Source organism: Anopheles arabiensis, chromosome 3 (genome assembly GCF_016920715.1).
Source record: "Anopheles arabiensis isolate DONGOLA chromosome 3, AaraD3, whole genome shotgun sequence".
Lineage (NCBI taxonomy): Eukaryota > Metazoa > Arthropoda > Insecta > Diptera > Culicidae > Anopheles > Anopheles arabiensis.
Genome location: NC_053518.1, coordinates 42,713,956 through 42,786,044, shown reverse-complemented (window position 1 = coordinate 42,786,044; position 72,089 = coordinate 42,713,956). Strand labels below are relative to the sequence as shown.

Sequence of the window (72,089 nt, the reverse complement as noted above, 5' to 3'; positions counted from 1 at the left end):
ACCCCCGTTTCAACTTTCTCTAACAACACACATTACCCATCCCTTCATTTGTGGTGCGATCACCGAACGATCATCTAACGTGTTGCGCAGGGACGAGCGGAGGGCATCTTTCTGCGGTACCTGCAGCGCTGGGGCAAGGACTATCTGCGCCGCCGGCTGGACTGGACGATCGAAGAGAATGCCATCGTGTCGGCACCGCGCCACCTGCCGACGGCCTACTGTCCCTGCCAGTACGCGGAGGAGGTGCTGCTGCAGAAGAAACCGAAGGAAGATCCACGGATCTGCTGTGCCACGGTTCGGGTGCAGCTTGCCCGCCTCGGCTTCCACTTCTGACCGACCGTCGGCCCGATGATGGCGATGATGTAGTAGAGGGGGGATCCGGAGGAGAGGGGTGGAATGTTTTTAGCCAAATGTGCCTAAGGGAATGGGTTATGCTCGAGCGGTCGGTTAGGGAAAGCGAAAGGAAGGGGAGGGGAGTGTATTAGAAGCCAAATATGAGTAGCTTAAGCTATTTGCAGCGTGTTTGTTTTTGTTCTGGTGTGTTAGTGGGACGCAATCGCGCATTAGTTTGTTTTACAAACGAGTACAAAACTGCAATCTCTTAGCCAGGAAGCTACTGCTACTACACTGTACTTGATTTTTAAATACCCCAGCGTGCCTTTTCTTTTGTGTCCGAATAGGATGGAGAGAGTAGTTGTGGAAATGGGCCATTTTTTTATTTTATTTTTTGTTTTAACTGAAGGTATATAAAGTATTGAAAAGAACAATTACGTTTCGATTGTAAGAGCGCTGTATAGTGAGTGCCTTGGGCATTTGTTTTTAATCGGTGGCGGGTTTTGCTTTAGAACTGTAAGCGTGATAGTTGCCTCTCATTCTCAGTAGGGCTATTAGTTTATGCTTTCCCGGAGGAGGAATCAGTAGATTGGTCACACGCATCCGTTTATGCGCACTCGGCTCGGTTTGATTGATCGGTTGCTAATTATGTTCTCCTTAGAGTATTTAAACCATTTCTACGCCAAACTTTGTATACTCTACTAATCCACATTTGCTACTACTATAACTACTACTACTACTGCTCCCAAACGTAACGCGGCATTCCCTCCCCAGCACCATCAAATGCGTGCGTGTTTTGCTCAGCCTTGACTTCATCGTGTCTCCCCTACCCAATGCTCCCCTATTTCGCAGGAACGTGGAATGCTGCTGCTGCTCCGTTACGCGTCCCGGTGGGGCAATGAGGCGATGCGTGGCCTCATCGATGTCACGCAAACCGACCCGGCCCGGCACTGTCGCGCATTTCAGTGCCCCTGCCAGTACGTAGAGTACCACTTGAAGTGCAAACCGCGAGGCAAGTTACGCATTTTTTACTTCTTCTATTGGCTAACGGCTTCCGAACGGTACGACTAACCCGCTGGGAGGGGGGGGGGAGGGGAAGGGGGTACTTTATTCCTTCGCTCGCTCCCTCGATCGCTAGACGTGTATGGTAGTAGTATGGAGTTTGTACAACCGAGCTGTCTCTTATCTTAAACACCTTTCCCGCTTTCTCTCCGATTAACACTAATGTTGACCATGTAGTTTCCGGTGTAATGCTCCCTGTGTGTGATAACAAGCTCTCCTCTCCCTATTGATGAGGCATGGAATGCATGGGTAGGGGCTGCAGTATGCCTTTCTTTCCCAACTAACGGAGTACGCAAACAATGCTTTAGCAAGCTGCCTAATCTTGCCGTAAGAGTTGGGCTAGCGATAACAGGTGCCTAAACAACATTCCCTCCGTAATGAAAGTAACAAACGTAGACAGAATGTTTTTTTTGTAGAATCTTTAGTTAAACGCCCACCCCGTACTCCCTGCAGTACTTAAGTGTTTTAGTTTAATCGTTGGCGGGGTAAATGTAAATGTTTAGCAGAAAAGGTTAGTTTATTTTGTTGTCCTTGTTAAGAATTTGATTAGTTTAGTGAACGTAATTGTATCCATCCGTCCACCATGCAAACCGAATACCGATACTGTTGGCCTGAACTTTATGATTCAGATTAGTTTTTAAATGTTTATTCATGTTTTCATAATGGTCCGAGCTGCAACTCACACAACCAGCAAAGGTGCTGGAATAGCACAGGGACCAGATCAGATTTGCAGTTAGGAGTGTGTTAGAGGCAGCTAGCTAATTTCTTGTTGATTGTTCAGATAGTTTAGAGAGAGAGAGAGAGTGGGAGTTTTAGTGATGGTGGTGATTCTAAAATGATTCGAAAAAGGGGCAAAAATACCGCTGAGCCATTTGTAATCTCCAATTTTAAGCGCACGTGCTAAACCCGTGTCTCGGAAATGTATTTTTAAATAAAACTTGTACGCGCGCACCATTTTCAGGCGAACTTATTCAAGATTGAATGTTGCTTAAGCGAAAGGGAAGGGTTGAGTTTGGACCGGGTTTTAGTTAAAACGCAATTGACGACTACTATGCGATACCATCCGAAACATTCTTACTATTGCGCCCTGACACAATGGCCCACATTAGTGACCGTCGAATTCCTGTACTAATCTTCCTTCAATTGCACAGCCTCTGGTGGGATTATCTGCACTTTCTATTCCCGATCGAGTGGTCGATATTTTTAGATCTAGCGCTATTTCGTTAACATTACTTAGTGGCTCTGCAGTGCCTGTAATCCTTTCCTATCCTTCGAGTGTATGCTGCTCGGTAAGCTCTTGTAGATGGGTAAGTTTACTAACTGTTTTGAAGAGACAGAATAGACCTAACTGATTGAAACTAACCAAAATAATACACACAGACACAATATAATGACACCTAACCGTTCTTTTCCACTCCGTAACCGGGTGCTGATATTTGTGAAAAACGTTTCTTGTTTCCCTCTTCGTAGGACTGCGCACGCTTTCTCCCGTCAATTCGTATCCCCATTACTAGGACGACCTGTGTGTGTGTGGACACTACTACTCTAAGCTTAACGAGTTTATGCTCATTTTCCATTATCTCTTTTTTGTACGTAAATTTTTACATGCATTTGAATGAATTAGCATCATTGTTTGTATTTTTGGAACAACCATTTTCGGACCATTTCCCAGAGCAGCGCCCCTCAATCGTCTCTGCACCACCACTAATCCCACACATGGCGCACACATTGCATCTTTTCAAAAATATTGGAAATTCGTATGCTACGAAGATTTGATTTTGGCATTCGTGTTCGTGGATTGCAGCAATGTTTGCCCTCTTTTTTAAACTAACGAACTACTTTCTCTCTGTGGAATATACAACAAAAAAGGCTACAAAATTTAATGTAGACAACACGTAATGATACTACTGATAACAAGTGTGTACTGGACCGGCGATTTGCATTTTAACTTACCCGTTTTTCATTATCGTTCACTTCTTCGTAGGCTACCCGTGCAGTTGCTGTGCATTAATAGCTGATCCACACTATCAGTACAGCTTCTAGAGCCTCCAGCACCTTCAACCCGATCTCCCTTGTGCACCGGGTCTTCCGAAACAGGAAACCCCATCCGCTTCCCCAAAATAAAAAAAAGAAGAACTCGGTGCTCCCCCAGGTCCCCCATGCATTCAACACAATGTATTCTACCTTCGTCTCCTAATCTTGTAACTGTGTGTATGTGTTAACGTTTGTTTTGAAACCCTGTTTTTGGTGTGAATATTACTGGCACTGTAATGCGGACACAGCAACGCGTACTAATGGAACTAGGACTAAGGGCTTTAGCATGGAATGTGTGTCTGTGTAACGGGGAGGTGGGTGGGTGTGTGTAGTGCGTAGGCGACTGCCGACTGTGTTTTTGGCAAAGAACCGAAGACAACCCTTAAACATGCGACTTCCAATCCTGAACCCCATTTTCCATCCCCCCATTCCATACCATAGGCTACCCGTGGAAGTGGCTGTCATCGGTCTGTGGCCACGTGTACCCGAACAACTGAACGATTTGCGCGGAATGCGCGCCTACATAGAGACAGATACACACATCACGTACTTACCGGCGCGGCACTGGTGGCATACAAAGAGTAAAGCAATAAAACCACAGGATTCAGGATTACAGTTAACCCGTAGTAGTTTTATTCCGTTACGCTCATCACAGTAGATATTTTAATTCAAAATGTTAGCCATCCATTCAAACCATTCCCAAGGCAGCAATCTATTCCGACATCGTGGCAGCTAGCCGTCCCAGATCTTGCTCGATTTCGGCCATTAATTTATCGCACACTGCTTGCAATTCACTTCGCATTTCCTGCAGCGACTGTTTCAGCTCCAGTGCATTCGTTTTTTGGTCAAAGAACTGCTCGTGTTGCTGCACCGAGGCGTCGTACACCTTCCACCATTCGTCCATGGTCGACTCTTCCGTGAGGGTTGGTAGGTTCTCTTTGCTGGCGGGTTGCGATACTGTTGATCTCGTTTCGTGGAACAGCTGCAAGTCTTCCAGCATCTGTGCTTCGGTCGGTGGTTTCGGGAGAGGAGCAATCGTTTGTTTGGCTTTACGAAACATTGTTTTATCTATTCACGCACTACACGTTTCGCGAGCGCAGGACAAATTTATCACAGAACTTGGGTACGTTGTTATGATTTGTCCGATTTCTCTTTTGGGCCTGTGTTTACTTTGCGCTGTCAAAGCGAACGCGTTTACGCGTCAGTTGGGTTGAGTTGAGATATGAGCACGTATAGCTGTGCCTAGCCAAATCCATGCCAACGTGGTTTGATATTTGAATTTCAAATGTGTATATACAGTGACTGTCAAATATATCGTACACATATTTTAACCACATTTTAATTTTGATTATAAAAGATTTTATTCACTTAGTTGATTGAACCATTACGGGTCGATTTGCAGCGGCCGTTCGCAGTTAGCTTCATCGGGAAAGTCACAAAAATCCTTCTCGATATTCCAGTGCAAACCGGCCGGGCAGTCCATCTCGTACTTTTTGCCGTTGAAACACTTGTAGAACTTGGTACAATCGGTAAAGTGGGGAATGTGAACCGGGTGGAAAATGTCGTCCTCTTCGGGGCATTCTAGCGGGATGTCCAGGGCGTGTACTGCCACAGCAAACGTGGCTAGCAAAATTAGCGCACCGGCACCTGAAAACCATGGACAGTCAATCATTTGGGTCGCAATTTCACTTGCAGTGTTTCACTTTAATTTACCTTTCATTATTTACGTTCGATACAATTACTACAACAGCGTTATGAATGAAACGATACTAGCGAGTGATGAGAATAACGAGAGGTTTTATATGTTTTCACCCGCAATATGATTGCTGCTGATCACCGTCCAATGTGTGTGTGTGTGTGTGTGTGTGTGTGTGTGTGTGTGTGTGTGTGTGTGTGTGTGTGGAGAGATAATGAACAGTAGATAAGTAAGGCCACTCGAGTAGGGATCGGTCTTTTGAATCACCGATTCCAACGCCGCTATGGGGAGGTAATGCTATTTCTATTTATTTATTTATTTTATTGTGCTTTTACTCGCATTAGTGAGCAAACAGGGAGCTGAAGTGTTAACCTCGTGTTGCTTGTTATGGGTCATAAGCTACACGTTTATCGAGAAATGGTCATTTTCAATTCCGACCATTGATTACGACGATTACTGGGAAGAGCTCAAACAGTTACAATTAAAACTAAAATATTCTTATTGAATGTCTAAAAGCAGTCTTTTTTTATAAAAATTTGTATGTGTAACACAAAGTCTCCCATGTGATCCAAACGGTAGATTGTTTTGTAATTTTAATTATCTTCTTCATTTTAAAATTGTACGAATTAGTAACATCTTGTTTTGTGTCTGTGGAAGTAAACTTTCATTGAGAAGGAGTTCAAGAAATAAGACGAAAATGTTCCATCCATGCTGTTGCTCCACTGTTGCTCAAATTGAGTTTTGAGTGCGAATGATAAGGAAAGAAAGCAAAGAAAGTGTATGTTTTGCACTTTCCATGCGATACTCGAAAAAGTAGACCTTGTTATAACACACGCTCACAGGCACACCCAGCAGTTGCACTAGACCCACAGGAAATTGGCCACCGTTTAGAAGCAAAAGTGCCACTTGGCGGGCGACCCAGTGTTAAAGAGCAGCGAACGAGTGAAACCAGTGAAACAGTCAAGGTACAGGGCGGGGTCCCGGAACCGGAAAGCGGAAGCGGAACATGGTCGCCTAACGATGAACACTGGCGCTATAAACAAGTTAGTTAGTCAACCATACACATTTTGCATACAAGGTAGCGGAGGGGGAGGGGGGGCGGAATAAGTCGCGAAGGCCCGGACACGGACAAGTGGGAAAATTTCTCCCGCGGAAAGGGGAACACCAGATTTGGCATCTGCATAAAATTTTATGCAAATTATGCGCACCGAAAAAGAACCCCACTCCTGCCCATTCCTGCCCACACTCCTACCGACTCAATATCATGCGGGAGAGGAGTGAAAACTCTTTGGAAGTGGATCTGCCGCGCTTTCCTTACTGCTGCGGGATGATGTTTTTCGCGTAAACTCCACCATACTGGAAGAGAGTGGATGTTTTGTCAGGACCGGAGATGATGAAAGTGTACTACGGAGGGAGCGGAAACAGAAGCGTCCCAGGGGGAGCCAAGGATCATTCCCGCCCGGTGGAAAGGTGGATGAATGTATTAAGTCATCGAATCGGTGGTGGTTAAGTTTTCGCGGACAATAGCTCCTACCAGAGGGCATCTGCTTTCGGGGACGTTATACATCGTGCTTAGAGTGGAAGAGGAGGATCAGGTAGCAGGTGTGAAGAGGGAGAGAAGAGCGCTTTGAAGACAAGCATTTGATTGCTGCGGCTTGTGGGTAAATTAATGCGCGAATGGGGCGAAAGGGGAATACCGGGGGCACAAAGTGCCTAAAGTGCATTTTTAGTTTAAGTTTGTCCTGTGGCACTTCTGTTATATCTGTTGTTTTGTCACCATTGGATTTGGAAGCAGTCTAGATGCAGATTCAAATCGCAGCACGGCGAAAGCGTAAATTTTTCCATTATTACTTTTTCAATTATTTCTGTTGTATGCATCGCTGGTGTAGTCTCCGTCTTGATTGTAGATCTCGCTGGGTTTAATTGCTTTATTTGTGCGTCGGTAGATCCGATCATGAAGTGAGCTCAAATCCCGTATAGCAAATATCCTGACACACTGTTGTACCCATAGTTGGATAATCACTCTGAAACATCGGGATAAACGAACCATTCCAGATTCGAACCTATGATGGATATGCTGTTGAGTTATAAAAATTGACGGCTGTAGTGCGGTTAGTTTTTTACCTTCTAGGCTACTTTCTAGGTTAAATTAAATAATAAGATGTTGTGGACAGACCGCTGCCTCATCCTGAGGGCTCACTGTTGACAGCAAGGCTGTCATCCTGTGACGTCCTCAGTGAGGATCGCGGCGCGAGCAGGACCAGTCGTCCTCTCCCCGCATTGCGTGTGTGTTGCGTTTATGTTATTTATATACGTGTTATTGTAAACGATACCAAAGATAGTGATAATATAATATATTCTGTTTGTGCCGTACACACACCGTCTCATGTTTGTTTTGTGCGGACACAACATAAGGAATAAGGAACTTCGACGTCACATTAATTGTTTAATTGTTTAATTGTTTATTACTCGTTCAATGGATAACAATGGATCCGTGTGAATGTTCTTAAGTCTAATATTAGTTTAAAATAAGTAGTAAGATCATCTTAATAATTCGCTTCTAAGGCTGTTTTTAAAGGATTGCACTGAGGTTCCAAAATCAAACAAATGACGAACTTCGTTAAACACCCTAATCATGGAGTTGAGGGGGTCTCTAGATCCATATCCAGTTCGACTACGGTTCAGGGCAAGTAACGGACGAGAGCGAAGCTGAACAGCAGGCGCGTAAAAGTTTAACTGCTGGAGTAGGGAAGGACAGTCGATGTTACTTTGCAGTAAACCAGCCACAAATAGTTGTTGTGCGGTACGGCGTCGGATGTGGAGCGGTTGCAGTCCGAGGAGCAGAAGTCGCGTTTCATAAGGTGGTAACTGACTGCCAGGTGGCCAAGGTAACAAGCGTGTTGCGTATCGGGATAAGCGACGCTGTATCGATTCCATTCTCTCAGAAAGTCTTTGGGTTGAGGGCTTCCAGACGACACAGGCGTATTCGAGTACCGGGCGGATAATACCACAGTATAACGCTTTGATGCAGACTGGGTCTTTGAAATCTCTTGTTATCCGAAACAACATGCCAAGACAATACGATAGGTCGTTGATGAACAGTACGAACAGTAGTGGACCCAGGTTGCTACCTTGTGGCACACCAGATGATGCAATGAAAGACCTTGAATGGCACCGTGAGAAAGATACAGCATACGATCGATTGACAAGGTACGATTCTAAGCAGCATATTAAATTTCGCCCAAGTCCCAACTTATTCTTCTTGGCTAAAAGGATGTTGTGATCGATGCTATCAAAAGCGGCCTTTAAATCCATATAAACTGCATCTGTTTGCATCCTGCTATCCATGTTACGGAGACATTGTGATGTAAAGTCAACAAGGTTAGTAATCGTCGACCGCTTTTGAACGAAACCGTGTTGTTGAGGGCTAATATAGTGATATGAAGCCGTGAGTAAACTTGTTTGGATCACTTTCTCAAAAACTTTGGCTCCAGCACTGAGTGATGTTATGCCTCTATAGTTGGCTGCATCTTCCTTGTCACCTTTTTTAAATATGGGGACAATCCATGAACTCTTCCAAATAGAGGGGAATTCTCCTTGTTGCAGCGAAAAATTAAAAATTTTGGTGAAGATCGGCGCAATGGACTCACAGCATCGGCTGAGAATGATGGCAGGAATACCATCTGGGCCAGGACTAGCTTTGGGCTTGACTGCTTTGAGCACATTTAGAACAGATTCTTGCGATATTTTAGTTAAATTAAGGTCGATGACAGCATTAGGAGTATTAATTAAAGCGTTGGTGGTAATATTGTCGTCAGTAGTTGAGATTGTGTATGCCTCCTCGAATCTACACGCAAATATATCACAAATATCTGAAGCAGTTGAACCAGCTCGGTCATTGTGGTAAATCGATTTAGGTGTCACATTTGTACTATTGTGTTTCTTACGAAAACTCCAGAGAGCTTTGGGCCTTTTGATGAAATTCTTCTCCAACCGAGACAAGTAGCCACCGTAGCGTATTTTATTGTAACTACGGTACAAGCGAGTTGTTTCGTTTAATATGCTTTTGTTAACAGGTGATCGGTACTTCGTATATTTTTTTTAATGCAGCTTCCTTAGCTCTTTTAAGTTTTTTTAGGTGGCGGTCAGACCAAGCAGGGCCGCTCTTTGGTGTGATAATTGGTACACACGAATCAAACGAGGATAAAAGAAAGCGTATAAATATCGATAAAGCTTCATCAACAGAATTAAACTGGCTAATTCTGAACTGGCTATTAAAATTAGTTATGAGCTCATCATTAGTTAGCAAAGGGCTAAGTTTTTTACTGCAATAATAAGAATACAGTAGTGATGGAGTTAGTATAAGAAAGTGAGTTAAATCATTGCAATGAATAAAATAAAATGTTAAAAGATCTGTGAAAAGGGAACATGGGGTAGAGAATATACCGTATTATAGCGTTTATAAGGGCCCTCTTTAAGGTCAAAAATGATCAAAATCAGAATAAGGGGGTAGGGCTATTTGCCAATTGCTGCATACATCCCAATTATTGCACACTGCGTATAAATAGTGGGTTTCTTTTAATTTTTATAAAATATTCATGAAAGCAAACATTTTTCTTGATGATGATGATGATGATGATGATGATGGTGATGATAAGTCTCACCCCAACACACATTTGAGAAGGACGGAAGTATCTTTACGATAATATTACTCTGATAGGTATATTGACATATTTTGTACGAGCAAGTGGTGGTATCGGATAATCTCAGCGGAACCCACCGAGACATACACACACCCAAGACGACCAACATAGTTTTATCAAAAAAGTACGAGTCATACTTCATCGAATGCAATGATATTCTCTAGTATCCTTTACGTAGCTCGGTAAGAACCAACTGATGGATCCGGATGATTTGTTATCAATCAGAAGGCAGCTTGACACACTTTCTTGAAATTTGATTTAACTTATTTCAAATTTAGAAGGGACGACAGGATTGGATTTACTTTTTAAAAATGTGTAAAAATACTGATTGATTTTATTTTAAAGAGTTATAAACGTTATTTATATGGTGAAAATGTTTTGCGATATTTTTCTATAAATTTTTCAGACATTTCATATGAAAAACATAAAATTTGACCTTTACATGAATATTCAAGTATGTTTATATATATTCCGATATATTTTATGTTTTTAATATAAAATTTCAAAACTGATGAAAACTTTTTTATTGGGAATAGATAACAAAACATTTTCAAAATGTTACATATCTCTAAGTTCAGTTCACTTAAATCATTTAAAGCAAAATTTAAAGCAAAACGTTACATTGAAAACAACATTCGTTCCAAATCCGCAGCGCAAAACCTCGCGGATTTCTCCCCATACAAACGGGAACGTTCGACCCCGGCAGGTAGAACTCATTCTTTCGCGCGCTTCTTACGGTCTCTCAATGGTACGTTATTTTAAAATTAAGCGCCAAGTGAGCGCCTTCTGACAGCCGCGGCGAACGGATCTCGTCGTTCGAAGCCCATAGTCGCCCCGATTGTTACCATTAGCAGGATAGTCAGTCCTACGTATGGCGGCACGGTCCATTCGGGGCTTGAACCCATGATGGGCATGTTGTTCAGTCTTACGTGTTGACGACTGTACCACTAGCCCGGCCGAATTTTCTTGTACATTTTTTACTAATTGTAATTATAACATGTAAAGAATAATCTTATCATCATCATGAGGATCGTGATGAAAACATCAGTTACATATTTGATAATGACATGGGAAAATATTGAGCATTTCTACTGCATATTCCACTATTTTAATTTTTTGAATGAGCATTTTTTTATTATTGTTTTTGGCCTCCAACAAAAATTCAGCCCACTTGAAAACTTAGAATCATTTAGTTCTTGGTGTGATCGTAACAAGTTATGTTGTTATGTGTTTCACTCGTGCGCGTTTTCGTATTTTAACAAATTATACATTCAATGGACAAATTTTGCAACGGAAAACAGAGGTACGCGTCCTAGGCGTGATTATAGATAGTAGGCTCAACAGTCTACAAAAAGGGGTTTTTGGCGGTGTGTTCGAGCATAGAGCGTGGAGGAGAAGGATGAACCACGAGCTTGCCGATCTGTACGGCGAACCGATGGCATCCTGATGGTGGCGAAGCATACGATGGCTGGGGCATGTCATGAGGATACCGACCTCATTATCAAAATTATAATGTGGTTAAAATAGTTTTCTGTGTGCGATAGTGTTCGAAACATAAATATAAAGCAATAACATATGCTCAAGCGAGCCCAAAGGATGACGCAAAAAAGATTTCCTGCGAAGTAAAGGACAAGCCAGATGGAATGTTTACATATCGGTTCTCGCGTAAAAAGAAATAGACGAGCGATGCAGGAAAGATTAGGGAAACCCTATCCCGGAAAATCAAGTTCACGAAGACAGCATATAACGACATTTTTGAATTGTAATAAACACTTGCTATTTAGTTCTCAAAACGTACAGATCACGTGTGTGAGTGTCGGGTTTTAAAGAATGAGTTACATGTTTAACTCTCTATTCCCATTGGGTCTGAGATAACTCACACAACTGAGGGATTATTTGCATCTCTCGCATTAAGGTTTAATTGATGATTAATACTGCAAGCGCTGTATCAATTGATTTCGATCGATGGATTTTGTTTTAATTGCTTTGTGGTGTGCGGAAAAAGGTAAAAAACATAATGCAGAATTGGCATGTCTCAGAGGATATATTCGTAAGCTAACGTAACTCTTTCTCCACATTACACATGTTGCAGTTTGTACTCTGTAACCGCCAGCCCAAAATTCTAGCGTTTTAAGTGTTAAAAAAATTAGACATGTTTATGAGCATTACTGTCGTTTTTCTATAGTTTCTTATAGCAGATTAAGGAAATATGGAAACCGTTTTCATTACATTTAAAATTCTACCTAAAAATATATAATTATTTGTATGATTGGCTCAATCTGAACTGAAACCATATAATTTACAATAATTACAAGAGAAATATTTACAGCTGTGTATTCAAATGAACTACACTCGATCCGGTTCAGAATATTGATAGTCATAATTTTTATTGGCGTTCTTTAGGGTATAGAAAGATAATGAAACAAATATCCCCACCGGAAAACGGTACCTGATCTTGCAATAATCAACTAACTCAACCTTCCCATACCGCAGCCGTTAAACGTTCACCCGTTGCGACAGTATCCATATCTCGATACGTTAGCTGTTTATGTGATGTTGTTTATCGAAGCATGAGCATGAGTAAAAAAAAGAAAGAAATGCAAACCCCCAATACTCTCCCATACACAGTAAAAGCGAGAACAAACTTCTCCACAGCAGAAGGAAAATCCAACATCTGGCTGTCAGCAAACCTCTTATCAGCTTAACAGCGCTGCCCCGGAATCTGTTGCAATGGATCTCTGTTGCCTCTGCTGCCGATATTCGTATTCCCTTTTGCCCATACGAACAGAGCGGGTGGGTGCTTATTGCAGCCTAGAACTGGAGCTCGTAATGTTCCTTAGCGATACCAGGCTCAGGGCGGGAAAAAGAAAAACTGGCACCATTTTCGGGCACACCGTGGACGGAAGCAATCAAGCGTGGGCACAGTCACCCTCGAGTACGGGAGATCGGCACAGTTTGTTTGACTATCCGTAAAACTTTCCACAAAGCGTCCTCCGGCACTACGAACTGGAAGCCACACTCGCTCATACACACACACACACACATGTCGAAGGGGGAAAGCTCTCCATTCTCATGGTATTTAGCAAGCAACACTGCGAACAACACTGACCACACAAGGCACACGATGCCTCGGTCTTACCCAAATGTGGGAGAACGTGTGCACTCGATAAAAAGTAGCAGCTGGTGTGCTTTTCGGGTTTAGGTGGCAAAGCAACAACAAAATCAAACAAACACAAAAAAGGCAAAGAAGATGGTTTGGCCTCCATGTTGTCGTTCTGTTGTTCTGTTCGGACCCACTCCGTAAAAGTGAGGGAAAAACTGAGTTGTGTTGGTTCGAGCTGATGGAGAATGGAACACGTTTCGATAGTGCTTAGTGCTGTGTGTGTCTATGCTTTATGTGATGGAGATAAATTTTCCTCCACCCTCCACCCACAACCTTTTCTACGTTTTTCTTGCAAATTTTCAAATACACTCACTCATGTATCGTTGGTCATCAAGTTTCGGAAGACACACATACAAGTAGTTTTCCTTTCTGCTAGGTGCACCCTCACCCGTACCTGTGCAATGGTGGTGCGATGAAGAGCGAAACTTTACATCGTGCACACTTCCGGCTTCGGCATGGCATTATGTAAATTTGCGGTGCGCCGTTTTGGTGCTTCGTGTGTGTGTGAGAGTAGATCGAACTACCAAAGATTGGATTTATTTAAGCAGCAGACAATGATGACGGAAGGGAGCATAACATAAGTTTCTGGGGAATATTTATATTGAAAAATTTATGCTTGTTTTCTGTTTTGCAGGATGCGCTGGAATCTTCAATAGATTTTGGAGAGTTATTGGGCTTTGGTAGGAAAATGGGCACATACAACAATGTATACATTTTGTTGCATGCAATTTTATGTTTATGTTATGTCATGTCTATTAGAAAAATACAAATGTAAAGTAAAGGTGTTTACAATTACTTTTTTAAGAAAAATGATCTTGTACGATGAATTCTTCAAATCTGTTGATTTAATTTAACTTTCAATCATTCAATTTAACTTTCAAGATTATTTCAACATTCAACATAGAAAAATAGAAATACTTCAGTTCAGTTTCTAGGCGAAATGTAGCATTTTTTAAAATCAAATTTGTCTATTATAATACTTACAATTTCGTATTTACGTCAAAAATATACTACAATTTAATGTGTATCAATGATAACTGTCTTTATAAACTAGTATAAGCATCATGAAACAATCGTTCAATAATAAACATAATATGTTTTTTTATTTGTCTTTTTTAAGTTTTTTTTAAGTTTAAACATTGATTAGCAGTCAAATATAGTTTTGAAGTAATATTTATTTATACTTACATTACTTGACTTAACTCTTACCTAAGTATGCGCTTTGCGTCGAGGGTGAAAAGAAGCATTAAAAAAGGTTGTGCGTGGAAGAATTTATAGATACTAGTTAATTTCGCCAGATTACAGAGTTGCGCAACTCGATTTTAAAGATCTCCTTTTCACTTAATAGTATATCGAAATTAATGGTCTCGAAACCCGAAATTCAAATGAGGTACCTGTTGCGGCTCCCGGTAAACTACTTTAAGAAGTTTTAGAACCTATAACTTTATTGTATAGCGCTAGGTTTAAAAACACGTCCGACTTGTATGCACCGATCAAAAGAGCGATCAAACCTGCCCGGATAATCGTGCTTCCTGTTCTTCTCTTCCGCTAACGACCTGCTACTTCACGCGTTTACAATCGCAAGCCGAGTTCGTTCGAGCTATCCTAACAGTAGCTATGACGACCCCCAAAAGAGACCTAAAATCAAAACAAACACCATATTGGGCCTGACACCAATACATTACCTAATCCGGTTCAAGAACTGCACACAAAACACAACTGCAACATAAAAACGGTCCTGAATTTAATACTCAACCAATATCGGTTCTGGAACCGATACTGAATCCATACCGGTCCTGGAACCGATCATGAACTTGTACCGGCCCTGGAACCTACCATGCACCCATATCGATCCAGAAAAAACTCCCGCTTTCATTTATTTTCTAAATTAGTACCTGGAACTATTCCTGATTCGGATTCTTAACGATACTTGAACCTGATCAGGGTTTGGAACCGATATAAATCCAGTCCCAGTTGACAAATTATACCAGGAAGCAAATGTGCAGCGTAGGAATTGTGTAGTAATTAGCGTAGTTGTTGACAGTTATCTTACACCGTATCCCGACAACACCTTGGACCTGGAATGCTGGTGTTTGCAATTATTTATTAAAATAAACCTATTTTTATTTGTGGAAAGTTTGATTATTTCAATAAGGGTTGTAATGAGTCCACATCCTGTTACAAATGGTTCAGAGAGGTAAAAGCTTTATCACCAGCGAGCGCGCCCTTTATTACTTAACGTTACTTTGCATTAGAAAGAGTTTAAATATTTTGAGTGTGCTTATGGCATCAACATTGCTGAAACCCCTTGTAAAGCCTTTAAGAATAATGTAATTAAAACTAAATATGTAGTTATAAGGATTTAAGTTAAGCTCTTTCAGGTTCTTAATGATAATGAGACGGTCATCTAAGCAGTTCTTACGAGTATTAACAAAAAACTTTGTGAAAAAGTTTTTAAGCTATAGAGCGAACATTTTTGCATAATTTTGGGAGTATAAATATAATTCTTAATAGTAAAACAAATAAATTCATAAAAATTTACCTCAAATAAATAGAGTAAACCTCCAACGAAACTGCGATGCGAAACAATGAAACAAAAAAATCCTGCGCAACATATGGTCAGTGCTCGAAAAATCAATAACAAATATCCATTTATCAACTTTTTTAGTGCTTTCTGAAAGGAAAGAAACAGTTAGATTCGCAAAAAACGGGGATAGGGCAACAGCATGCGAAAATCCCTGATGGCGCTTTCAATCTCACGGGAAGAAGATCAGCTCGTAGGGTACTGAAAACAAACAGGAAAAAGAATCAGGAGGAATACGAATGAAGCAACGATACTACCACATGGAATGACCTTTTGCTGTTTGGCTGTACAGAGTGTTGTGTTTGTTTTGTTTTGTTTTACCTTTCGTCTGTGTGTGTGTGGTGAAATGTGGCCCACAAAATGTTTCGACTTTTCGATCATATTTTCACGAACCAAATCAATGTGCCACACACCGCACCGCATCCCTTGACTCGTTCGATGGATGGAACGAAAGCGAACGGATATCCTTCACTGTTGTTTAATCTTGCTGAAACGGGCCGGACATGTGTGACACGGGTATTCCGTATTCCGTAGGTTATTTCGATGTCAGAAAATATGGCAAAACTTTCCATTTTATTAGAAATCTTCCGATTTCTTAGAGACAAGCAGATCGACACGGTGAACGATGGGTTCTCTCCCCCTTTTGACCCCTTCACGCTACAATCTGATGCTATGGTTGGAATGGAAATTCAATAAAACATGCAATAATAATGCATAAACGCGCATCTGAAAGACATTAAGCGCAAACCGCAACCAAACGGTATGGTGGCGTATGGTGTTGTTATGCTCCATTGTGGTTTCTTTTTACAGCCGCGATCCTTTTTATAAGCTGCGCCGCATTTGGTGTGTTTGTTTTTATTGCACAGAAGGTAAAGAAAGTAGAGATTCAAAAACTATACAACCCACAAGGAGGATTGAGTGCTTTATTCGCTTTTCTTACTCTTCCCCGGGAGCTGTTGTAATGGAGAAATGAGTGTTTTTTTTTCCTTCTCTCGCCCTCACTGTATGTCCCTTTCCCCAGCAGGCAAACTGTATTCAAGCAACAGCAACAGTAGGGCGCATTATGCTTGCACAAACCCATAACCCGCCATTCTAGGCGGCAGTAATTCCTTCTTGCTCGACCGTTCGTTTGCTTACACCAGCGGATAAGCCGTTCTTGCCATCCGCCGCATCCGCAGCCATAATAAAACCAACCCAACCAGGGTGACCCAAATAGTGCAATCCATCTTTGCAAAGTTATCCATCATCATAATAATGACGTTTTTATGCATCGTTGCGCGTTTCTCGTCGCGTTCGTGAGCGCGTACTGTGTTTGCATTCGGTGTTTGGCGTATCGTGGCCCGGATGGATGGGGTAAAGTCGACAAGCTTCTTCGTCGAAAAGCAGTGCCTGGTACTGCGGCTTGGTAAGTACGATCGTGTGTGATGATTTTTTTCCATGCCGAGCAAAGCAATTGCTTAAGTTGGATGCTGAGAAGCAAAAGAGTGGAAATAATTTTGCTTACTCAAACAGCGGTGGTAGATTGGGTTGATCTCTATTCACGCTTAACAATGGTATTGCAGCAGGAGTCACTTTTCTGTTGAACCTGCAGTGGTGCTGTGTTGGTGTAGGCTTGTAAACAACGTGGCATTCAATTGTTAACGAGCAAAGTATCAAAAGTTGCAGTGAACGAAAAAATGGCATTGAAAACTTTGATTTCTTTCAATTGCGATGTAATCAATGCGTTTTTAATGCTCGATTTACAGCTGTTTTATTGTTGAATAGATGGAAAAAGTCTTCCTTCCGATACCGATGCCTGCGAAAGGCCACGTAAAACACTGAGCCAGTAATTTAATTTCATACATCTCCGTATCTACTGGAAGCGATAAATCACACTTTGAAAGTGCATTACCAACCTCATCGCTTATAATTAAAATAAGTTCTCATTTCTAACCACTAATGAACGGATCTGTAACACGTAGGCAAGCACAGCGGAATGCGTCTAAATGCAAACCTCCACACTGCATCCAGCGATGGTGTGAAATGGAAATGGTGTGCTTTTTGAAAAGGTCAAACCATGAAAAGCATATGCATGAACTGCTCTTTATCAGCTGGTTTTCCAGCCAGAGAAGAAAACGGAAAAGTGCCGTTCCGTTTTTAACGATGCGCCTGCATGTATGCTGCCTTTGTTCCACCGATCGGAAACGGACACACACTCGCACACACACACACATGTACATTCTTCGCGTGAATCCTATTATTGACAGGAAGCTACCAGCAAAATAGAAATACGTACCACGGACAGCCGTTTTCATCGTCTTTTGTTTTCTGGTGCGTGCATACAAAACGCGTGCGTACGGTGCTGTTCCGGTGCGTGCATTCAGGCGTTTCAGTGTGTAATTGTAAGCTTCCTGGCAAAAGGCAGGCGTTGGTTTTCAAGCGGTACAGCTTTTGATCATTGGAGAGCATAATTATGAATGGAAGCCGTTTATTACGTGTGAAAATAGTATGTTTTTACCATATTGATAGTTTTTTCCCCCATATAATATCCCTATTCAATTGCGCTCTGAAAATCTCTTAACATTAGCACTAAATTAAAATAATAACTAGGTCAATCCAGCTTTTTTTTCGCACCCCAGAAAAAGAAGATCCGCTTCCACTCTCTTCGTAACCTTACAAACTGGTGTTCAATTTACATAAATTAAAATATGTTCCAGGAAATAAGCGGCGGAACAAAACTTCGTCAATGACTTCTTGCACTGTGCGATTTTGACAGCTTGGCGGGAAACCCCCAAGTACTTTGGGTAGAAATTGTCAACTACTTCCCTCTATCCTCTCTCTCTCTCTCTCTATCTTTCTCTCTCTCTCTCTGTCTCACTATGGCTTATCTCATCTCTTATCCATAGCACTCGCGGGTGGATTACGAGAAAAGGCGTAGGCTACGCTTTGCGACTTACCCTTGTACCTTCGCGAAGTGAGATAGAGACAGTAGCAGGGATAGCTAATTTTCACCTTTCGCTCCTCCGTCAAAAACTTTAGGCCAGAAATAGAGTGTTTGAGATTCGTGTTGCCAACATAAGACAAGGTGCTGTGTGTATCTTCCCAACGGTGACAAACAAATACGACGTGGCAAATGTGGAAAAACACGACGATGTTTACGGGCGTACTCCTGTACGCGGGTGCAGGCAGTATCACGACAAAAGGCAGTAGAGTGGGGTTGACCCCGTCTGTTTTCATCATCCAGTTCCAACTACTATCAACGTTCGCCGCAGACGAAGTGTGACGATCTAAACGATGTGAGCGTGCAAGCGCGTTTGCTGATTTGCATGTGTGAGGTTATGCAAATGCGAGCAAGACAACGCCAACCCCTACGGGAAGTGGTAGGTGATAGGAGTTGTACCGTTTACTGCTTCCCTCTCCCAATGGCCACCAGTGGGATCGCATTCGCATGGGATGGAATAAAATTATGAAAGGGTTTTTACAGAGGTAAACATAATCCGTCGTTCGTAGCTCTGCGATAGCTCGCCCTGGTGTACGCGTGTTTGTGTGTTTGTAAATCGCATCGAAGAAGCTCACCACCTTCACTCGCTTGCTCGCACAAACTGAAAACTAAAGTTTGTCATGAAATATGAATATTTGTTCAATGAACTTTCCCACTAGCTCTGATTGGAAGGTAAAAGTTGCGGCAAAGAAGGTTCAGTGCAACAGTGTTTGTACTCGGTAGCGTGTGGTTTAGCTTACGTCAATTTCTGTTGGGATTTGAAGCGAACGGGGATCAATTTACGTACGTAAGCACTGTAAGCAAACAAGCAAAATGGTTCAAAATGGTGAATAGAAAGAAGGGCAAGTTTTGCTGTAAATTACTTAACCATAGACTGTGATTGGGCAGTAAAATAAGCATCTTTTTTCTTGTTCAAAAGGATACAAATCGAACGCAAACCAGCTGTAAAAACTTTACCAAACTATTGACTTTGCGAGTGAAAAGCGGGTAAATTTATTTGCTAACAGTTTGTTTTATTTTGTTTTTCTTTGCGGCACTCTGCCGTCCTCTCCCCGTCACCTATCCTAACATAGGACAGTACAGTTTTAAGGCTGACGATGGAGTAATTTATTACCGTGACCGCTTCCTCCGCTTGCTTTGCGCCGAATGCACTTTTCAGCGCATCAGCAACAGCGCTGAAACAGCAATCGAATAAATCCTTACGCGCTGTCAGCTAGCGAGCGAGGGTGTGTGTGTGTATGAGAGGGATAGAGAGAGATATAGAGAGAAAGAGTGGAAGTGCCCAATAAATAGCGATGACACACGTACGCCACGTTGAAGCGTATCGGTTTTGTGGGATAGTAAAAGTTTTGGGGTAGCCGTTGGGTGATGTTTTGTTGGTTCGGGCACTGTGTTCTGCCAACTAGTGAACTGAAGCAATTTATTAGATTTTGCCTTTGAACGGTAGCACGTTTTGTAGCACGATTTACAATGAAAGTGAGATAAGAAGTGTAATTCGTTTTAAAATAACGATCGCAATAGAAATAGAAAGTAAGCAAAATTGGTAAAGTTTAACGATTTAAAGAAAATGACCATGTGCCTCCATTCAATTGATTGATGAAGGACTGGAGGCTGCATTGAATTGCATTATTATTGTATTATACTAACACTTTTCGTACATATATTAAAAGTTTAAGGCTAGTTTTGTATATTTTGGTTATTGTAAAATATTCATTAAGTAGGTTTTTGTGCAACTTGGTGGACGAAAGGCACCATGCGCCTCCATCTACATAATGCACCCCTCCCATCAACACACAGAAATGGAACTTATTTCCTTCTGTGCGTCACATTCAACCGACACTCACGGGTGGCACACGTGAACCATTCACGCGACACTCAATGTTTTGTTTACGATGGCACTAGCCACCATGTGTTTCGTCGGCAGCGCCATGCTTTCGTTCGGGTCGCTGGTCGCTTCGGGCCTTTTGAACCGATGCTTTCCGACTGGGGCGTTCGGCACCTCCTTCGGCTGAGCTAAACAAAGACACGAGCTTTCCACAGCTCTCGCCCTAGGGAGGGTTGATTATGTGCCGAGCTTAACTGCTTCCGACCAGTTGACAGTGTACGGCCGGATGATGATGATGATGAGCTTGTGTCGGCGTGCGAGCTAATCCCACGATGGTGCTTAGTTAGTTTAAAAGTGCGCGCTAAGAGTGTTTTACTTGAAATCGCCAATGGCGGTTACAGTGTATCCGGGTTAAGCGGTTGAGTGGAAATGCTGGTGCTTATAGATTTAATCAATTAACTAACATCCGTTTACATGATTGATGTGCCATCGGGTGAATATATATTTTCGGAAGGAAATTGAATCAACGGAGGACGGTGTAATTAAAACCGGTTAAGCGAATGCAAATGTTACCGCCGGCTGGAGGAGTTGTGTTGTTGTGGTGCATTTAATTAGGGACGAATGCTACTTTATTGCGAATGTTGAAGGTGTAGTGAAGGTTTGGCAGTGCTTGTAATGAAAACAGAGCTCTCTCTTATCAATCATCGTTTCAAAAGTAACAAATTTGATACAAAGAGGTTTGTAATTAGTTGAAAAGTGAATACATCCGCGTTATTCAAGGAGATTGTCGATTGATAGAAAACGTCGTCTGCATTGCGTGGAAAGTGATCGAATATAAGATGATTTTTCCTTTCGGATGGAACATGGATATACGATACCCGCTACTACTGACGCTGATCGGAATGATTGGTAAGTGGAAGTGCAAACAGTTGTGAAAACGGTAGATTCAAAGCCTGTTTTGTTTCAAAAGTTAAACTTTTTATACGATGTTTTATTGATCGTATTGCTGTACACGATTAATTCTTGATTTTTTCAAAAAAGTAATATTTATGTAACGGATGTTTTTTTACATCTTAATACCTGCTTTGTTCTGCATTTCATCCATCTCACTCTTCATCCGCTTACCTGTAAAACCTGGAGTAGCTGGTGCAAATTTCATTAAAATAATTGGTTACACTAAAACCGATCGCAATCACGCTCAATTGTGCAACAGTACACGTCCCGCTACTCCAGTACTACCAATCGGGGGCTCAGAAGCGATTGACGGTGTATTCAATTACTTAGCTGCAAATTTCGATCGCCCCTTCACCTTCTGGATCGCATCGGGGTAAGCGATTGCCACTGCTGCTACTGCAATTATTATCCACTGTCATCGATGGATTCGATCAGAGAGAGAGAGAGAGAGAGAGAGAGAGAGAAAGAGAAAGGGCTACCTGATTTCATCCATTCACCATCCGTCGCCGGTAGAAGTGTTATCTCGGGCACATGCTCCCAGACATGCTCCTGGGGAATGGGAGGTAATTTCATAACTTTATCCATCCGTTGCTACACGGGCCCGACGATGAAGGATGATGCTCGATTCTCGACTTCCACGTGAACCAGCCCTGGCCCGGGCTCGATCTAGTCAGCGCTGCCGGAAGCTGACAGTGAATGAGTTCCGGTCGACTTGCGGATAACAATGATCTGTGAGAAACTCGAAACTCGCTTTTGAGGAGATAGTGCCTGTGTGTGTGTGAGTGTGTGTATTGGTGTGTGGTAGCTAGGCTAGTAGTAATAACGACAAAACGAAATAATCTTGATGAACTCCTTCACAATCCACTAACCGCGCTTACTCACCTTCCTGCTTCGAAGCTGTTTTCAAACCACACTTCACCGCTGAACGTAATCCTTCACCCATCGCTCACCGTGGCCGTGGCTCGATGTCTAACTTCCTTATAACAATATATTTTACTACCTTCTTGCTACAACATCGGCCACAGTGGCGCTAGAATGAGAATGTTATTTCATTCTCTACCCTCTTTATCATAATCCCCAGATCTACTCCACTCGCGGTAGTGCCCGGGTATTGCAGGCGCTTCCCTTTCCTAAACCATTCCGTGTACGCGGGATGATGGAGCAATTACACGGAGTAGAACGCTTTACGTAAGGTGCATTTTGCTCGTCGTCATCGCATCCGATCCGAACCTGACTGGGCTAGATTCGCTTACTCATGCGGATGAAATGGAGCTTTCCATTTTTTGTTGGCCCTTGCTACTGCTACTGCTGCTGCTGCCGTTGTTGGTTGTAGTATGCCTAAGAAGGGAAATGAGGTACCCACTGAGACAGTGAACAATGTGGCCACTCTCTCGTCACTTCAGTGGCATTTTCGGCATGCATAGCACACCGAAGACGTCACACCGCTTGCACGAAAACCAACGACAACGGTCGGTGATTGAGTTTCGGGTGGCGCAAGAATCTCGACGCGCAGACGGCAACGGAATCTGATCACCCATGAGCAAGCAATAAGTGAAGTCAACACTGGCTCGGTGTCCCGCGTCTGCTTGACGTCTGGGCCGTTCGTTGATGTTGATGCAATTCGCTTCTCGCCGAACATGTGACATATGGTGGCTCCAGGAAACTGGGAAGTGTGTTTTTGTAGTTACTCAAAGTTAACCGCGCTCTGGTGAGGGAGGTTTTTTTTTATTATTATTATTATCGTTGCACACTTCTGTTTCGTTACTCCTAGTAGGTCAGGACGGATGACAAAAGGAACGGACCGTGGGACAATGTCTGATGTCATCTTGCGTAACGCTTCGTACGCGTTCGAGTGACACTGTTCCTGTCGTTCGTGGCGTCACGTACCATTGGCGCTAGTAGTAAAGCGTCAACCCGGGGCGCGGGAGTATACAGTGCGCAAAACTTTTTCTCTGTGTGTGTGTGTGTGTATGTGTGTGTATGTGTGTTTAAGCTGTGCATGTGTGGGCGTGTGGGTGGGTGGTTGGAAGGACGTTTCGTAGTTTGTTTCATTTTTGTTTTTTTTTTGCTGTCGTCTTGTCGGTGCACCATTTCCCATCAAGCGATAGATTCCAATGAACTGATAGCAATCGATAGTGCTTACGGTAGAGTAGCAAAGTTGTTGTAGCAATTTTCGCTCAATCTGTTAGTTGCTTACTGCAGGAAAGGGAAGAGGAGACACCAGGGGGACACATTGGCACGAAAGGAGAAAGGAAAGTTTTTGCTGCCGTTTTTTGTGTCTTGTTTTATTTTTTTGATGGCCTTACGTTAGAAGTTGAGGATAAAAGTGAACGAATAATGTGTATGTGTGTACATGTGTGTGCTTCGACCGGCAAAACTGGTGGCACAGCTTCTGTGGCAGAAACTACTTTGCCAAAAGTTTGACAGTTGTCTATTCATTCATTAGCTTTCTTGTGTACACATGCGACATCAGGAGTGGCTCTCGTGGACGGTGAAGAGTGTTCTATGTGCACCGCCTCGTGCAGAATCGGATGGTTGATGAACCTCGAACTATGTGAAGGGTGAAGGGAGTGAGCAAACGATTCCAAGAGAAGGCAAGGGTGACATCTTAGGTGTGGATTGGAAGTAAGCGGAACAAAAGTTATTGTCACACACGGACATACACACATATGCGGTTTGAAGTATTTTGAACGAGATTTGGCAAAAGTTTAGAAACACTATTTTGCTAACGTTTTGCTATGAATTGAACCAGTGAAAATGCAAAAGTTAGATGCTGGTGATGGACAAGAATTTAAATTATTTATAAGAAACGCTGAACGTTCGAATATTTTGAGCGTTTTTTTGTTTATTGAAGTTGAATCAATACGTTACACTTATTTATTCTTGACAAAATAAACGATATTTAAGACATACACAAAACATTAGTTAATATAGCAAAAAGGACGTATATTGAGCGAATTTAAATTACTTATACCATAACTTCTGGCGTTCATTACACGAAGTGCTTTAAATCAGTTTACCAAAATATTTTGTTGTTGCTGTTTTTTTGTAAATTTTTCCATATTTTTCTTTTTTTAAAATTTTGCTCCTTGTTTTATGTAAATATTTCTATCTAAAACATTTTTATTTAGTTATGTTTATTTAATGTAAATATTTATGTGTCTTTACACGGTTCAAATTTATTTTTTCTCTTGAGAATCCATCTTCCACATCGTTTTAATGTGTTTTTCAATTCATTTATTCAGATGATTGCGATAGGAACAATAATTATGTATTATGCTTAATAATTACATATAATTTTGTACAACCATTTCCGTATTGAATTTCTTAAAGTTATATTTTTTGTTTTCCACACTTTACGATCGCCCGATACGATGTAAAAGTAAATGTATTTATTGTTATTATTTACTTTGTTTAGCTATTTAAATTTTTATGTAATTTTTTTCACATTTAATTCTCATTTTATTCACATTATTTCTCTTGTTATTACTTAAAAGTATAAAGAAAGACTCAATTTTATCACAAAACTAATCATGATCATTATAAACAAACGTGCAAATGATCATAAAGTTATATCAATTATGAAAAGCAAATTAAATGAAAGATAATGAAATATACTACCAATTAACATACATTTCGGTCATTCAAATTATTGTTTTATTTCCATATTCTAAGACAGGGGTCTCCAAACTTTTCAGTTCGCGGACCGCATTGCTTCACAATCAGCGTTGTTGAGGGCCATTTTGACGCTATCTTTAGAATGAGTGAAAGTGCAAATCTCGTTTTAATAAGAAAATACTAACAAAAATATATCAAATTTTTGCAGCTATATTTTATTGAATCTTGATTTTCGTCTTTCAGAAGTAAAAAATGAATTTTGATAAATCTGTCAGAAAAGACAGCTATTTGATTTAACCTTTACCCAGTCATCGCGTTTGGAGACCCTTGTTCTAAGACAAAGACCACATTAAGAACATGCTTGTTTGATGGTACTTAGTAATTATAGCGAAACAATATGTGTTACATTGTTACCTCGCAATTAGCTAACAGCTAGGTTCTAAGTAAGTTAAGAAAAAAAGTCATATTTTTTTTAACGTGAAGTAGGTTATCCATGAAACAATTTACTTAGCCCTGCGGTTACGTTAAACGTTGGTACGCTTGCAAATCAAACCCCTGTAATTTTTCATCGTGTCAACAATTTACAGCCCAAGTAAACAACGTTAAGGCACTTTTGAACATTGTTAAACTATAAGTAAACATTTGACGGCCAACTGAAATGCTGATGTCTTTCTGAACATTGTTCAATCGCAACTAAACATTAGCTTTCCCCAATGTTAACGTATTTATCTTACCCGTGTTCGTTTGTTTGTTCGTTCATTTTTGTTATATTAAATTGTTAACAGCGTCACATTAATTAATGTTTTTAACTAATTTAATAGTCAGCCATAATAGACTTTAAAGGTATCGGGATAAACGAAGGTACAAAAAAAAAAATGAATTCCCTGCAGCAAACGAATCAACTTAAAGGCTTCACTTGTTTATTTACTATTAAACGAACTTCATCAGCTTTTCAACAGCAGCCTGCTCTCCTGTGGTGTGCGTCAAGCCGCATTGTTTATTTTATCAGTATTTCAGTTGGACGCCAAACGAAGACTCGAAAATGGTGTATTAGCTTCTTACTAGTGAAAATCATCTTACAATAATGCCCATTAACTATTTGTTTTTGATAGATCCTCTTCAAATGCAGACATTTGTTCTGTTTTGCCTCTATCTGTTTCCTTAATTGTTTACACAACCAGTAGAAGCTTTTTCAATTAACAAACAGTAAATGTAGCAGTACAAAATCATCATTACCCTACACCTCCGGCATGTTAACAGGCAAAAAAGGTCCAATCATATGTCAAGGCGTTTGTGATTGTGTTCCGTCAGCCGCTCGTCGCGTACATCTGCTATAAATAATAATCTCGGCAATTTAAAATTCATCAACAGACCTTTTCCCTCAACATTGTCAGCAAGCGAGAAAAAGAAGGAGAGCAAGTGGTATTGAAAGCAAAAAAAAAACAAGCGACTCTACGCTTATGAATTTGAATTGCCCCAATTGGCCCACCCGAGCCTTCGATTTGGTCCCGAGGAAGTTTTGGCTGCGCAAACTGTACGCAATCAAAAATTAATGGTTCATCGTTTTCCCTGCCTAACCTCCTCCTCGCTGTTAAGGTCCTTTTCTCTCACGAAATTTCAAAATAGAGGTCGACAAAATGCCGAGCCCGATATCTTGAGCTAATAATTTGAATTCCTTTTTCCTGCTAAGCATGTTTTTTTTCGTTGCTGCTTCTTGGCGGTGCCATTGGCAATAGGGGCTTCGAACGGTAGGCCGAAATATGGCGGATTCCATGTGGAGGAAGAAAGTAAAATAATGAATCATGACCCGGTTGCACGTTGTCGCGAGCGATTGTGTGCTTGTGGCACGAGGAAGAGAAAGTAGACTTTCGACAGAAAAACGCACTCGGTGTGTTTGAGCGAAAAGCTTAAGCCAGTGTCGATGCAGAATCTATGGATCATTTGAAGCACTGGCGAAAACAGACCTCGTAACCGGTCCTTCGCCGAACCGAACGTTGATGGAATTAGAGGAAAAAATTGAAAAATGAAGAAGCTATCGAGGGAAGATCTCGTACTCCAAACATTCGCGTAATGCTTCCTATTATGATGAAAGGGGGTCGCTGAAATAAGCGAAACTGGGGGAAGAGTAGACAGAATAAGCAGAGGAGAGGCGGCATCCAAAGACCATTTCGATATGCTTTTCACCTCGAGTGAATGGATCGATTGACGAAGATTCTTAGACGAAAAAAAAAACTTCACATCGCATTGGTTGAAATATGTCTTACCAGGGAATTTGAAGGAGAGAGGTAGCAAACGACGGGATGGACCGAAATTTCGCATAATTAAATGATTGAGTATGTTTATGATGATAGAGAAGTTGACGAGGGTAGAGGGTAGATTTTTTGGCTCAACTCAGCGAGGCCAAATTCGATGCCCTAAGGTGACACACAGAAAGGTTCATTTCTTTTCAGCACACCCTGCCTGCAGCCTGCAACCAGTCGCGTGTGATTGATGGAGTGCTATTGATCATTCCAATCATCGCACACAAAAAACGTGATTGGCGAGAATCAGTCAACCCATGGTCTGCCATTTAAATGCAAACAGACTTAAAAAAAAAGATGTATAAAGCAAAGAAGGTGATTATCTAACAGCAGTGCGTAGCTGAAATGAAATTAATAATGTGTACGAAGATGGAAGACCGAATGTGCGCAGGGCGGGTATGATTTACGTCACACGATTGGTTATTATTTTTGCCCCTTCCGTGATTAACGATCCCCATTAAAGCTGTCTCTTTTGAGTGAAAACAGGGTAGAGGGGGGAGGGAAGAGTAAACCATCTTCCTGTCCCGTCTTCTGTAGCGAAAAGGAATCCTAATTGCTAATCCAGTTCGACCAACGATTGATTTCATCGGGAAGGTGAAATATTTGCGGAAAGCAAATTATCACCGGGCAAACATAAATCGTACACCGCAAAGCAAAGCGGTTAGCATTGGCCAGTGCTACCGCCTCAGGCATCTGTTAGGATCAAATAGCAAACACAAGATGAAAGGTTATCTATTAGGCAGCGGGCAGCTGATTGAAGCACTGCTCCACAAAAACAAAGCCCGCTCCGTCTGCGTAATGGAGCAGGCAGGCATAAGCTAAACGAGCGTATGATGAGAAGTATGTTGGCCGTACGTTTTCAAGGTGTACCGTCCGCTACGTCCCTCCCTCCCCATATCGATGGAATGTGAAGGGTGCCGTGTTAGTCAGTTAGCTAGATTACGTTTTATCGTTACCAACACACAGATGCACGCACGCACATAAACACACAAACACATATGTTTCCCATCAACAAGCACCATGAATCACATTCAAATAAATTCTTATTTATTCGCACAGCAGGGAAGTGCCACTTCCGCCGCTTCCCAATGGTGGTTTCCTATTTCTGTATCCGGTTCCGGATGGAGCACCGAAGTTGTTCCTTGGAAAGCTATTTCGATTGATTTCTTACTCAAGCCAAAGCCCCGGAGAACGCGCATGGTGGCAGGTGGCGTATGGAGTTCGTTTCGACTGTGATGCGGAAATGTGGAAACAGTATGGTGTACATTCAGTGTGTGTGTGTGTGTGTGTGTGTGTGTGTGTGTGTGTGTGTGCGTGAGGGGATGGGTGTAAAGGAAATAGTAACTCAATTTATGTTTATTGAAGTGTTTACGAGAAGAGTGTTGGTAGACTATTTCGGTCCTGTTTGTGTAGTGTATACTTGGCGGCTTGGGTGGATTAATTCGTCGATGTTGCAGCTTGCTTTGTACAGACGAACTTGCTGGATGGAGATGGAAGTGTGTGAATGTGAGCTGGTGGAGAACGCAGAAATTAGGAAGTAAATAGTACACTGTTTGAAGTGGATGGATTGATCGACGAGGATGTTTGAGGGAAAGGACTTTTTGGACCGTTGGAAAGAAATTTGCATGCGTATAAGTATTTAAAACATTGAGGATGTATCTCTCAAACCTTTCACATGTTAAGTAAATTAACAAAAAAAGATTAATTTTTAATTGAATAATATGTCCTTCGACTAGAGGAAGTTTTATTTAAGTTGAATTTAAAGATAATTAATAGACTGAAATTATTTTCAGGGGCACAATGGGAAATTACTTTTCAATATCTTGACTCGCCACCTTACGTTTAAAAACTATTTAAAATATTTTAATAAATTTCATACGATGTTTATTAAAAAACATACATTTTAGCACCATCAGTAAATAAGCTGAATGCACCTAGGAGCAGTACAAATGATGAACAATATTTACGAATAATTAAGTTTATAATTTGAATTGAACCTTATGTTAAATAACATGACATTCGTCTGTAAACTACAAATTAAAAAAACACTTTCGAAATTTTCGTAAGAGTTCACTTATACCGATAATGACCCCTTTCTCATTTGAAACCATTTTTCATATGCAAATTGATACTTAGTAGATGACATCATATCAACATTCCGTAAAAAATCACACACCGAAACAAACGCTGAAGTTGGTAGAAAATGGATTGGACTTGAAAAATATATAAAAAAAACAGTCTATTGCTGAACTGAACTTTGTGTGCCAATAAAGGTTTAAATAGTAATATCTTTGTTTGAAAATATTCTTAAAATATTACAACGAATTTAAATATGAAACGAAAAATACAGCTCAGTAGAGGAATATTTAACAGACAAAGATAAAATAGTAACGTATTTTCTAACTTTTTAATTCAATGAAAATATAAACCAACGCAAAGCACTGCTTGCCACAGCTTGTTTGTAAACCTAATAATTAAAAATGAAGTATGAATCAGTTGCCACTCCATGTTCATCCATTTAATTGAAGCTTGGATTTGTCTGAAGCACTGGCATCATTTCCGTCCAAGATACATGTTCGCAACTTCCCTTTTCCGGACCACAAACATTAAAACCATCCAAAGACTTTCCTGATGGTTGGAAAAAAAACCTCGGGCTTTGAGGAAAACACATTGCGTTTATATTTCAATTTGAACGTTTCTTCCAACCACAACCTCTATCTCTCTCTCCTTGAAACGCGCGCCCGCTGGTTGTTTGGAGTGCATCTGCTTGCAGCGGACATTTTTCATCTGGCAGTCGTACCCAGCTCTGAACCAAGCTTCTGCAACTTCCCAGAACCAGCTGGTCAATCTGAGACACGAGATGGAAAGCCGCCAACCAAGGAGAGGAGATAAGGACGAAGAGAAAGAGCAAGAAACAAATATAGTGAGAGCGAGAGAGAGAGAAAGACAGGCAGAAACACACCTTCTGCAGGATAATAAAGAGTAGCTTTGGATAAATGAGAAGAGATAGTGAGTGAGAGACGGGGGAAAAAAGAAGGTTGGTAATGGATGAAACGAACTGAAACTGGGAAGAAGGCATGTACGTGCCGTGCAAGTTTTACAGTAATTTGAAGCAAGCTTCCGCGTCTCTGGGTTCAGGGTTGTGTTTTTGTGTGTCTTCAATTTGCTTAAATTCAATTACATACCGACCGTGTAGCTGTACGTCCGGTAGCTGAGAATGTCTGGGGTTTTGATTTGGGAGGAGAAGCCGTAGGGAAATTTGAGGGAATAAAGGTAGCAACAAACGCTAGCTACGAGTTTCGATAAGAGTTGCAAAAAACAGTAACTGTTTCGTGAACAGTTTGAGAAGCAAAGTACAGTTTACTCGATTATGTTCACTGAATCCATCAATTGTGTTAAATTGCAGAAAAAACATATGTTTTGTGTTACGGAAAATATCGATAGTTGAATACCAAGTATGGAAAATAAAGCAATGTTAAGAAATGATTTTTACTACTCAAAAGCTGCATTGGCGTGCGTTCTGCATACCTTGAGGCGTTTAACAAAAGTCAGTAAATTGTGATGCTCAATGAAACTGATTTATGCAAATTATTTTATAATATTTTCAACGTTCATCTACACAGATCGGCTTATAGAAAAATTTAAAGATGTTTTCAACATCGCTCCGTAATGTTTATAGTATCTAGCACCATCTCAAGATAGTAGGTATTGCTCTTTGAAACGTCCCCGTGCCCTTATCTTTCTTCCCGTTTTCGCAACGTGCTTTCAAGTGAGCAGTAAAGAAAACATGTTACAGCACTTTTCGTTCGTTAAGCTGCTGCATTTTCTTGCGAGTCCATTCACTACTATTGCTTTTCCAGCCCCTTACTAACCTCCAGCATGGGATGGAAAAGTGATAAATAACTGACCATGGTGGGCCCGGTTCGGTTTGCTTCGGGAGCAAGTGGGGGTTTCCTGCACGTATTGAAGCAACCCCAAAGGCACTTGGAATTCCTATCCAGCGAGCCTGCTTTCTTTTCGAGAATATTCTCCTTTTTGCATAAAAGCGCCAGCCTCAGTTTACCTGCTGATGCACCGAAACGTATGCACCGGAGCATCCGACCAACTACTGGGGTTGGGGTTCGCTTCGGCTCGACTGTAAAAAGGCGCCTTCCTAACCAAAACTTCCCGAAAGGCCTTGGAGCGTCTGTCCTTTTTCCAAAGCGCAACGAAGGAAACCTAATTTAAATTAATTTAAATTCGCTTCAGTCGCTTTTAGTCCAGCACCTTCGTCCACCCGTCGTTCATTCGTTGACCGCCCATCCATTCCCATGCACCGGCAAACCGGCCAAACACCGTTTTGCCATACATTGTGGCGCGTCGGGCACAGTGCGGCCCCAACTCTGTACGGACAACTTATCTTAAATGCATGCACTTTGGAGTATTTAAGAATCGAACCCCATCCCAGCCAGCTTATTGGGGTAGTGGGGTAAGGATGGCAGAGGGCAGGAAGGAAGGTGGTATGCGCTGCAAAGCGTATTTTCTTCTCGGGTCATTCGTTTTTGTGGGGGGAGCTGCATGCTTTAAGTGGAAAGCGCAATGCAGTGACGAGAGAAATTTATCTCCCGGCCATTAAGTGCTTGAAATTCGGGTAGGCAAAGTGCATGATGATGCGAAGCGGGGACCAAAGTGACCCTTTTTAGCAAAGGAACCGTTTCCAGCGTGTTTGGGTGGGTATTGCCTTTCGGTGCCCAGCAGCAACCTAGTTTATTGGCTTTTACAAAGTCAATATTGGCCGTTGGTAAGCATGTTCATGAGTGTGGAATCGATTGAGCTTTACATTTTAGTTATTGAGCTGGATGACGATACAGTTGGTTGTGTGAGTGCTAACGTTAAAACGGTTTCAGAAGCAACTGTTATAGGATTGCATAGATAGGATATTAATCAGAAATCTGTTTAAATAAAAATTAAAAATGAATAAAAATACAAAATAACAAATTATTGTTAGAAATTAAGGTAGAAATTAAAAATGTAATTTATTTCTGATAAAATGAACATTTTTCCTCCCATCGAATTGCATTAGGTTACATGACTAAAGGATGGTTAATGCTAAAGAATTGTGCATAGCAAGAAAAGTATTGCTGTTTTACTTAAAAAAACAAAAGTTTTCAGTCTACCAAGTCCGTCCTTACATGTGCTCAACATGTGCTCATAACTGAAAAAAAAAATATTATATTTACACAGCATATTGCATACTTTCAGGCGCTGAACAAGACTGAGTGATTAGAGCAATAATTTTACAATGAAAATTTAATGTACAAATAATGTAAAATTAGAATTATTTGGGAAATGTGTTTGTTTCCATTTATTCAAAATATTTTAATTTATCTTAGCGTTTTATTTTAGTTGACTTTTATTTCATGGCTTACATAATAATCCTGTAATTATAAATGTCATGTTATGGGGCAGTACTCCGAATGAAGCAAGCAACACGAAAGGGCAATTTTAATGAAAATATAATGTTTCCCTCATGGGTACTCATTTCACCTTTCTAAGCGTGAGAGTGTGTGGCCGATTCCAGACACAGGTCATGTAAGCCGATAATGAAATGAACTGAAAAATATGCCTTCCCATAAAAAACCGAGACATAATTGTAAAACGCTCAGGTAAAATCGTTTTAGCTCGTGCTGATTAATGTTGAGCAGTAGCTAGGAAAAACGGAACAATTTATACACTGTTTCTTTTTTTTGCTTCCATGTGTTCGTTTCTTTTCATTGGACAGGCATGGGAAAACCTCGGGGTGGTGTGACGAAGGTGTAGAAAGCGTGCCGTTTTGTAACACGCTGCAAAAGCATGTTGTCGAGCTCATTGGCGATGCCGGTGATTTCGATTCGAATGCTGAAATGAACCAATTTCGTTTGCGCTTTTGAACTTCATTAAACGCCCTCCCTCCATGTGTGGTTGACCCGGTGTTCAGAAGGTGCTGCCCCAATATCCTGGCACATCATCAATAAGGCACACACACACACATGTGCGTGATCCACCAGAAGCGGAAAGAAATGCATGCGGTTCGCTGTTCTTTCGCCTGCGCCCTGATGTATGCTTATCAATTTCTCATCTTAATAGACTTCTGAACCTTAGCTATGGTTTAACAGCAAAACGTATAAGAAAAATCGCAAAGGCATGAAAAAGACGGCGCAAAACCACGAACGGTTGGAAAAAGCTAAAACCTGCACCGGGCATGGAATTCACTTTCCATAAACTTAAACTGTACGTATGGTTCCAAACGATATACGTTCCGGATTGGTACGGTGCTGTTCTGCGTTCTCGCTCTTCCCCTCTTTCTCCGTTGCCCGTACCAGCATGTGGTCCATGAAAGGTCCGGATCCTTGTTCTATTGGTTTCGATATTGGCTTTTCGCTTGGCAATGGTTGCGTGAGGGGACGTGTTTTTCCGCCCTCTCTGCTTCGTTTCTCATTTCCCCGTTCGGAAGAGACGTGCAGCCGTGCTGTCGATATTCGGTGCAAAATTGTTAACCCTCCTGGAGGACAGGAGCTGGCTGGATGGAGTCACTGTACGGGACGGTACGGACGCAGAACGGAAGAATGTTTTATGCTTGTACTGTATCACTTTGTTGTTCTCGTTGCTTGTGAGACTGTAGAAGATTGTGATATTCGGTGTATTTGCGTTTGTTTCCTTTGGCCACCGGGAGAAAAAGCGAAGGATTCTTTCAGCCTTACGAGGAGACGGTTTTAAATGTTGCCTCGATGCACTTTACAGCTGGAACGTACTATGCTAATTTATGAGATTTTCCTACACGATGTGAAAAGTGGGAACGTTTTTTGTTGCTGCCGAGTTTTGTTCGGCAGTAGTTTTGTTGAAGGAAGTTTTGTTCTTTGAAAGGGCAAGGTATTCCCGTGATCTCATGCTCGTTATTGGTATTTTGAAAAACCATGAATTTCGTATTTTTCTCGATGAATCTGTGATATTTATAGAATATTTATAGGCTAACTTGAAAACAATAGTGTATTTACTTTGTACTAGGTATACAAAATGATGTTTTTTTCTTGCAAACATCTAGGCGGTTCCTGAGTCGTTAGCCAAATTGCAAGTTATGCTTAGAGAATGATTGAAATGATTTTTTTAGAATATTAAACACTTAGCAATTGAAATACGTTTGGTTTTCATAACATATTATTAAACCTAACAAATTTACGGAAAAATCCATATCTTTCTGACTGCTCCATTATACTCATTATGATTCCTATTGTTGTCGTATTGTATTCCTGTAGCGGGAGTAGTCCAAGAGGCCTACAAAATCAAAATAAATTTGGAATGAAACTGGGTTTGGAGATTTGTTTCATAAGAATAACAAGGATGATTTTCATAACATTCAATTAGCATTATTTAATTGTCAGATATGTGTTAATTTCAATGATTTTTTTTGAAATTTGCTCTGTACAGCGACAACAGTCAATCCACGCTTGGAAAGATGTGCTTAACTTGATTTTTTGTTATGCGAATGTTAGCCTTTGTTTGCAATTATTAATATTAATTTAAATTATAAACCCTTTGTAAAATACCAAATAATATTTTGTACTAACATAATTAGCTTAATTACTTGTACATTATCGCATAGAACGTATCTTGGTGGAACTCTTATAGAACAAGCACTATTCTAAGTGTCACCTCTATGGGTGAATTTATTATATGTTAGTTAATGTTCAGACTGTTCTTTTTAATTTCATAAAGATCATACATTTATTTTAGAAAAAGGCTACTACAATACTCTAGTCGCTTATATTTTATGTGTATTTGTCAATTGTTGAAGAACATAGTCTACCGATGAAGTCTGTCTGACATCTTTGTAATGAAAAACATAATATATAATTATGTTATTTTATTTTAACATAAGATGCTTAACCTAACTAAACCCTAAATTAACCTAACTAAACTATTAATAATTTGAAAAATCTCCTAAACGTGTCTTTACTGTTCGGCGTATCAAGTGAGAGTGATCTACGTTTCCGCTCCTTCAGCGCTGCCACTATAGCGGAATGGTATTGTAACGCCTATACCAGCAGTAACGGTATAGGGTGGCTAAAGGCTTTTATACCACATAATTATATGTATCATTACGTTAGTATGTACCATAAGGACAGATCAGGTTGGAAATGTTCTCCTAAATCAGTTTGAGTCCATAGGACATAGATTAAGAGTGTATGACTTTATTGAAATTCCAGCTTGAAGCAAGCATTTAAATTATGTTTGTTGAAATTGTTCGATCAATTCCGTCACCGATCACAGCAAGGCAGTGAATCTTTAGTGCAAATATACCTACTTGATAGTAAATTAAATTCAATAAACAGCAAATTGCCATTCCAGCAATGTATGCAATGAAAACATCAAACAGTGTCAAACGACATCCATTGAATTTTCCTGGAACTCTATATTAAATTCATTTATTGATTAAATTGCTAATTAATTTAACATTTCTTGCAAATTTCATTCACGCACACACTAATCGTATATTACACATAAACGTCGTCAACCGTGGTGTCAGGGCTCAAGCTCGTTTGGGGTAACCTTCTTGTTGCATGGGGCAAATATTTATCATCGTTCGAGAAACTTAGCTTCGTCTGGGTGTTAGCTTTACCGGTGGTACGACTGTACACAAACAAATTTGTGTCGGGCACGATGCACGATCCAGTTTATAAAATGAAAAGCAATAATCGAGTCGTTCACGTTTTTTGAACTGCATGAATAACGGAGGAAAGCTCACTCACCTCTCCATCTTTACACTGTAAAGAATTCGTCCAGGTTTGGTTTAGGTTGAAAGAGCAAGGTTTTTTTATTAACACCAGAAATAGAACAATGAATGGATGACATTTGATGTGGTTTAATTGCTTACTGGCAGTGCAGTCATGCAAAGAATTGATGGTAAGTTTTACTTTACAGTGGCTCTTTGGATATGCTGTCATTAAAAGTATAATCAATGTTGAAATTCAATCATGAAATCCATGTGTTTTAAATTATGAAGCAAAAATATTGCTCGATGCTGAGGTAAAATTATGAAACTGCAACTCTAACTCTTATCTGATGCGAATATTCACCCCTTGCTTTGACAAACTTGCATCAATGTTGAACAAAAGTTAGCAAAACGGCTCCTGTTGTCGCTGCTTGTTGAACGTAAAGTTTTTCCGAACGTTTGCACATGTGGGGTCAACAATAATTGCATTAGCCTTCAGCATGAAGCCAGCTTCTGTGTGGGGTTTCCCTGCCTTTGATCATGAAAGTTGACGAGAGGCCAAGAGCAGCAGAAAATTTGCCTTACAAAAAGAAAGAAAGAAAAAACTCCAACCAACCAATCAAGCTTAACCTTTGAATTAAGTTGGGTAATATACAAGAACACATAGCTGCGGATAGCTTCGATGGAATATTGACTTTTCACCAAAGGATTAAAAGCCATAAAGCTGAAACGAGTATGATGGGAGGACAAAGGGGAATAGTTGTAGTAAAGTTATCTCGATATCGTGTGAGCATCAATCAAGTTATAGAGTTAAAAGTGAGTTAACAGATTATTTTCAAAAGCTCTCAAAAGCATACGCCTTACACAAGAAGCTTGATAAAGTGACAACGTAAAGGAAACTCTTGTACCACTTTGCTTTGCAACGTTTCGAGCAACTAAAGAAATTGCGCCTGATGGTATGCTATGTTGCATTTGACGACGCAAAGGAAAATAGTATTTTCCACGAATCATAAATCGAAATGAGACCTTATGGTAATAATTCGTTGAACAATTTGCCTTTGTATGGCAAAGGGTTTAAACATCATTTTCCTCCTCTTCTTGTAATTACAAAGTTCATTAGCTTGATCCGCTTCCGCTCTACAATCGATAAACTACGAAGTGTGTTTAACATTCAGCTCACTTTGAAGTGTTGCGTTACGCATGCAGCCATCCTGTCCTACCAATCTACTGGCACACCGAAGGGATCTATGAATTTTTCAATCATCCAACCACACCAACTGCATGGACGAGGGGGTGGGGGGCGGTAGAAACATGTCGGTAGAAGCTAGACGTTGGCAACGTCGGCAGCAACGTAGAGCATTAATCTAATTTATCTTCACGTGGCTGTGGCATTGAGTGAGTGGTCTGGGGCATGGTCGAATCGGAGGAAGGGATGAGGGTTTAAGCTTTTCATGTGGTTTGAAAATTTCCTGTACCACCCCACTACCAAACAGTCCTGCAATGGTTTCGTTGATCGTACCTGTTCGATTTCCGAACACCCTCGGGTTGGTTAAGCTGTGAAAACGGAGCTTCTGCAGCAGCTACTAACAACTCGCTGAAAAGGCTGTCGGTTGCCCTGGAGGGGTGCTTCGACTTTATTGCAACCGGCAGAACCGGCCCCACGAACGCTACGAAAGATGATTGATATCTTCGTTCGTTCGGACCAGACTACGGAACGTTCTCCATTCTTTTGCTGCCTCGGATGTCTCGCTTCCGTGCAGGATTATACGTACCGATGTGGTTCCGATCGGCGCTGGCGTTTAGTTTCCGGTGCGGTTGAATCTTGCCAAAAGGGAAACAATTTTTACCTCTTTCAGAGACGTTCAATTCCTTCGGTGGGTGGGTTGGGCAGCTCCCATACCCAGGAAAAAACAAAATCGCCCGGTAATCGATAAACTTAAAAACCATTTATCAACATTGACTGCTAATATCCTGTCAGTAACCGTAGCGAAATAACAAATTGAATTCAACTCATGATCGGGAACCCCCGATCCTACTCGCGTTCTTTCCACCGGAACGTGAGGAGGGAAAATGATTGCCAATACAAAACATTCGAATCCGAACGTCCCAAAATGGTAAAACAAAACGGAAGAAGTGAAATACAACCGCAGCGAGTGTAGAGAAACATAAAAGCTTGGAAGTTGGACATAAAACAAATGGCGGCCAGTAAGCACTATTATTCGGCTGTTTCTACGGTTGTTTTTTACTCCAGCCGTAAATCAACTGCTGCTGCCACCGCCGCCGAATTTTCTGAGGGTAAAACCCCTGAAACCACCAGACCGTGTGGCCCTGGGCAAGTCGGATGGAAAAAAGGGGTGAAACGCACGATTAGACATTGAGCGTATAAAAGCCACGGTATTCGGGCAGAGGGGACGTAGAGTCGGTTTTATGGGCGTCCTGTTGAGAGTACTTCTAGATTTCAGCATAAAAGGGACGAAAAAGGGTGGTGGTTGTTATCTGGCCACTGATCGTTTCATTTCCTCACTTGTTTGCCTGTGAATAATGTGAAGATAAACATGAACAGTAAATAAAATTTATTTTATATGTTTTGTTTTTCTTCTGCGTAGCGACAGCCTTGCGGTTGGCTTTGATTTGCTTCTCGTTTGGAAGCATTGATCAAACCGTAAGGATGTTTTGAGGAAATATGTTTCTAATTGTGAGAATTGTTTTCGATTTTCCTATAATGCACAACACTGTGTTTGCTAACGTTGGCCACAATTGAATGATTGCATCCACTGGAATAGAATCCGAACAATTATTGACACTGTACACACCTACAGCCATAATGGATGAAGCCAAAGAAAGGAAGCCAATCGTTCCGAGGTATCTTTCAATATATATAAACATCCCATTCAATTCTTCCTCGTTTTCGATTACATCATCTACATATTAAGCATTTATTCAATTAATAGTGTGTTTAAGTATTTTTAATATATTTCTTTATTATCAATAACCTCTAGTTTCATCATTCTAAGGGGTTTTTTATGATACTAGCCAGCCTTTTTATATGGAGATTGACAGTTGGCGGGTGAAGTCATATCAACACTCCATACAAAACCACACGCCAAATGATTTTTAGCCTAGATTACAGTCACAATTCTATCTGCAAATCTCCAGAGAAATTTCCATCTATCATGGCTACCAAAATCAGAGTTAAGAATCCACCTGAAGTCTGAAGTATCTAGCCATCTTGAAAAAATCACAAAAATCTCACCTCATGACAAATCTCAAATCTCAGAATTGAAAATGGTAAAAATCTAGGGATGTATAAATACAACGACCATGGAAATGTTCATTCATTATGTTACACTCATGTTTTATCAGATAATGTGTTGAAAGCTTTTAAGTTTCTTTCGAATTTTGTATTTTTATCATGAATTTAAAACTTTTTTTCGTGCAATTTTGAGATGTTCGGGTGAGACGGACGCCTCATATGGGAAAGATGTACGGAAAACGAATAGAAATCGTTGGAAATTGAAAAGGTTTAGAGTATTTTAACATATAAATGACGCTCATGATGTCCAACTTCTTTCCCCTTCACAGGATTGAGATAGACGAATTATCTAGAGATAACATATTTAATAAAATTTAAAGCTAAAATTTTCCACGTCCACATACGGTACATACGTAAACCAATTCTAGGCCAATTGCAACGACGGTTCCTTCTGCGAAGTAACAGCTGGTTGCCGTTTCTCGCATATTTTCATGCTTTCTCGAGTTTCTGGATGATTTATTTCTTCCAAACACCCATACTTAAGGTATTTGATTAAATATTTTCATCACCAATTGGTATAAGAAGTAAAATAAATCAACAAATTCGTTGTCCATCTTTCCCTACGACAGAGTGTCCGCCTTTTTTAGATCCACTAGGGTGCACTCGATTGAAAATTTGTTTTGTTCGTGAATTTAACCATTTTTTTCATATATGATGCCAAAATGTTCTCAAATGTGTTGTTTTATTTTCATTTTTAAAGCTACATTGTTGAATTAATCGAAAATTACCTTTGAGAAGTGTTCATCTTACCCGGACACTGCCGTCTTTACCGACCCTCCTCTATGGAAAACGTGCCAACTAAAAAGCACTTATGCAATAGTTGACAGGGAATTGAAATTCAACCAGTGTGTTCAGACTGTATTTTGGCCCAAAAAAATATAAAAAAACGACGATTCGTTGCAGGCTCGATCAGATTAGCTCATCGATCGTCAAAGTACGGCTCGCGAGTCGCGTGCGGCTCTTTGCTGTCTAGATGGCTGATCTTTGTCCTTCAATTATTTAATAGAACTTTCAAACAATTAAGCTATTGGGTTATCTATTTTGCTTTTCACGTAGAGCTTTTCGAACATTTTTGTAGAATTTGACTCTTTTGGGTTGCAAAGATCGCCGATCCCTGGGTTAGCTCTTGTAGCATTGATGTTTTTACTGAAGCATAAATGTTATGTCAAGAACGGTTAAAAATGATTTTGAAGTTTGAATTGTTATTTTGAAAGTACTGACTCATTGGAAACAGATGAAAAAAACAAAAATATTTTAAAATGCATTTTTGTTCATACACAAATAGATACAACTCGGATGGCAAATTTTTTTTCCACTGACCAAAATTTCAGCTTGTTGGCCGCGAAATACAAAACGTGTGTCTTGCAGATTATCCCTTATTGGTAAGCATTAGCCGGTCTCGTAGTACAGTAGTCAACTCGTACGACTTAACAACATGCCCGTCATGGGTTCAATCCCCAAATAGACCGCGCCGCCATACGTAGGACTGACTATCCTGCTATGGGGGGGAATCAATTAGTCACTGAAAGCCAAGGCCACTAGTGGGTACAGGCAGGCCTTGACCGACATCGGTTGTTGAGCAAAAGAAGAAGGTAAGCATTGCATGTTGGATACATTTATAGTATAAGCATTTTTTTTTTGCAAAATACATTGTAAGACTACAGCATAAATGTACGTACAACCAATGCATTACAAATGGCTTTAACTCATCCAAACACTTGTATTCTTTCACAACGGGACACAGTTCAATAATGTCTAGTACATGACGGAAAAGGTGAAAGGGTGGTCCTGTGGTACTGTCGTCGTCAATTTTGTCTTGACTTAACAACGCGCCCGTAATGGGTTCAAGCCTTGTTGGGAAACGTCCTCCGTAGCAAGGACTATGACTATACGGCTGCGTGGTACATCATAAGTCTCAAAAGCCTTTTCAAGCCGGCATGATCGTAACGAAAAAAGAATATCTGTTGCTTAGTATTCACTACAAACAATTAAATCGAGCAATAATTTTCTGGTGTGGTGTGGGTTTAAAAATAGTTCGGTCTCACAGCTGATCGTTTGCGTACTCGACTTTGAATGCGTACCGAGCTAGCATGACCCTTGGTGGCCCCTGTTATCGGTCGTGACCAAGTTTCTAATTTCCAGACGTACTCTCTCTCCCTCTCTCTCTATCTCTCTCTCTCTCTAGGACGTAACTGCATCTGACTCTCGCCTTGTTTCTATCTCCCCCTGTTTATCTTCCGTTGTCGGTGTTATCACCCTGTCTAGCGCCATCTAGTGCTCGGTACGATAACCAGTCCGGATTATCGCGAATGGTCAAGTGACAACCGATCGTTGTAAACAAATCGCTGACAAATCGCATGGTAAACGTGTCAACAATATCTTTGACGTAGTATGCATAGTAAGCATTTATGCCTGAAAGTATGCAACAAGTGTGACATTGGTTTATATTTTAATAGTTCACTGTCTACTTTTTGATATTGTTAAAAATAACAAAGCTTTGTCTCTTTTTTTACTTAGCTAAGCGAGTAGTACGTATAGTATGCTGACATATAGAGGTTAGCTGATTTAGCTAGATTATATTTTAGCTGTATTATACCAAGCAAACGAATAGTCAGTCCTTACTATGGTAGAACAGATATGGTAGCGTCTATGAAAAAGATCAACAGTCTGTCGCGGTTACATTTACTAATTAAGATACGTACAAGCATTTCAATACTTTCTTTTAGCTGAAAAGCACTAAAAGTACAGCCTAAAATACTTAAGCCGCAACCCATGAACAGAAACGTGATGATGTAGTTGTTTGGGCTATATAATTTGACAAGTTCACTACATAAAGCATTCCTACTTTCATAACATGATAACACTAAAATTATCACAGCAAAAAAGCCATTAAGCGTAACGTAACGTTGCTAAAATATTTCTTAGATCTTACACAAACTATGTAAGGCTAACTTAATTAACGTTGATTCTACCGGGCAACCAAGCAGACGATTGTTCATTTGTATAATTCTCAAAATTATCACCACCTTAAAAAGCCATTCCACGAACACAAAGCACCTAAATAGATATGATTAACGGAACGAAAAAGCTCTTAGCAGTAAAGTTTAATTTCACCGGCTAGCCTATTTAAATATTAGTTTCAACCCAACAACTGGACTCACTTGCACCGGAGCAGACAAATGGAAAAGAGAAAAGCTACGCTTTCATTTGGAAATGTTCCAGAAATGAATCCTGCTCGAAGCTGGAACCGAGTTTGGTAAGATTTTAGTTTTGCCCCGTCGTCCCTCTCTTGTGACACGGGTTAACGGCCCAACGACTTGCCCTCGACAAAGTGCATCAAATTACTCCGAAATGTCTATAAATCTTGACGAAAAACACATAAATTATACGGCGCGCTAAACGGTTCCCTCCAAATGGCGGGCGAGTGGAAAAGATGGAGGGACGGGATTAAGTTTGATGCGGTTCGTTTTTGGTGATTTGCATGTCGGATGAGTCGGGAAGAAATAAAGCGATCTACCACCACGCGTTACCTAGCTCATCCGGTTCATCCATTAATTTAACAATGCTCGATCTCAATTTGCTCTCGTACCGGAGGATATAATATGCAAAAGCGATACGCAACGCAATGATAAACTTTTTGAAAAAAAGGTGCCATTCTCTTTCATTCCATGTCAGTTCGGGAGTTATCTGTGAGTGTGTGTGTGTGTGTTAGCTCGTTGAGGAGGGCAACTTTTTACAGACTTTCAGTTCTCGAACTTGCGTACAGAAAACTAAAGCACTCTTCCTATTCAGAGTTTCCCATCGCTAGCGAACGAGCGGCACCAGGATAATGGCTTTTTGAGCTGATAGTTAAGAGAAGCGTTTTTATTCTCGCTTTCCACTGCCTCTTCTTACTTTTGCATGTCCTTAAGAGAGGAAGCAGCTAAGTTAACTTTACATTTTTCTTAAAGGAAAAAAGAAGCAAGGCAAGCAAAAGTGGAGAAACTGTGCCGAAAAATCTTTCAACCATCGGCGTGTCGTGTGCCGTTCTATGCCGTCGTGGCAAAATAGTGCCACCAGTGGCTCGGATAATGCCTCGTTAATGATCTAAAGTTTGTGGTCCATTTCGACCTTCGAAAGAAGAGTGCGAAGCAATGCACACAGTCAAGGGATAAACGTGACAAAAAGCAGGAAGACGATTCGAAGTGAAATCTAGCAGAACACTTTACGGCTCAGAGCAGGAAGAGGGGAGAGCTTTTGAGACAGCTTGGCCTATCAAGCTGGCACCGAAAAAAGGTTGTCATACGCCATGCACGACTACAAGGACACTTGGCTGTACTCGAGGCGTTCGTTTGTTCGCTGGCTGTTGGCTCTAGACAACGGGCTTGTAAAATCAAGCCCAAAGCTGTCGTGCAGTGTTCCTCGCCTGGCCAGTGGGGACAACCTATAAAGACGGCCGTTTTATGACCACTGTCGTACACATATTTTATCAATTTTTCCATCACACAGCAATGGAGCAGCGGGATGTTTCTTCGTTGATTCGAAAACTACCGTCTGAGAGGTGGCTTTTGCTTTACCACAGCACACCACGCTCAACGGCACGTAGACGAAATGTATTTGCTACCAGCGGGAAGATCAAAATCTGTACTGTAAGAACTTGTAGAATCGAGTAGAATGTCTCTGCTGAAGATAAGAAAGGAGGGAGCAGAGGAGTCAATTGTCACCATAAAGGGAAAAGAGTGTACGATTATCGTCATGTGCTGCACGGGATTTATGTTCACGCCGGGTGGGTAGTTGCACCATCGGAATACAATCTTCTCCTTCAGCTTGTGCAACATGTGGCTAGATGGTCAGCACCTTTCTTACATTTCATCTAATTGGCAGGACAATTGGTGTCTCGCGGGAACGCACGCAGCTGTGTACGTGGTCGCACCATCCGCAGCAGTACCGTTGATATCGCATTGTTATGGGGTTCTGTGTCCAGGACGGTTTTATTATTAGCCGCTTTGCTCTCCAGGTCACGGCATCGGATAAACGGTTATCTGTCAAATGGTTTACCGCTAATACTTGAGCGATCAAAGCAAGCATAGAGCTTCTCTGTGTGTGTATGTGTATGTGTGCGCACCGGGGGATACTTTTGTATCTTACTGCCGTTGACTGTACGTCTCACGATGGTAACAAATCTTTATTTTATGTCCACTCAGCTACATAAGGCGGGGAGCTTTATTTTTGTTATAATCCGCTTCTAGGGCGACTGATTTCGCTGCTGTTGCCACCCGTTATCTTTATCGAATCTTTCGTCTGGTGCGTTTGGAAACACTGTTCAACACGAAAGCATCCCTGCTCTCCTCCCTCCCCCCCTCTTTATCGCTCTTCATTCAAAACGACACAAAAACAAGCGCACAAAATGTAGTAGTCGATTAAAAACAGACTTTCGCCATCGAAATTGGCGTAGCAGTGAAATTTAATTACTTTCCAACAGTGTAATTACACTTGAAACAATTGCCTACGACGAACACGTACCATCAACTCGGTTCGGTTTTTTGGGTTGTGTTTGAGTGGATTCCCATTCCACGGAAGCGGAATGCCTGCTGCCTGCGATGTGATTCGCCTGTGCCCTGAAAACTTACACCGGTATGACCGCTATATAGTAACGGCATCGAAAGGGCTTGTTCTTAGAATGGTGCGAATATAGCATAAAATTTGTTACAATGCTGATGTTTGTAGAGGGAAAAAAACCCTCACCAGTCTAGACCGCGCTTTGGCAAATGAGAAATTTGCGACTTGCTAAGAAACGAACAGAAGTTTTTGTGTGATGTTGACTGGTGTAGGTATTTTTATAGCTAGAGCTGGCAGCAAGAGGTCGTGGGTCGCGAGTGAAGATAACTTTCACCTTGCCTTGTAATTGTTTTTTTATTACCGAGATGGTTTCATTATTTAATAATTCTAGTTATGTTCTTGTTTGTCGCATAAAATGTACTCAGGGTTGGATAAAATACTACGAAAACTAGGCGGAAGCGTGGAGTCCCAAGGTATAAAGGGACCTGAGAAAAGGAACCCAACTTTTGGATTATTCTAGATTATTCCAGTTGGATTATTTCTTCTCCTAAAAAGAAAAGGTAAAATTCAAAAAACGATTATGCATCCAAAAATCAACTGAAGGTGAATATTCTAAAAGGTTGTTGTAACTAAAAATTACAGTGCAAAAACTCCTTATTTAATCCAGAACAAGCTTATGATGCTGTAAAATGATTTTTCTGCTCAAATAATGCTTAAATAAAATATGGTTAGAGTTGTTGGTTCCCGTCAGCAATTCGTTGCATAACGTTGCAAAAACGGTTTTGCCAACTAAAGACAAAAGAAGAGGCTTAACAAATAACATACGATGCTCGTTTAAAGAATCAAAATATTCTATATTAACCCTCTAATGTCCATTTTTTTGGGTTAAAAATCTATAGAACAGTTTTCTACCAACTCTTCAACTTTGAACCGCTGTCGCGTTTGCTAGATAGAAGTAAACAAAAAATGAATCAGTTGATTATATTGGGTTCTAGTTCATTTTATCAAAAGCATACCGACATAATCGATTATAATGTGGCCCAGTATCAGTGACACCGATCGAGATCAAAACTATATGATACATCTGTTTATCACCAATTGAACGCAACAACGTCACAGATACTTCTTTTATTAGTCGCAACGTCCAACACGGATATGCCAGCCTATATTTCTACACTTAATTCATTACAAAGTAGCCGGAGGCTTGAACCCATAACGGGCATATTATTGAGTCGTTCGAGTTGGCGACTGTACCACGGGACCGCCCCAACGTCACAGATAATCCACGCCTACATTAGCCCTCTCTTTCAACGTAATTGCTTGGTCCGTAAGCTCTGTGTAACCATTGAATGGTTTCTATGAATTTACTCGTGAAATGTATCAGCAACGAGTGATTCTGTTGACAATTTGTAAACTTATAGAGCCACTGTGCTTATAGAACTTATAGAACCACTAAAAAATGACCACTAAATGTTCATTTGAGTACACCATTATACACAAAAGGTAGCATATTTTATTTCAGATTGACCATCACTGTTTTCATGTTACCAGTAAGCGAATATAAGAAAAAAAGATAACTTATTTGATACCAGTTTTTGGGTCAAGACCGAACGCTAATATTTCAATTAATTTTTGAAATGTTAACTTATTAAAAACTAACTTCAAATTTTATGTTTGCCATAATTTGCATTAATCAATTTCAAATAATTACATTTTTTCTTCAACTTATTTTACTCACAAGTTAACAACGAAACACTAAATTTTATGATGGACTAAATTATGCATATATTTGAGTCGTTTCAATAATGAGTTTCGAGAAATGATACTTTTACCATGCGATTGTATTATGATGATTTCTTATTTTGGCATTTCGCAAGGCGTCCTTAAAGGTGATCAACCAAACCTCTCACTACACATCTGATAATTTGAAATGAAATACGAGAGAAGCAACGTTAAAAATGACTACTACACATTTCAATTCACTTAAAAAACCCTTCCCATTATCAGTTGTCACTCCATGAAATAGCACTCCTTTATTCGGTAATAAATCCGATCACTAAACCGTTCAAACACGCATTCCAGCATCGACATTATGCTGCTTCCAAATAACAAAAAAAAGCTAAACTTTTATCCCATTCTATTTTTATCGCACCAAAGTATCCCACCCAAATCGTTACGTCGGCAAAATCGCTTACAGTCGATTATTGACTCTATCGACACCACAACCCACAGCCCGAGAGTGGGTGTCTGGGTTTCGTATGGCCAAAACGGCGCTATCAATGCTCTGACTTCTCACCAATCCCATTACAGCTCTTCTCTCGCCCAACCCAACCCAACCGTCTCTTCCCGCCTCTTTCTTACACCAAGCTTTTCATAAATGCAATTTCCTCCCAGCACCCCCTCCAGAACCGCCCGTCCGTCCGTCAGAACCGATTTAGCTCAATCTCCACCGCTTTACCATTCTCTCCGCATTTCCGCAGATCTCGTCATCACGCTGAAGGACGTGCGCGTCAGTGTTCCGGTTGCCATCAGGCGGGGCGATAATGCAAATTTGATCTGCCATTACGACATGGAGGGCGCCGAGCTGTACTCCGTCAAGTGGTACAAGGGAAAGCGCGAGTTTTTCCGCTACACGCCGAAGGAAATTCCCGCACTGAAATCGTTCGTCGTCGCGGGCCTGTCGGTGGAGGTGAGTACGAGCGGGCGTACTGTTGGGGCGTACGGAAGTCACGATTTTGCTCTCGCTTGCGCTTGCCTTGATGGAATTGATGCGGTCGCGAGCGCAGACAGTAGCAACCCTGGGCGGCAGTGCGTGCAGTACGGTGGGAGAAAATGCATCTATCCAGCATCGCAGCACAACCTGGGTGCATCCATCGGTGCACCGGATGATGATGATTTCTAATCGGAAACTTTCTTCTTCCACACACACACACATACACAAACACACACACGAGCGCGCACGATTTTGTTACACAGATCAACGGGATCATAATTATCATTCCTTTGTTACGCGGCCGTTCGTAAGGATTATTCTCTCGTTTAACCTTTTTTCTCCTTTTTTAGTTGCAAACCCGTTCTCTGTGCGGTTGCTACCCTGTTTTTAGCTGGTTTGCTGATTAACGATGCTGAATCGGATCAGACAAGCTCGCCTACGCTGCGTTGGGTGCAAAGGCAAGGGCAGCAAGCACAATTAGTTCCAGGAAGAGGATTTGGGTTAGTCGATGCGGTGCAGCATTGTGTAATGACCTGATTGTGTGGCACACTGTTGCACACTAATGATGTCGGTGTTTCGTGCCGCTGCTACTCATGCGAAGCAGTTGCAGTTCGGTAGTGTTCTATAGATTTGATCTGAGTGAAATTTGGCTGGTAATTGAAAGACTATATGGTAGAGTTTTTTTCTGATAAGGTCTTCATTTTGCAACTCTTTTATAATGGACTTTAATAACTGTTATATGAACAATAAAAGTACCGTATTTAATTATACCATTTACTATCGCTTCTGGTAAATTGCAATCAGGTTTTAATCAACTAAAATTAATTTAACGTACAGCTTTTATCGAGTATGATTGAAAGCGTTTTTTTCCATACAACAGCAAAACACGTCACATTTCAGCAAACCTATGATTGGCCCATAAAAATGTTCCATCCGTGAATGGTTACCGGAGCAATCGCATACAAAAAATGGCAACAAAAAAGACATTTTTTCCACCTGACAGATCATCCAGTGCCAGTGACGTCCCGGTCACAGTGTAGGTTAAAATAATAAACACAGCCTGTATAGGTATGCCGGTACATAGCGACGAGCGTTAGCAAAATCTGTCCAGGTTTTTCATTCAGGTTCAGGATCACAGTTGTCCAGGTTTTTTCCGCACCAGCACACTGGTGGCTTTTTTCACTTGTACGCCCTGCCGTTTGATGTTGCTAGCATGAATGGTATGGTGAGCATACTAAACATGACACGTGACATACGATAGAAAAAAAAATAAAAAATAAAAGCATCTGGGTAAACTCAAAAACACTCCCGTTCCGTCCCATTCTGCTTGGATTTAATACACCTCTTTGTTCCTCTTTGTTTGCAACAGCGCCCCCTGTCGAACGGCAGCCATCTGACGCTGGTGGCGGTGGAGCCGGCAGCAACAGGCAAATACAGCTGCGAAGTGTCTGCCGATCTACCGTCGTTCGATACGATGATCGTGTCCAGCGAGATGGAAGTTGTTGGTGAGTGTTTTACCGCTACAAACATGGTTCTTAAAGCGATTGCTCATATTTTCTCCTTTTCTTTCTTCTTCCTCCAGACGTCCCTGTTACAAAGCCGCTAATTACGGGCATCAAACAGTTCTACCGAATAGGTGACGTGGTGCTGGGCAACTGCACGTCCTACAACTCGAAACCGGCAGCAAATCTTACCTGGCTGCTGGACGACAAAAAGGTACGTACCGGGTGAGGATATCTTCAGCAGGAAACGATCCCATTCAAGCATTGATTCTTGGAACACAGGACCTCCGTCCCGCCCTCCAGGCTCAGGTCGTGTGACATTGAAATCCAATACGGAACGCTTTGTTGCACACAGCGTAACCCTGCTTCGGCCCTTGAGCAAAAGAGCTAGAAATTCAATCAACATGGGAAATCGTTTTATGTATTTAATTAAAACTTTAATCCTTCGGAATATCAATCTTCCGGTGTCGACAAATCCCTGTCATCACACTGCGGCAGAAGGGATGAGTGCTGGAGAGGATGAAAACATGCTTGAGCTTGCAGCCGTGTAAGAGCTGGAAGAGCCCACCCGGAAGCGATGTCAGTGTCAGGCAGCGGTGAACACAGGGAAGGGCAAAGGAGCGACAAGTTCACAGCGGCACTCCATGGGTTTGCTAGTAAATAGTAAATGCTGCCCGGCAGCAGTAATTCTGGCAGCATTACGAATCTAAATCTCCACTCTCCGTAAGCCATTGCTCAGTTTATACTTTATTTAACCCTCGCAAACTTGCTTGTTCCAGGGAAAGGAAGCTTTTGACGATGCCGAGTGGCTGCCTCCCAGGAGAAACGAACAGTGTCACTGCTGCTGCTGCTGCTCCATATGGGAGCATGTGTGGGTTTCGGTTTGTTTACCACCGTTCGGGTGATGGTTTCGGGCTGGATGGAATATGTTTCCTTCGCTTGGGTGTGCTAATGTTGCTTGGGGAAAGTTTCTCGCTTCAAGATAGCTCGGACCGTATCTTGAAAGCGAATGCAGGATGCCCGTGTGTTAAATCCCCCAGGCGGTGAAACTCATACCGGCGTGCGATTGAAGGCGGCACGGATCTTGTAGTGTGGCTGTTGTAATTTTCCCATCAGCAGACTGACCCGTCCGGACAGGTCCCATCCGGCCACACAGGATGGGTGAGGTGCAAATGGATAGTGACAGTACGAGTTTGTTGGCTTTAGCTGGAATCTTTAAGGTTAAATGAAAACAGAGATTCATCATTTCAAAGAATCGAAAGTTTGAAATTGTTTTCCATGTTGCTGTAATTAATGCTTACCACAGGCGAACTAAGCATTCCTAGAAGAATATCTTTGGAGTAAGATTATTATTGATGATTTATTGTGTACTACAGTAAGGAGTTAGGATAATCGTTTGAAGAAGGTGTTTTGATTTGAAATAATGATAATCTGTTGGGTACTACATTTATTATTAGTGAGTACATTAATTATTCGTAAGCAAATCATCTACTCTTCAAGTAAGAGCATTTTTAGGATATTTTGTGCCATGATGTAGGTTATGACATATTTGTCATTTTCATGAGCAAGAAGAATATCTCCCATTTTTTAATGTAATGTCTGTCTTTGCATAATAAAAAGGATTTTTTCGGCTCACTGTACCAAAAAAAAAACGAATAGAAATTATTTGCCCTTATGAGAATCCTTTGAAAGGTAATTATTTAAGTTTTCTCTCAAAAATAAATCTTTGACCATGCGTTCCTCTTCAGTTTTCGCGACAAAATTGTTGGAATAGAGCTTTTGCATCATATTGGTGTAGAACATTTGGATGGGACGCAGCTGGGGGATGTTGGACCAGTTCTCGTACCAGGGTGTCATATCGAAATTCCGCCGAAATTCATGTAAAATGAGTTTTGAGTTTTGACTTGCCGCTGCGCTTCTCTCTTCCTGATATGTTTGTTCATGATCTCCAGGAACTATTTCACTGTTTGGCCAGACTAAGCTATCGCAGCAATGTAGCCACATGACCCTCGGACTTTATTATCAGGTTCCTTTTAACCTCAAGTCGCTTAGGGTCATCGACCATTGGGAACCGAGCGTTCTCTCGATGCCATGGCTGTTGTCTAATAGGGCTAAGATGTTGTAGATACCGAAACAGGGTTATACAACATCCAAAAACTGGCCCACGGAGTCCGTTTTAGGTGCTGCGAGGTGCCGTTCTCTGCTGTGCCATTACGATTAGAGTTTGACTGATAGAGGTGTAACATTTTGTCTACTGACTAATGGGATACTATAATTGAAAGAAAAATTAACGCTGTTTTATTGCGGGTTAAGACAAATCTATGCAAAAGCAACAATTTTTGGTCCGTTTTGGACGTTTGGACATTAGTTAAAGATTGAACAAAGTTATAATTTCATTGTAAATATTCTTCTTCTTCTTTTGGCACAACAACCGCTGCCGGTCAAGGCCTGCCTATACCCACTAGTGAAGTGAGCTTGGCTTTCAATGACTCATTGTCATTGAAGCAGGATAGTCAGTCCTACGTATGGGGGCACGGTCTATTCGGGGCTTGAACCCATGACGGGCATAGTATAGCATAGTATAGTATAGTATAAAAAACACAAATGAAATATTCAAAACAATTACAAATGATCCTGAAACAACATCATCACAACAGTGTCACCCCCCGGTGAATGATACCTTGGAAGCACCCAATTCAACACTTGTTTCTGGACCGCCCCAAAACCACCGTGCTTCATCTCCGCACCTACACCAGTCTACAATCGATCGCTTTTTTCTCAACTAGACGAAGTTCCGCTCATTGCACGCAACAAACACGCCAAGCCTCATGCTCTGACAACGCAGCTCAATTGACTTACCGTTTACCCGCTTTATCCAACCGCCACAATGACAACGCTACCGCTGAGTATTTAAGCTGCTATTATCAAAACGTTAGAGGTTTGCGTACTAAAACAAAAGAATTTCACTTAGCTGTATCGGAGGCTGACTTCGATCTCATCGCACTCACGGAAACTTGGCTTGTTGACAACATTCCATCTGCTCTTTTCTTCAACAACAACTTCTCTGTTTACCGCTGTGATCGCTCTCTCAGCGGCTCTAGCTCTCGCGGTGGTGGTGTTTTGCTAGCCGTTTCTAACGCATACGAGTCGATAGAATTACCTTCCCGTGATCGTTCTCTCGAGTATATTTGTGTGCGCGTCGCCTGTAATAACGCACATCTGTACGTCATGGTAGTATACATTCCACCGCAGCTTAGCTCCGAGATATCGACTCTTCGCTCTCTACATGATTGTATCAGCAGCTTCACTCTCACACTGAAGCCTTCGGATCTGCTGTTTGTTATTGGCGATTTCAATCAGCCTAGCATAAGCTGGTCCACAGCTGATCCTTCGTCCTCGCCAGCATACTCATCAATCACGCACTATGAACCAACTGCGCGCTCACTGGCCAACAACACCTTTGTGGATGGATTTAAATTTAACGGATTAGTGCAACTTAATCACATCAATAATTCGCACGGACGCATGCTTGACCTGCTCTACGCTAACAATGCTGCAGCTAAATTGTGTTCGCCTGTCTTTCCAAGTGTTGTTCCGCTTGTACCTCTTGACTCCTACCATCCGGCGTTAGACTTCAATATACGTATTAACTCGTCGACCCGACGCAATTCGACGACTCGACAAAACTCGACGACAACCGCATTTTATCGTTATAACTTTGCTAAAGCTGACTATGTGAAACTGAACGACATGATATCAATGTTTAACAATAGCTTTCATTGTTCCAATTTTATTTCACTTGACGAAGCAGTATGTTCATTCTCGTCCTTCATGCTGCAAGCCTTTGTTGTATGCGTCCCAGTTCAGCGTCCTAAACCTAACCCCCCCTGGGCGGACCGCACACTCAAACGACTCAAACGTGTAAAAAGAGCTGCTTATCGTCACTACCAAACGCGCCGCTGCCAAAGATCCCGCTCGATCTACTTTGACACGCACTCTTTATACTGCAGCTATAACAGGTTTCGATATCGCAGATATTTGAGTAAAATTAACGTAAACGTAACCTCTGCAGGTGGCCTGACTCGTTTTGGCGCTTCTACAACAGCAAAACAAAATCCACGCATACACCGAAATCCATTACGTACAAAGGAGCAACAAGTGCCAACACTAATGAAATGTGCAATCTCTTCGCGGATCGCTTCGCAGATTGCTTTTCACCGGCCATGATTGATACCGATACCATTGATGCTGCTCTCGTCAACACTCCGGCTGGAGCAATTAACATGAGCACTCCTTTCATCGACAGTGAGATCGTTTTATCTGCCCTAGCGCAACTAAAGCCTTCCTTCGCTCCTGGACCCGACGGAATTCCTTCTACCGTGCTGAAACGCTGTCAAACGACAGTAGCACCTATCCTTGCAAAATTGTTCAATGCATCGCTAGCCAATGGCTACTTTCCCAAAGCATGGAGGAAATCTTGGATGGTTCCTATTTACAAAAAGGGCGACAGGACAGATGCCATCAACTACCGGGGTATTACATCCTTGTGTGCCATTGCCAAGGTGTTCGAACTAGTGATATACAAAAATCTGCTACATGCATGCCGCAGCTACCTAAGTCCGTATCAACATGGATTCGTGCCAAAAAAGTCGACTACCACGAACCTGGTTGAATTTGTAACCTATTGCACTAGTCAAATTGATGCCGGAGCTCAAGTCGATGCAATTTATACCGATCTAAAAGCAGCATTCGACTCTCTTCCGCACGCAATTCTTCTCGCTAAACTCGATAAGCTAGGAGTTCCCAGCCCGCTCGTACAGTGGCTTAAGTCGTACCTAATTAATCGCACATACATCGTGAAAATTGATAAGCACATGTCCAAAGAAATAGTCAGCAGCTCGGGTGTGCCACAAGGAAGCAACATTGGCCCGCTTCTCTTCATATTGTTTATCAACGATGTTACCCTCGCTTTACCTCCCGACAGTATCAGTCTGTTTGCCGACGACGCAAAAATTTTTGCGCCTATTAACAACACAGGTGATTGTACATTCCTGCAAGACTGCATCGAAATTTTCTGTTCGTGGTGCAAGCGTAATGGACTGACTATCTGCATCGAGAAATGCTACTGTGTGTCTTTTAGTCGATGCAGGAGCCCAGTGACTGGGACCTACTTCATGGACGGCACTGCAGTTAATCGACAGAATCATGCCAAAGACCTGGGCGTTCTGCTTGACTCTAGTTTGAACTTTAAACAGCATATCGATGACGTTGTAGCCAGAGGAAATCAATTACTTGGCGTGGTTATCCGGACAACTAATGAATTCCGCAACCCCATGTGCATCAAAGCTGTGTACAACTGTATCGTTCGTTCGGTTCTGGAATATTCGTGCGTAGTCTGGAGCCCAACTACCGCTTCTTCAATTGCTCGAATTGAGGCGATTCAACGTAAGCTCACGAGATATGCCCTACGCCTACTTCCCTGGCAGGATCGCAATAATCTTCCTCCGTATGCTGCGCGGTGCCGTCTTCTAGGCCTTGAACCTCTTTCGGTTAGAAGACGCAATGCACAGTGTTCTTTCATCGCTGGATTGCTAAATGGCTCTATCGACTCATCGCCATTGTTGCATCGAGTCGATATCTATGCACCATCCCGAACACTTAGGTCTAGAGAAACTCTACGGCTCGCTCAACCCCGTTCCAGTGCTGGTCGGTCAGACCCTATGTTCCGCATGTCGGCTGTCTTCAACACTGTCTCGGATTGCTTCGACTTCGACATCTCAACTCAGTGCTTCAAGGAACGTCTCCGGCTTTTGCCGTGGCCGCAGTGAATTGCGATGCAAATCTTGTTTTTGCTATGTATTTTTTTTTTATTGAACTGTTACATCTTAATTAGGCCATACGGCCCGTTGAAGATTAATAAATAATAATAATAATTACCAGAAAAGTTTCTAAGTGCATTCGAGTAGCGTTCTACGTCATGATGCTATTCATTATTGGTTTTAAGACTTACTACGCTGAAAATTAATCTGATCTCCGAAATAGTCTAAAATTGTTTATTAATACTCGTTTGAACCATGTGCCTATTTTGCCAATTATCATCACTTTACTTACTTTTCGCTGATATAACACATTAAGTTAAAACATTCCGAAACCAATAAATAAAGTTAATAAAGTGGTTTTTAGAATTCTTGGTATGATTTTTTTTACCATTAATCAACGCATACCGCCAAAAAGTATGCAACAGTTGTAACAAAACTAGCTTTACATTGACTTTACGTTGACTTTGTATCAGCACCTTGTAAAAAAGGTTTAGTATATTATGATACATCTTTTCGATGAAACAACAGTTTTATTTTCCATATTTTAATATATTTGATTTATTTGAATCAAGAACAAAAGCTGATATTGGAAAAATCATCTTAAAACTTGCACTCTTCGTCTTACATATGTTATTTTAATACAAAGCGAAATACATTTTGGATTAATTATAAGCTCAACTTTTCTCCTCCGTATCAAAAGCTACCTTTCCCATCGCGGGATAAAATGATTGAATTTTCATTAACCTTCAAAACTCTTCTATTATTTACAGATCAATGCGTCGCAAATGATGCAGTACCCGATCTACAAGGACCAGCGGAGCGGACTTGACACATCCACCCTTGGGCTATTTTTTCATCTCTCCCATCACTTTCTAGGACGGAGTAAACTCAAAGTAGGTGATGTGTGTGTGTGTGTGTTATCAAATTACTGGTATATGTTAACATTTGTTCAAGCTTTGTTAGTTTGCACACTAAAGCTGGCTTTTTATATCGGATTTCGCATAATTGCTCAACTTGAAACTATGTGCAGCGGGAAATTTCTGCAGAACGAAAGTAGCGATGAGAGTGGTTGTTCATCTCGAGTATACACGCACACATACTTTCGTTCATTGCCATCCCTGGTACATGTTTTCCTTTGCTGCCTTGGCCCAGCTTGTGTCTAGAAGCAACCGCCAGCACTTGTTTTTCACTCAAAGCATTACTTCGCCCGGAAACAAACAACATCGTCATTTTCCGCCACATTGACGACATACCGGGAAAAATCATCGCTTGGCGGTCCATTTGCTGCTGAATCGCGCTCTGTGTAACAGTGTGACATGAAAGGATGTACAAATATGAAAGATAAGAAGCAACCGAGTTCCGTTTTCGTCATTCCGGAGTTGACTTTTGCCGCTTGATTTTTTCCCTCCCTTTCGCTTTTCATCTACCATTGAAGCGACTTCTCAAAAGGCTGAAAGCTTCTATTTTCCATCGTTGGTCCTTTCGCGAGTGTTTCAACATTATTTTTTTCTTCTTCCCTCTGCAAACATAAATAATCGTTTACTTCAAGGAAGACAGTTATCAGTCGCTTTTATGTAGCACAAATCGTGTGTCGCGGGTAGAAAGGGGAAAGCAAGTTGTCCGCGCTTTCTTCTTTACGTTCGAGCTTTTCCCACTGGGTTACGTTTTTTGGTCGCAGCGGTGTGAAGAGCAGGGGCGGTGGACTTGCTTGCGTTGGCTCTATTTATCTTTCTACAGTGTTGTGAGCGTCTTCGCTTGCGTTTGTCTACTACACGACTGTTTGCGCGGGTCGATGATGCGTGACATTGATTAGCAGGAAGGCGAAAATACCGGAAGCTTCGTTCGTTAGCTAGTTAGCTCGCGCGAAGAGAAATTGTTTCATCTTTCAGCTGAACTGTTTTGCATCTTTTCCCTTGCTTGTGAGTGACCATAGCCTTACCGTTATAAGTTTTGCTTTCTTTCATCTGCAGTTTAGCTGCATTGCTGTAATCTACGACGTGTACGAGCAGCGCGTCGATCGGTGGATCGAGGACGAACGACCAAAGCTGATGGCGGCATCGGCTTCTCCGGTTGGGCTCAATCCAGTCAACTATGTACACTCGATCTACGACCAGTCGTCGGCAGCATCTTCCTACCACCATCACGATAGCAGCGATTTTGACAATCAAAACAGTGATGCCTACATGACGCAAATACAAGGTAATTTTGTGGAGCGGGAGTTGACGAAGTTTACTTCAGTTATACAGTTGTTTATTTAAGCACAAGTCGCAAACGAGTCATTCACATTTTGCAAGAAATCATTTCAGTACATATTGCGTAATAAAAGTCAATCTAGCTAATGAGGAGGTTCTGCGAAAAAATAACACGTTATTAAAGCCCCTTTTTCATGCACATTGCATATCATTAGGCGCTTATGCGGTGGTTTTAATGAAACATATTTGATTTAAAAAAGAAATATTGTATGAAAATAGTATGAAGATTTATGATAACTTTATATTTTAAGTAATACGGCCTGGTATTCCCTTCTGAATACTTAACTCAATTTGACTGATTATGTACTATAAGTTATGATAACTATTGAAATTGCTTCCTTGATTATTTAAACGAGACTTCATATGTTCCATTATAATGAGTATCTCTTATTATATATTTTCAATCCAAAACTATTGGCAATCCCTAACATAATACAGCACACGCAGACAAAAGTAAAGCAGTGACAACGGCCATGAAGTTTGCAGCATCATTGCAAAAGGCCTTTCAAGAGGTCAGAAAAGGTCCCAAAGAAAGCAGCTCATAGCGGCAGTTTTGTGCCAAAACATTTCGGGTAACTTTTATGCACGTTTACATTGCAACGTCCGCCCGTGCAAAGTCCGCCCAAAGCGTGTTCTTCGCCCCAAAACACAAGCGCACAGGCACAGAATTCAATTAGTTTGCAAAACGGCACATTTATCGCGAGCTTCGCATGCAGATGAGTACGTAGCTGCTGCCAAAGCCAAAGCGTACCTACCACCAGCACTATGGCTGGTCGATTACAGGCACATGGGAAACGTTCGGTCAGGGTTTTTGGTGTGTTTTTTTTATACTCATCTCGAACATTAACGGTGGCGGCACACGGGGGTAAGAACAACGCTGCAAGCGTTTTCCGATGGTCGATGACGGAAACGAAAATGTTATTACGTGACCGAGCACGACCCACCGACACCCGTTTTTGGTAGGAAACTCTACCATAGCCAACAAAAAAAAAAAGAGTAGCTTTCTTTGGCAAGCCAGATCATCGAGCGAATGATCGCAAGATGTCTGTTTTTTGTGCTGCCCTTTCTCCGGTTTGCCTTTGGCCGAACCATTTTGCATGCCGACTGGAGGAGTCTCGTGGCTCGTGATGCAGCTGCATGCTGATGCAAATTTCGTAGGTCGACATTGTAATGATATTGCATTTTCTGCTCGAATTGAAAAAGCATTCCAGCTAGTCTGCTGTTAGACCAGAAAGAACAAAAGAGTACCAGAAAGCGTGTAAGGGAGGAGTAGAACAAGAGAAATTGTAGCTTATTATCCTTTCCACAATGGGCAAAACGAAACAATGCGATATGTTATACAACGGTAAAACAAACGGATTCCATGTGTGTGTGTATGTGGGAGATTCCGTACCGTCCATTATTGAATTTGATAATTAATTGCATGAGAGTGATTTTGTTGTTCTAAAATTGCCGTAACATCATAGGTAAAGATTTACACATTGACATTAAATAAGAGTTGTGTCGGTTCCATGGTATAACCGTTAAGTTGCATAACTTAAACATGCCCGTCATGCATGAATACAGGAACTATGAACACAGCAACAAGTCTCAGATAGCCGAGATCATTAGTGGCTTAGCCAAGCCAATGCTGAGAGCGACTGTTGCGTCAAATAATGGAGCCCTTCACGATTCTAGTCAGTGTTTTGTATGGAGTATGTATGGAATTTTGAACATCACTTTTTGACAGGACGGGTGAAAGCTTTTGCTCAAACAAGCTTTCTGGAGGCTTGACGAATACAAAAAACACTCCTAAAATCTTCATTCAGAAGCAGAAACGATAAAAATCAGCCTTTTAAAAATATACACCTTGGGATAAGCCTACCTGTATATTATACCTACTTAGATAGCTGCTCGAAAACTACTATACAATGCGAACAGCTAACAGGCTGAAATTTCAGCCTACGAACATAAAACGGAAAGGACCCCTATATCAGTTGTTATGTTATTCAGCATATATTTTCCTATATTTTGTTTTCAATAAATTGCATATTTGCATGAATGAGCTTACTGCAAGCTGATTAAAACTAAAATTGATACAAAATAGAGCATCTTAGGCTGGAAATAGACGAACCGAGACTTTCGCAGTACCGTAAAAATCACGTAGGACTTCTACTGTCAATTTTGTTATAAAATCTGAGAGACATGCGAGATAATCGTGGTTCTTGTATGGATTTATCCACGGAACGGGTGACGATTGAATGTGCCAAGATGAAATATGTTTTATCAATTTGCGAATTAAATTATTTATTTCATATAGTTTACGCAAAATAAAATACAAAATTGGTGTCTCGACACGAGTTTTCAAACAAATACACCAGAAAAAGTAAATATAATCGGTTCGCGTTTCGAAAATCTCAGGAATATTGACGTTGGATATCTCTACGAAACAGCAGGCGCGATTGGAGGCGCGGAAGATTTGACTACCCAACTGTTCTAAAACTGTTGTGAAAAAGGCGTGAATGTCTCGGTAGCACGACGATCTCGGTTCGTGTATTTCCAGCCTTATGAAAGCTTTAGATTACAGACAACTCCATCTTATTTGAGAACCTGTCTGAGGACTGTCAAATAAGAGGGGTTTTCAAATTAGAGAGATTGAAATGGAAAAACAAGTTCTAAGGGGGAAAAGGAAAGGGAGTGAAAACTGCAAACAGAATTGCAGATTGAAGCATACATCATACAATAATCATGGCAACACCATGCACAAATAAGTGGGACATAGATTTCAGAGGTTTCCAAATTAAAAGGATAAAAATGTATGTAAAATGAAGGGACTGTTAAAAATGGTCAAATAAGAGGAGGGTTTCAAACTTGAAAGGTCGCAAATTAGAGAGACTTCCCTGTATTAACATTATTCAAGAATTTTGATGATATAGGGTAAATAGTGATGCTATTTGTGATGGTAAGAATATGGTCTAATGAATTTAAAGTGTGAAAAGATAGATATTTGAATATTTTAACATTTGGTAAAAGTAACATATGACATCTTCCTTGACACAACCATTTATACTGAATGGACCTTTGTACCCTTAATGACGGTATTGTTCGTATAGTTGTCATATTGTGTTCCTATAGTGACGGTATTTTATGAATTTCTGTACTGCAAACTATATGTGATATAAAAAAATACTTTTGTACTTCACTACTGGGACTTCATCGTTTTGGTGATCGTTCAGGCGATCTTTGAATTTTATAAGAAATATCCCTTGCAGGAATCGTTGGAGCTAAGAGACCTTACATTGGGTAGCGGGACACTCCTAACTCATGAGCATTAAGAAAAGTGTCACGTCGTTTCTGTCCTTCTGTCTATAACATTCTGTCTTTATTTCACGACACTCCTGGTTTATATTTTGTAATTATTTATGTGTTTGTTGGTTGTGCATGGATATCTTGTTTTGGTGTGTTGGTGTCGTTAGTAAGGTGTGTTATTTTGACATGACCATTTTTTATTCCTTTCCATTCTGGTATATTCTCGGGATGTATGATTTTCTATGTATCTTTATGGTTTGCCTTTTTATGTTTATTTTTGAATCCTTCACGGTTTCTAACACGTACCTAAAAACAACTTGAGATTGTATGACCTGTTGCGTTTTTTTTCTTTGTTATCTGACAGTATTCAATCATGCCTACTCATATGCATCTTGCAGTTTGTTTCCTATTTGATCTTCTCATGCTGTTCGGACCTACGCTGAGACATTTTATTGTTCTACGCTTATAGATGAACATAAGTACCGGGCCGTACCAAAAATGCTTGTTTATATAAGCCAATGATACTTTTCATACAATAAGTTACAGTTCGGTATTATCTTATATATTATTTATTATCTGCATTTATTGGAAATAATTCAAAATGGGATTTTATTGTGATAGTTGTTCTAACCGGATATGCCAATGTTTAAACTATTTGATCTGTGAAATGCATGTATCTATGATTATATAATTTTATATAGCACATAAGCTACATGTATATAATTGGAACTACATAATGCAACTGGCCAGCACCAGGCTAACAAGGGGGAATGAAACTGAATTTTGAAGTTGGTTTGATAAGAGTATCGAAGTATCGTATTTCCGTGTAAATAAATCGACTGCTATCTCAGCATTAACGCGCAATAATAAAACACTTTTGCATGATTGGTCAATATGTTAAACCGTTCCATCGCCACATCGCCATAAGGATCATTCGTTTCAATGAAAACATTGAGCGAAATCTGATGATGCAGTTCCAATTGAACACTAGGCTAGATGATAATTTTTTTCTACCTATTTTTCTTTTCCTGTAACTATATCATGTTGACTTTCCCACCCTAACCGTGCTCCTTCCCATGATACAAAAGCCTATTACATTTCCGTTCGATTATTCACGCCACCATTTTCACCGGAAACTGTTCAACCTGTGTGACATGTCGAGATGGTCACACCTAACGGCGTTGACCGTTTCGCTAAAAGAGGAATTCATTTACATGCTCAAAAAACAAAACCTACACAAGCATGAAAGAGAAACACCAGAGGAGTGGAGATGAAACTATGTTTTGTTTTTGTCCCGGTGCAGTCGGGACATTCGTGATCACAGTCAAACTGAAAAGTACTTATAGCTCCCATGTCATTCATCGTGTGTGAGCTTTGCTTGTGTTAGTGTCTTTGTGTGTGTGTTATTCCGTTGAAAGGTTGCTACCGGTTTGAAACATGCGAACAAACATGAAAGGTTGATATGTCAACAGTTTCCATGCTTCCAGGACGATGGAGATGGATATCGTAGCCAAGCAGTGCATCAGGCGAATGAGCCGAAGTGAAGCGAATGTTTTTATTTTTTTGTTATCCCTGTTCCACTTTTTTCCTTAAATGTGTTCAGCCGAGCCCGTCTGCTAGTACGTGAAATGCCGCTGGCAAAGGATGGAGGCATGAAGCAGTAAAATTAAACCGAACTGACCCAAAACGGTGGGGAGGGGTGGGCGTTCGGGGTCGGCTGGGAGTGAAACTTTTAGCTTAATGGTTTTCATATTTGTCCGTCCCCTATTTTTTTTCGCTTTCGTTCCCCTAGCCACTTTACCACCATTGTACTGGCATCGATGTTTAAAATATGTTCCGGAAGGCAGAGTTAAATGGGACTAGGATGAAAAAAAAAATGGATCATAAAATGAACATGAATCTGTGTGCGCTGGGCATGACGGTCATTGCAATTATGAGATGCTGGAAATATGATATCCGTACTAAAGTTGGATGACGACTCTAAGGCTTTGTTTTACATGTACCGCTGGTGATGTTAGGAGATCAATATTTATAGACATAGAGTTTATAGATATGTTATAAAAATTACAATTATCGGTATGTTAAGTAGTTATTGACTATTCATTAACTATCCATTTGATCAATGCCGCATAGGGATGTCATTGAAAGCATAAAAAGTGGTTCAGTGTTTGAAATGTAAAGAAAAAAAAAACAATGAAATTGATTTGCAGTCCATAAAAATGAAACTAAACGAACAGATCGGTTAAAAACATAAACCGTAGGGGAATATAAGATAACATGCCCCACTTAAGCAAAACTGTTGTATTTATAATGCAATTTTCTAGTGACTGTTAATTTTATCAAATAATGTTATTTTTTAGCATAACAATCTGTGCACAAAAATTTTGGCCATTTTTGCTAAAAATAAAATGCTCATCATTTTATATCATTTTAAAATAGATAGTTTTGTATCTTATTGAGGCAACAGACATCTACGCTCTGGTAAAAATGTATCATAATCTAAGAGTAAATTGGACCAAAACATTCAGGAGAAATTGTCTAGACCAAGGTTGGTAATTGATAAAAAGGTTGAATTGAAAGTTTGAAACACCTCGTTCGATTTCAGGGGAAGTAATTGCAGTTTAAAGATAAAGAAATCTTGTTATATTATTAAGTTTGTCATTTCTTAATTAAATTTTATGAATCTTTATTTTAAATTATTAAAAAAAAAAATCAAAAATCATTCTAGTTTGTTTACAAACTAGACTGTTCACAGGGCTTTTTTCCCCAATCTGCTTGCCCCAATACTTGCCGAGATTCTCATAAATTCTCACTTCGGTGATGTGATTTGAATTAACAGAACTATGTATTCCACGTATTAAAATAACAATCTTTGCTCTATTTTTCCCTTAACCAAGTGGGCATTCAAATTAAATCAGAACCTGATTAATGTGATGAAGTTTGTGTTTTTGTCTTTGTGTATGTAGAACTTTTAAAGTCAAAGGGTGACCATATTTTAGTTCGCTGTTTAGCCTCTAGTCCGACGACAACAGTGCGATGAGAGCAACACATTTTATTGTGATTATAACCTCTCTTTAGTGCTCTGCCTGTTCACTGTTCTTAGTTCTTAGTGGAGAGTCGATTAGTAAAGAGTACCAAACTTGCGAATGGAATTTTCATCATACGGTTCCATGTGACACGGTAGTTAAAGTGTTAAATCTGACCAAACGGCTCATATCGCATAAAAATTTAATTTTTAAGCTTACGGATAAGTCCTCTGATATTGATAAACAATTATGTTGAATAACAAGCACACACAATTTCTGTACAACAGTTCGTTTGTACACGTTTAAAGTATTCTTTTTAAAAGCACAGCTCGTTTTACTCCACTATACGAAGCGTCAGTACCTTTCCCTGCTGTGAGTTGCTTATCGGGGATCTTTAGTGCTTTTCAGCAAACGAGTTCTCACGGGTGAAGAAGTGGACACATTAACATCACCCATATTTTGACACCCATCGTCCATTAATCATTCCCGGTTTGTTTCTCCCGGTTGTCACACACCCGCTTCCTCAACCGAATCGCATGATGATTCTAATTTTAACATTTTTCTTTCTCACTCACTCTCTCTCTCTTCTCTTCCACACTCTCTCACTCGCCCTTCCACGCACAGGAGACATGTCATCTACAGCATCCAGAGCGGGTGGTGCGGAGCGAATAATCCTTACGCTCGGTGCTCTGCATCCAGCCAGCCGGACAGCAGTGGCAGCGGTTATGCAAATAGTGTTTTCGACCCTGGTGGCACTTCTTTCCGGTGGCAGTGTAGGTCAACGGCCGGCGTCTTGTGGTCGGCACCGGTCCATCCCTTCCCTGGTGGCGTTGGTTTGAGCGCTCTGAATGGTCTTAGCTCGTTGTGATGATAGTGGCCGCCCTTGTCCCACAACTAAACACACACACATTTGCACGTTTTTTGGGTCGGTAGTAGTGGGAATTGCATTGTGAGTGGTTTCCCGGTTGTTCGGTTACTCTGAGTACCCGGAAAACGGTTCAGCGAGTGTCATTTAGAACGAGCACAGGGAAAAATGAGGCAAAATGTGAAGAACCACCCGAATCCACAAAACTCCCCCAGTGTTTTTGTGTGTGTGTGGTATCCGTTGTCCCACAAAACCATCCGGCTGGAAAGACTCGGTCATCGTGTCGGTCGCGCAAAGGAAACTGTCAAACGGGATGGAAAACATCAAAATCTTAGTAAATGGAAAGTGAGTAAATGTAAACGAAGAGTGAAGCAAACCCAAAAAAAAAAACGCGCACACACAGCGAAACATTCGCGCATGCAGAAAGGCACGCTCGGGCTCCCTAAAGCGCGGGTCAGCATAACCAGACGCTCCATTTTCGTTTGTTGTGCGATGTAAATATGGTTCGGTGCGTTACCCGTACAGTCCGTCGGGGGTAGTTAAAAGAAAACAGGAGCAGAAAGTGAAGAAAAAACCAACACTTAGATTCATGCTTTTCCCAGCTCCGTGATCATCGCAGTATGATGCAACGGATGCAAAAGATGCAAAAGTGGATAGTGGTTGAACAAGAGCAAAAAAGGCAAGCAGTCATTGGAGAATGCAACCAGAACGGAACCAGTGCAATAACGGCCAGTGGGCGACATCATTGCCTCGGCGAGCACAAGTTTGAAAGATTTGCTAGTCGACAAATGAAACAAATTTAATAATAAAAACTGCACCCTCTCCCTCTCAATGCTGTCTCACCCTATCCGATGCAAAATGTTCTGTTCTGTTGCGTGTACTGACCCGTTAATGTTTGTGAGCATTGAAGTAAGAAAGCAGGAGAAGGGGTACACCACGACAGCTCAAAACGCGACTCAACATTTTCTCCGACGTGATTTAAAGTGAATAAATTTTGCCACCATCCTTAACGCAACGTGAGCAGTGCCGCTGCTAAAGCAAATGAAGGAAAGGTTGCAAAAAGAGTATACAATCAGCAGGAAAAGAAAAAGCAAGACATATTGAATATCTCACACTATGGTAAGGATGAGGAGAGGGTAAGGAGGATGAAAGCAAACCAACCAAAAAGCGTCACCACGAAACGAAACTCATCAACCAAGAGAGTAAAGCACACACACACCCGTTGCACAAGCTCCAGCAATAGCAGGCTGGATGAAGATGTATTACTGTATAGGTGTGTGTGTGCGTATGTGTGAGTGCGTGCGAGTTTGGCCGTTGCTATGAAACGGTCGCTGAAAAGTAATTTCCATTCCGTACCGTTTCAATGACGACTGGGGAAAATAATTTGTCCACCTGTGCAAGGTTCTTCAATAGGTGACATAATAACGATACGAGCAGAAAAAATTGCCGCACGATGAACCTTGGTATGGTGGTGTAGGATGTGTGTAAATAAATATACGAACGACAGGTAAAGATAAGCTAGGTACGCAGCAGAAGTAGAGAGTAATAATTAGGAAGGCATATGTTGGTTTTCGGCACGGCGAATAGATTCGAAAGGCGCAGTGGATTTCAATCATGTTGGTGGGGGCGTTTAAAGGCGCGATGAAAAATACACCTAAACGAACGCGCGCACACACACACACACTCACACATACACATTCAGACGCAAATGTAGGAAATTACACAAGCGGGACAATGCAACTAAGATGTCTAAGAATGTATTAATCGAGCGGCATGAGGCGGTGGAGGGGGATGCGGCACGACTGTATAAGATGTATAGCGAGATGTACTGTAGGCGAGACTAATGAAACTACTTGCGAATAAATAATCTATCCCTGGTATACCACGTGCCAGTCTTCATGTTTTCATGTTGTTCCATTTTTTTATTTTTTATTTTGCTTTACTGAGTGGCAGAAGCATGTTGTGAGAAACGAAACTAAAGAAAAATGGTTATTTACCTAAATGGAGATTTTTTCCAAACGACAAAATGTATAAGAATGCGAAAATATCAACAATACAGCTTTTCATCGGTTGATTAGTTACTTCATCGTGTGATGGTAAGTAATATTCGTTTCAACGAACTTTGCAGCTCATTTCATAATCGACAAACGCATCAACGGTACGTCAACGCCAATGATTACATGTACTGGTTTGAAAATGGGGAATTAAAATGATCTACATGTTGTTCCCGTAATAAAATGTGATTTTTCTTGATTGATTATGCACAGCTTACGACCATGCCGACACAGCCAATCAGGAGGAGGCAGGTACAGTAATGGTTATTACAGCGTATCAACGGAAAAAAAATTAAAAAGCGTAAAAACTGTATCGCTTTCAATATTTGGTTTTCGCTTCATTAATAAGATTATGATCAAGTATCGATGGTTTTATGCTTTAGAGTTTCGCTTTTTTGGGTTATTTACTCTCCATACGGAGATTGCCGTCGGGTATTAACACTTCATTAAATATGTAGTGCTTGTTTGGGTGGAATTAAGCGTTTAAATTATTCAGCAGCACTGCTTGCATCTTTCGGCAGATCGTTAGCTGGTGCAATTTATGTTAATCGACGTATATGGGAGAAATAATTGAGCGAAAAAAAACGGCAACTTTATCGGTTAATAGTCCTAAGGGAGGCGTATTATCTTTTAGGCTACTATGCCGATAGTTGAATGTATGGGATAGTTGATGTTTAAATTATTTGAATCATTACATCTGTTACTCATTTTTACAGCAAACGAATCATTTTCTCGTTAAAACTGTAAATATAGAGGTAGCGAATTGTTTGATGGAGACGCCCAGTTGTCCACATAGACAGTACATATTACACAAAAGTAATCCAATTTTGTGGTGCTATCGTCAATTCTCACATATTTACAACACATCCACCAAATATTAAAGCTACGAATCAAATGAATTTAACGCCCCATTTCCCTGTATTTAGCATCAAGTCTAAAATTAAAACAGAATACATAATGGAGACGCATGGTGGTATTTAGTTACGTGTGCTTTTGAGTTATAAAATACTTGAGATTAAAATGTGGATTTAAGCTTTCCAGCAATTATTGCATAAAATATAAAGTGCATTTTGTATGCAATGTAGCGCACATTTTATAAATATGTCAATGCGAGAGCATTCAGGGAACTTGTAATACATCCTCGGGTTGAAAAATACAGGGTTTCGAATCATATAATGGACTACTTGATCCACTCGGTGGAATGTTTCAAATGGTTTGAGGATGTATGCAACGTTGCTATGGAGGTTTGCAAGCATATAGGGGAATATGTCAAATGCTTAGGAGAAGTGTACAAAACAGCTATGTAGTTTTGCATCCAGGTATGGAGCGCTCGGTTGTAGCGCTGTAGAAATTAATCCTAATTTTTTTTAAGCACCGCGTGATGATTTAAGAGTTGGGGTGATTAAACACACGTTTTAGGATCATTAGAAGAAAAAAGTGGTTAATCCGTAATTATATTTATTCGGACTAAATTTTCAATACGTCCTATCCGATTAAACATCCTATTCTACTATTTCTTTACATCATCAAAATTTTCATACGTATTCAACAATGATGATTATTGAGGGTGTTTTTAAAGTTTCAAAAGAAATCGTTTGACATAGTCTTTACTATTTTTTGTAATTTCATGTTGGTTCTTAGTTGGTTCTAAATTTAACGCTGGTGATTAAATAATTGATTACTTTAAATCACCATTTTAAAATTTTGATTACTAGGTAGGAGAACTATTATGAACATTATTTAAATATTCATGTTTAACTATGAGGAAAAATGTTGCCGCAAAGAAGAAATAGTAGAATAGAGAATGTAAAAAAAGAAAAATGTTTAAATAGCAAATTCAATTTAAAATTAATTATTATGTTGCATGATAATGGCTGGTATTATTGAATCCGTTCGTAGCGGCGGCGTACGTCCCGACACTCATTTTCCTAACGTACTAGATGGTTGCTACAGTTATTCACCGCGACGTTGTAGGACAGGGCTCAAGAAATGTGTTGTCATCTCTAGAATTTCATGTGAGCGCCGTACGTTCCCGAGACGAACGGATTCAATAATACCAGCCAATACCAGAAACATATGTTTAATCAACCCAAACTCTCAAATCATCATGCGGTGCTTTAAAAAAAAATTGAGATTAATTTTTTACAGCGCTACAACCGAGCGCTCCATGTCCATATGACATAAATCAAGCTGTAGCAGCGTTTACTAATGTAATCACTTCCGCCTTCCCTTCCTGTTGTCCTCTCCTATCCTGTCTACCGATCCCGTCTTCGCTCCTTTTCCGTTCCATAAACTCCTTCCTACTCCTTCGTGAATAATTGTATACTATAGTCAGTAAGCACTATTGCTGTAACCCAACGTGGCCGAGCAATTAATAAAATAAAAATAAAATAAAATAAATAAAATAAAATACCTGGATGCAAAACTCCATAGCCGTTTTGTACACTTCTCCTAAGCATTTGACATATTCCCCTATATGCTTGCAAACCTCCATAGCAACGTTGCATACATCCCCAAACCATTTGAAACATTCCACCGAGTGGATCAAGTAGTCCATTATATGATTCGAAACCATGTATATCATGATTGTCTCTGGTTTTTTGGTTGTTTCCCGAAAATTATTTGATGCTTTTTATTCATTTTTGTATCGTACCCACGTGTTATTGAGCGTAACTGATATTTTTTTTTTTTATATCATTTGTATTGATATCCCAAGCAACGGTGAATACATCGTGAGACGGGCCGAAAACATTACGGGGAACAACTGAAAAATGAATGTAAAACCCTGTAACTGACGATCTATATACAATAGTATGGTTATCAGAGGGCGGGGGGGAAGGCAGGCTTCTCCATGTAGTATGTTTTCTGATGGAGAATGACAAGAATGAGAATGTGGTTCGATTTGGTTTGATCTGAATCCAGCTGCTTTCGTATTCGAATCCGGATCAAATCCGGATCAAGGGGGGAAGGGGGGGGGGGGGGGGGTGCTAGTTGGATTGAAATCATATTTTGCCTTTTTTTACATTCTCTGGTAAATTTCATCATTCTTAGTAATTTATTCATTAAAATTAACTGCTACACAATATGCAACAATTAATTAATCAACTATCTGCACTATACAGTGCCACTATACACTGTATATCTATATAGCTATAAGCTGTAAGTTTCCGGTGATTTTTGAATACTTTCCTATTTGTGCTTAGTTCACGATTTATTATTAGCTTCCACAAATTATTTGGATTAAATTTATTTAATTGAACTGTTCAACAATGTATTGAGCGATACTGAATTTTTTTTTATTTATTTGTTTGAAAAATGTGAAGATAATGCCAATTAATTGTGGGAATAGGTAAAAAATATGCGAGATCGTTAAACGAATCTATGCTTAGACGAAAGCAAACAATAAATCTCGCCCACTAGTGGTACAAGCTGGCCATGACCGGTTGTTGTGCCAAAGAAGAAGAAGTAGCTAGGAGCTTGGGTTGCTTGCAAGATTGTTTTTGTAGTATATAATACTTAGGTAGTCAACGAATTAAGCACGACGATAGCAAAACGGATTCAACAGGAGCCATTTGGATTTGATTGGAGTAATTCGGATTCAATCGGAGCCAATTGGATTTGTATTTGTTCGGAGCAGTCGGATTCGATGTCATATTTATTTCGGAGTCGAAGCTAGATTAAGAGCTTCGGAGTCGGAGTGGATTCACGAATTTAATACGGAGCTCCCATCAATAGTGGTTAGTAAAACTTTTTGCTTCTTTGTTTAAAATGCACAATGGTTGCAAGAAATATGTTGACGATGGATCAGCATTGCGTTGCCTTGTCATCAATCCTTTCTTGTGTCTCCTTGTACGTCCCTTCATGTTCCCTTCGTTTTCATGCTTTCTTTTCAAATTTTATCACCCGGTGCATTCGAAGGAGCAAATCAAATTATGTTTGGTGTAAATGATCTGTTTATTATATGTCTTTAAGATAAGCTAAGTTAGAAATTACATCATTAGCTTACGTAATAGCGGAGTAATACATTTAATTAAAAAAAGAAGAAACAACGCAGTTGCTAGTAGCAAACATAAAAATACAAATTAAATTAAAAGTACATACTAGGAATAAAATTAACATGATTTTATTTTCATTTTCACTTGTAGGAAAACATTATTCACCCGTTTTCGATTTCAAGCAAACAAGCTTAAATTTCATCCTGTCGTTGGGACAGTATTGATTTCCCGAGTTGTATTCATTAGACAATTACGCTCCATCATATTGGATTTCACCATTTTTGTACAAACAAAAATGCATTTTAAAATTTGTTTTCTTTTTAACGGTTTGAAATGAGTTACGGTACTATTTATAAATGTAATAAATTGGCGTGTGGTTTTGTATTAAGTGTTGACATGATTTCAGCCGCCAACTGTCAAACTCCATACAAAAAAGTTGGCTAGTATAGTAGGCCTCCCTCCTTTCTCATTAAAGTGTAAGTTTTAATTTTCATACGAATTATTTAGGCTTTTGGTTTACATGAAAGGGTGCAGTTAAAAAAATGCAAACTTTCATGATTTAGTTTACTACGACAATCATAATTCAATAGTTTAAATTGCATATCTATTTATTTTGTTAAATATTTTTGGCAAGTTATGGGAAATATGGTAAGTTTTTTCATACCAAAAATAAAAAAATACACGTCAAATATTCTCGCTTATAAGAGTCTCTCGTGGCTTTGTTTCATATAACACGTTTTGTTCATAATATTGTAAAGTTCCACCATTGTGGTATAACGTGGGAATACTTAGATCGAAGCGTGAACACGCTTTTTATATTACGTCATAAGCAGAATTATCGATGTTTCACTCATTCGTCCAGCAACAAATTTGCACATTACGCAGAACCATATGTAGCCTTCACACTGAAAATTTCAACAAATTATAAAGCCTCAAGATAGGGCCGAAGACTTTCTATAGTCTATAGTATAACATCGTCTGCTTGCAAAAAGAATCAATCCGTGTTCAAACGTTTTATGAAAGTGTCGACATTCCTTCTCCACGTTGCTGCAGTGCAAAAAAGTGCAATGCATGAACCTGCCCGATACCACACCGATTACACGTGCTACGAAGAGGAAATTAGCCACGAAATGATGTTATGTCCTCAAGCGATGGTTTCATGCATCATCACATGTCCCACCTTTGTTATGCTACTTCCCACTACACTCCAGTGCGTGCTGTAACCGACACAAAATCACATCGAACTACGTTCTATTCACTTTTAATTTCTTCTCACGTCACTGTGCACGTTTGCGATCCGATCGATTGACAACTGTTACGGATGAAAACTACTCCTTACCAAGGTCGGGGCTTTCGATGCCGTGCCCGTGCCCTGTGTGCAAGAAGGTAGACGGCACAAGCAGCGACCACAACATGATTGCAAAATACGCGACCGTTTGTGGTTTTGTACGGGTAGGATTGGAATGTACAGGATCATCGCACAACATGGAACACCCTACCAAGGATGGTGCACGATTAGTGCCACAAACCTACTACAGTTCGAAGTGCATCACCAGGGCATCCGCACGCACTGCCATGTACCGTGTCAAATATTAAACAACAAAAACCTTCCGGAGCAAAGGTCTAAGCTATTTCGGACCCCCATTCGGTTGCCGTCCCTTCGCTCTTTATTCATTCGCACATTGCAATACGCACTTGCTACTTGCCGGATCATTTCCGCTGCAATCCGCAAATTTTCAATTCA

The 72,089-nt window shown here is 40.7% G+C and overlaps 3 protein-coding genes across 7 annotated transcripts in view; 2 read left to right on the top strand and 1 right to left on the bottom strand.

Annotated features, from left to right (window-relative positions):
- Positions 1–4,049, top strand: part of LOC120900358 — an 11,625-nt gene extending 7,576 nt beyond the window's left edge. Inside the window, exons 5-7 of one of the 5 annotated variants that reach the window (XR_005739190.1) lie at positions 1,186–1,345; positions 2,866–2,984; positions 3,871–4,049. Coding sequence is in view for 3 of the 5 variants with exons in the window: in XM_040307245.1 (XP_040163179.1) it covers positions 91–333 (243 nt within the window). In the remaining 2 variants the exon portion in view is untranslated. Of the gene's footprint in view, positions 1–90; positions 1,346–2,865; positions 2,985–3,379 lie in introns of those variants that run through there. The other 4 variants (XR_005739189.1, XM_040307247.1, XM_040307246.1 and 1 more) reach the window with 4 other exon arrangements.
- On the bottom strand, positions 4,033–5,257 carry LOC120900370. Its single transcript, XM_040307264.1, has 2 exons — positions 5,143–5,257; positions 4,033–5,076 (listed from the first exon to the last, which is right to left on the bottom strand). Exon 2 carries the CDS (start codon positions 4,487–4,489, stop codon positions 4,142–4,144), a length of 348 nt encoding a protein of 115 aa, XP_040163198.1. The 5' UTR covers positions 4,490–5,076; positions 5,143–5,257; the 3' UTR covers positions 4,033–4,141.
- A 15,402-nt stretch (positions 5,258–20,659) lies between these two features.
- LOC120903310 lies at positions 20,660–66,199 on the top strand. The gene is made up of 7 exons (XM_040312652.1): positions 20,660–21,289; positions 47,312–47,520; positions 48,914–49,049; positions 49,127–49,260; positions 55,636–55,758; positions 56,836–57,064; positions 64,056–66,199. Exons 1-7 carry the CDS (start codon positions 21,220–21,222, stop codon positions 64,268–64,270), a joined length of 1,116 nt encoding a protein of 371 aa, XP_040168586.1. The 5' UTR covers positions 20,660–21,219; the 3' UTR covers positions 64,271–66,199.
- Positions 66,200–72,089: the final 5,890 nt, after the last annotated feature.

Coding starts and splice junctions, on each gene's coding strand:
- LOC120903310 (XM_040312652.1), top strand. CDS start 21,220: ATGATTTTTCCTTTCGGATGGAACATGGATATACGATACCCGCTACTA. Junction 49,261..55,635: donor GGCTGCTGGACGACAAAAAG/GTACGTACCGGG, acceptor TATTATTTACAG/ATCAATGCGTCGCAAATGAT. Junction 57,065..64,055: donor CTACATGACGCAAATACAAG/GTAATTTTGTGG, acceptor TTCCACGCACAG/GAGACATGTCATCTACAGCA.
- LOC120900370 (XM_040307264.1), bottom strand. CDS start 4,489: ATGTTTCGTAAAGCCAAACAAACGATTGCTCCTCTCCCGAAACCACCG.